Source organism: Rutidosis leptorrhynchoides, chromosome 3, assembly GCF_046630445.1.
Source record: "Rutidosis leptorrhynchoides isolate AG116_Rl617_1_P2 chromosome 3, CSIRO_AGI_Rlap_v1, whole genome shotgun sequence".
In the NCBI taxonomy this organism is placed as follows: domain Eukaryota; kingdom Viridiplantae; phylum Streptophyta; class Magnoliopsida; order Asterales; family Asteraceae; genus Rutidosis; species Rutidosis leptorrhynchoides.
In genome coordinates, this window is record NC_092335.1 from 241,983,747 (window position 1) to 242,055,835 (window position 72,089).

The window sequence follows — 72,089 nt, forward strand, 5'->3', positions numbered from 1 at the left end:
TTCATATAGACAATGACCACCCAAGTTGATCGGTGATTCACGAACGTTAAAACTTGTAAAAACTATACGATGACATATATATGGTTATATATATAGTTAACATGATTTTATTATAAGTATGTATCTCATTAGGTATTTTAACAATGAGTTATATACATAAAAATGAGACTATTAAATTAAGAAACTCGAAAACGATATATATAACGATTATCGTTATAACAACGTCTTACTAGGTACATATGAATCATATTAAGATATTAATACACTTGGTTAAATATGTTAAATGATAAGTAAATATATTATTAAGTGTATTAACAATGAAATACATATGTAAAAATAAGACTACTAACTTAATGATTTCAAAACGAGACATATATGTAACGATTATCGTTGTAACGACATTTAACTGTATATATATCATACTAAGATATATTATATATCATAATATCATGATAATATAACAATTTAACATCTCATTTGTTATAATAAACAATGGGTTAACAACATTTAACAAGATTGTTAACCTAAAGGTTTCAAAACAACATTTACATGTAACGACTAACGATGACTTAACGACTCGGTTAAAATGTATATACATGTAGTGTTTTAATATGTATTCATACACTTTTAAAAGACTTCAAGACACTTATCAAAATACTTCTACTTAACAAAAATGCTTACAATTACATCCTCGTTCAGTTTCATCAACAATTCTACTCGTATGCACCCGTATTCGTACTCGTACAATACACAGCTTTTAGATGTATGTACTATTGGTATATACACTCCAATGATTAGCTCTTAGCAGCCCATGTGAGTCACCTAACACATGTGGGAACAATCATTTGGCAACTAGCATGAAATATCTCATAAAATTACAAAAATATGAGTAATCATTCATGACTTATTTACATGAAAACAAAATTACATATCCTTTATATCTAATCCATACACCAACGACCAAAAACACCTACAAACACTTTAATTCTTCAATTTTCTTCATCTAATTGATCTCTCTCAAGTTCTATCTTCAAGTTCTAAGTGTTCTTCATAAATTCCAAAAGTTCTAGTTTCATAAAATCAAGAATACTTCCAAGATTGCAAGTTTACTTCCAAGTTTTCTAAATTCATTCCAAGTAATCATCCAAGATCAAGAAACCTTTGTTACTTATAGTAGGTTATCTTTCTAATACAAGTTAATAATCATATTCAAACTTTAATTCAATTTCTATAACTATAACAATCTTATTTCGAGTGGAAATCTTACTTGAAATTGTTTTCGTGTCATGATTCTGCTTCAAGAACTTTCAAGCCATCCAAGGATCCTTTGAAGCTAGATCCATTTTTCTCATTTCTAGTAGGTTTATCCAAGGAACTTGAGGTAGTAATGATATTCATAAAATCATTCGATTCATACATATAAAGCTATCTTATTCGAAGGTTTAAACTTGTAATCACTAGAACATAGTTTAGTTAATTCTAAACTTGTTCGCAAATAAAAGTTAATCCTTCTAACTTGACTTTTAAAATTAACTAAACACATGTTCTATATCTATATGATATGCTAACTTAATAATTTAAAACCTGAAAACACGAAAAACACCGTAAAACTGGATTTACGCCGTCGTAGTAACACCGCGGGCTATTTTGGGTTAGTTAATTAAAAACTATGATAAACTTTGATTTAAAAGTTGTTATTCTGGAAAAATGATTTTTAACATGAACATGAAACTATATCCAAAAATCATGGTTAAACTCAAAGTGGAAGTATGTTTTCTAAAATGGTCATCTAGACGTCGTTCTTTCGACTGAAATGACTACCTTTACAAAAATGACTTGTAACTTATTTTCCCGACTATAAACCTATACTTTTTCTGTTTAGATTCATAAAATAGAGTTCAATATGAAACCATAGCAGTTTGATTCACTCAAAACGGATTTAAGATGAAGAAGTTATGGGTAAAACAAGATTGGATAATTTTTCTCATTTTAGCTACATGAAAATTGGTAACAAATCTATTCCATCCATAACTTAATCAACTTGTATTGTATATTATGTAATCTTGAGATACCATAGACACGTATACAATATTTCAACCTATCATGTTGACACATCTATATATATTTCGGAACAACCATAGACACTCTATATGTGAATGTTGGAGTTAGCTATACAGGGTTGAGGTTGATTCCAAAATATATATAGTTTGAGTTGTGATCAATACTGAGATACGTATACACTGGGTCGTGGATTGATTCAAGATAATATTTATCGATTTATTTCTGTACATCTAACTGTGGACAACTAGTTGTAGGTTACTAACGAGGACAGCTGACTTAATAAACTTAAAACATCAAAATGTATTAAAAATGTTGTAAATATATTTTGAACATACTTTGATATATATGTATATATTGTTATAGGTTCGTGAATCAACCAGTGGTCAAGTCTTACTTCCCGACGAAGTAAAAATCTGTGAAAGTGAGTTATAGTCCCACTTTTAAAATCTAATATTTTTGGGATGAGAATACATGCAGGTTTTATAAATGATTTACAAAATAGACACAAGTACGTGAAACTACATTCTATGGTTGAATTATCGAAATCGAATATGCCCCTTTTTATTTAGTCTGGTAATCTAAGAATTAGGGAACAGACACCCTAATTGACGCGAATCCTAAAGATAGATCTATTGGGCCTAACAAACCCCATCCAAAGTACCGGATGCTTTAGTACTTCGAAATTTATATCATATCCGAAGGGTATCCCGGAATGATAGGGATATTCTTATATATGCATCTTGTTAATGTCGGTTACCAGGTGTTCACCATATGAATGATTTTTATCTCTATTTATGGGATGTGTATTGAAATATGAAATCTTGTGGTCTATTGTTACGATTTAATATATATAGGTTAAACCTATAACTCACCAACATTTTTGTTGACGTTTAAAGCATGTTTATTCTCAGGTGAATACTAAGAGCTTCTGCTGTTGCATACTAAAATAAGGACAAGATTTGGAGTCCATGTTTGTATGATATTGTGTAAAAACTGCATTCAAGAAACTGATTTCGATGTAACATATTTGTATTGTAAACCATTATGTAATGGTCGTGTGTAAACACGATATTTTAGATTATCATTATTTGATAATCTTCGTAAAGCTTTTTAAACCTTTATTTATGAAATAAAGGTTATGGTTTGTTTTAAAAATGAATGCAGTCTTTGAAAAACGTCTCATATAGAGGTCAAAACCTCGCAACGAAATCAATTAATATGGAACGTTTTTAATCAATAAGAACGGAACATTTCAGTTGGTATCCGAGCGTTGGTCATAGAGAACCAGAAAATTTGCATTAGTGTGTCTTATCGAGTTTGTTAGGATGCATTAGCGAGTCTGGACTTCGACCGTGTTTTCTTTAAAAATGATTGCTTAACATTTTTGTTGGAAACTATATATTATTAACATGTATATATTATGTGATATATTAATATCTTAACATGTTTGATATTGTGTGATAGATATCTACCTCTAGCACAAATCCCATTGACTCACCTAATAATAACGAAGAGTCGAATATATATTGGACTGATTCACAAGTTCCCGAAGAAGAACCGGAAGAAGAATCAGAACCGGAAGAAGAATCAGAACCGGAAGAGGAGGAACCGGAGGAGGAAATAGAACCGGTGGGGGAAATAATAAAACGGTTAAGTAAAGAAAATCCTCAACCAACCGACCAAGGTTAATTATGGTCAATGGTGTTTCCGCCAAGGAAGCAAAATATTGGGAGGATTACCAATTCTCCGATGAATCGGATTCCGACGAGAATTCTGATGATGTTATAGAAATTACCCCAACTGAATTTAAAAAGGCAAAAGAAAATAATAAGGGAAGGGGCATAAAAATAGAGAAATCTAATTCCAACCCCGATTAACTTTACATGTATCGTCAACCCCCGAAGCCCTTAAGTTGTAACAATGACCCGGGAACCTCTAAACCACCAGGTTTTTCTAAACCGTTGTGGAAAACGACAGCTTGTATTAGGGGAACATCATATATCCCTAGAAACTTGGCAAAACGAACCAAAATCGAAGAAGAAGAAACGAGCGAGTCGGAATAAGATAGTTGTATTCGTATGGTGTAATATATGTAATATAGTGTGCTTATGCTTTATGATATATGTAAAAATTGCTTGTATTAATAAGTATTTTTTTTATGAATCTAACTCTTGTCTATTTTATAGATAAAAACACAAAATGGATAGACAACCCAATATTTTAAGAGACCTACCCGGAGACATGATTGATGAAATCTTGTCTAGAGTCGGTCAGAATTCCTCGGCACAACTATTTAATGCGAGATCAGTTTGTAAGACATTCGAAGAACGTTCCAAGAATTCCTTGGTTTATAAAAGGCTTTCGTTCGAAAGATGGGGGATATCACATTGGGAAATCCATAAGTTACGATGTGTTTACTTTGACACATATATTACGGGGAACCCAAATGCTATTTTACGCAACGGGTTAAGAAATAATTTTGACTCAATATATCCGAATATAGGACTTCGTGATTTAGAAAAAGCGGCTAACATGCAGCATAAAGAAGCATGTTATGCTTACGGGTTAGTAATGTTCGCTTCTCACCAAAGTGAGAAAAAGAACATCGGGCTACAACTATTAAACAAAACGTTCCCACAAGTGACGGAGTCGGTAATTGGGGTAATAAATGAGATTTTTAGGTTATTACGAGACTGTTGGTCATTACGTAACCCTCGTCCCTTTGACGACGTTACAACACGCTGTCTTATCAACGGCCATAACGGTTATGTTCCACAAGACCAAGGATGGGATGTAGTCCTAGTAAAACCAGAATGCATGACTTGTTTCTGGACGTATGAATTACGTGTCTTTATTGCCTTTGCTGAACGACTTGTGTACTAGCTAGAATTATCTTCACAACTATCTTGTATCAAAGTTATTGTGTGCTATATTTCATGCTTTATGTAAAATAAGCGGTATTGTAAGTTTGTAAAATATTGTATAAAAGTTTGAACGCGAAATATTATTATAATCAGTTTTTCATATAGAATTGTATTAGTTGAATTGTATATTAGCTACTAAGTATGAACTTAACGGGTAGGTACTACCCGAATTTAAACTTATAAAACGCTAATATGAAGAAAAAGCTTTTATAAATGAGTTCATATTATGCTACGAAATATTATTAACTACTCTTAATATTCTGTATGATTAACTTGTTCCATTTGACTATTTTGAAGGAAATGGCACCGACTACTCGACAAACCGTGAATATGAATGAAGAAGAATTCCGTACTTTTCTAGCTTCAAACATAGCCGCAGTACAGGCTGCGCTACATACCAACAATAACCTTAGATCTAGCAGTACAGGAAATCGTGTAGGATGCACCTACAAAGAATTCACTGTCTGCAAACCTTTGGAATTTGATGGAACCGAAGGACCGATCAGATTGAAACGGTGGACCGAGAAGGTCGAATCGGTGTTTGCCATAAGTAAGTGTACTGAAGAGGACAAAGTGAAGTACGCTACGCATACCTTCACAGGTTCTGCGTTAACATGGTGGAATACCTATCTAGAGCAAGTGAGACAAGATGATGCGTACGCACTACCGTGGTCAGCATTCAAGCACTTGATGAACGAGAAGTACCGTCCCAGAACCGAGGTCAATAAGCTCAAGATAGAACTTAGAGGGTTAGGAACCCAAGGATTTGATATTACCACGTACGAAAGACGATTCACAAAATTGTGCCTATTGTGTCTGGGAGCGTTCGAAGATGAGGAAGAGAAGATTGACGCGTTTGTGAAAGGATTACCAGAAAGAATCCAAGAAGATATAAGTTCATACGAGCCCGCCTCCATACAACAGGCATGTAGAATGGCTCACAAACTAGTGAATCAGATTGAGGAAAGAATTAAAGAACAGATGGCTAAAGAGGCCAATGTGAAGCAAGTCAAAAGAAAGTGGGAGGAAAACGGTGATAAGAATCACCAATACAACAACAACAGCAATTACAACAATAATCGCAACAATTATCCCAACAATCACAACATCAATCGCAACTACAACAAACGGCCCAACAACAACAACAACAACAACAACAACAACAACAACAACAACAACAACAACAACAACAACAACAACAACAACAACAACAACAACAACAACAACAACAACAACAACAACAACAACAACAACAACAACAACAACAACAACAACAATAACAACAACAGCAACTACAACAATCATCCCAACAACAATAACAACCGCAACAACAGCAACAATCAGAAGCAGCTATGCCAAAGGTGTGAAAAGTATCTCTCGGGGTTCTGCACCAAATTTTGCAACAAGTGTAAAAGAAATGGTCATAGCGCGGTGAAGTGCGAGGTCTAAGGACCAGGGGTTAACAGAACAAAAGGAACAAATGGTGTCGGAACGAGTAATGGCGGAGCAAGTAGTGTCGGAGCAAGTTATGCCAATGTAGTTTGTTATAAATGTGGAAAACCGGGCCACATTATTAGAAATTGCCCGAACCAGGAGAACACGAATGGACAAGGCCGTGGAAGAGTTTTCAATATTAATGCGATAGAGGCACAGGAAGACCCGGAGCTTGTTACGGGTACGTTTCTTATTGACAATAAATCTGCTTACGTTTTATTTGATTCAGGTGCGGATAGAAGCTATATGAGTAGAGATTTTTGTGCTAAATTAAGTTGTCCATTGACGCCGTTGGATAGTAAATTTTTACTCGAATTAGCAAACGGTAAATTAATTTCAGCAGATAATATATGCCGGAATCGAGAAATTAAACTGGGTAGCGAAATATTTAAGATTGATTTGATACCAGTAGAGTTAGGGAGTTTTAATGTAATAGTTGGCATGGACTGGCTGAAGAAGGTGAAAGCAGAGATCGTATGTTATAAAAATGCAATTCGCATTGTACGAGAAGAAGGAGAACCCTTAATGGTGTACGGAGAAAAGGGCAACACGAAGCTACATCTTATTAGTAATTTGAAGGCACAAAAACTAATAAGAAAAGGTTGCTATGCTGTTCTAGCACACGTCGAGAAAGTACAAACTGAAGAAAAGAGCATCAATGATGTTCCCGTCGCAAAAGAATTTCCCGATGTATTTCCGAAAGAATTACCGGGACTACCTCCATTTCGATCTGTTGAATTTCAAATAGATCTTGTACCAGGAGCTGCACCAATAGCTCGTGCTCCTTATAGACTCGCACCCAGCGAGATGAAAGAACTGCAAAGCCAACTGCAAGAACTATTAGAACATGGTTTCATTCGACCAAGCACATCACCATGGGGAGCTCCTGTTTTGTTTGTCAAGAAGAAGGATGGTACATTTAGGTTGTGTATTGACTACAGAGAGTTGAACAAACTTACCATCAAAAACTGTTATCCACTGCCGAGAATTGACGACTTATTTGATCAACTACAAGGCTCGTCGGTTTATTCGAAGATCGATTTACGTTCTGGATATCATCAAATGCGAGTAAAGGAGGTTGATATTCCAAAAACTGCTTTTAGGACGCGTTATGGTCATTACGAGTTTATGGTTATGCCGTTTGGATTGACTAACGCACCAGCTGTGTTCATAGACCTTATGAACCGAGTGTGTGGGCCATATCTTGACAAGTTTGTCATTGTTTTCATCGATAACATACTTATTTACTCAAAGAATGATCAAGAGCACGAAGAACATTTGAGAAAAGTGCTAGAAGTATTGAGGAAAGAAAAACTTTACGCTAAGTTTTCAAAGTGTGCATTTTGGTTGGAAGAAGTTCAATTCCTCAGTCACATAGTGAACAAAGAAGGTATCCAGGTGGACCCGGCAAAGATCGAAACCGTTGAAAAGTGGGAAACCCCAAAAACTCCGAAGCATATACGTCAATTTTTAGGATTGGCTGGTTACTACAGAAGATTCATCCAAGATTTCTCCAAAATAGCAAAACCCTTGACTGCATTAACGCATAAAGCGAAGAAATTTGAATGGAAGGATGAACAAAAGAAGGCGTTTCAATTATTGAAGAAAAAGCTAACTACGGCACCTATATTGTCATTGCCTGAAGGGAATGATGATTTTGTGATTTATTGTGACGCATCAAAGCAAGGTCTCGGTTGTGTATTAATACAACGGACGAAGGTGATTGCTTATGCGTCTAGACAATTGAAGATTCACGAGCAAAATTATACGACGCATGATGTGGAATTAGGCACGGTTGTTTTTGCATTAAAGACTTGGAGGCACTACTTATATGGGGTCAAAAGTATTATATATACCGACCACAAAAGTCTTCAACACATATTTAATCAGAAACAACTGAATATGAGGCAGCGTAGGTGGATTAAATTATTGAATGATTACGACTTTGAGATTCGTTACCACCCGGGAAAGGCAAATGTGGTAGCCGACGCCTTGAGCAGAAAGGACAGAGATTCCATTCGAGTAAAATCTATGAATATAATGATTCACACTAACCTTACTACTCAAATAAAGGAGGCGCAACAAGGAGTTTTAAAAGAGGGAAATTTAAAGGATGAAATACCCAAAGGATCGGAGAAGCATCTTAATATTCGGGAAGACGGAACCCGGTATAGGGCTGAAAGAATTTGGGTACCAAAATTTGGAGATATGAGAGAAATGGTACTTAGAGAAGCTCATAAAACCAGATACTCAATACATCCTGGAACGGGGAAGATGTACAAGGATCTTAAGAAACATTTTTGGTGGCCAGGTATGAAAGCCGATATTGCTAAATATGTAGGAGAATGTTTGACGTGTTCTAAGGTCAAAGCTGAACATCAGAAACCATCAGGTCTACTACAACAAACTGAAATCCCGGAATGGAAATGGGAAAACATTACCATGGATTTCATTACTAAATTGCCAAGGACTGCAAGTGGTTATGATACTATTTGGGTAATAGTTGATCGTCTCACCAAGTCAGCACACTTCCTGCCAATAAGAGAAGATGACAAGATGGAGAAGTTAGAACGACTGTATTTGAAGGAAGTCGTCTCCAGACATGGAATACCAATCTCTATTATCTCTGATAGGGATGGCAGATTTATTTCAAGATTCTGGCAGACATTACAGCAAGCATTGGGAACTCGTCTAGACATGAGTACTGCCTATCATCCACAAACTGATGGGCAGAGCGAAAGGATGATACAAACGCTTGAAGACATACTACGAGCTTGTGTTATTGATTTCGGAAACAGTTGGGATCGACATCTACCGTTAGCAGAATTTTCCTACAACAACAGCTACCATTCAAGCATTGAGATGGCGCCGTTTGAAGCACTTTATGGTAGAAAGTGCAGGTCTCCGATTTGTTGGAGTGAAGTGGGGGATAGACAGATTACGGGTCCGGAGATAATACAAGAAACTACCGAGAAAATCATCCAAATTCAACAAAGATTGAAAACCGCCCAGAGTCGACAAAAGAGCTACGCGGACAGTAAAAGAAAAGATATAGAGTTTGAAATTGGAGAAATGGTCATGCTTAAGGTTTCACCTTGGAAAGGCGTTGTTCGATTTGGTAAACGGGGGAAACTAAATCCAAGGTACATTGGACCATTCAAGATTATAGATCGTGTCGGACCAGTAGCTTACCAACTGGAGCTACCTCAACAACTCGTGGCTGTACATAACACTTTCCACGTCTCAAATTTGAAGAAATGTTTTGCTAAAGAAGATCTCACTATTCCGTTGGACGAAATCCAAATCAATGAAAAACTTCAATTCATTGAAGAACCCGTCGAAATAATGGATCGTGAGGTTAAGAGACTTAAACAAAACAAGATACCGATTGTTAAGGTTCGATGGAATGCTCGTAGAGGACCCGAGTTCACCTGGGAGCGTGAAGATCAGATGAAGAAGAAATACCCGCATTTATTTCCAGAAGATACGTCAACACCTCCAACTGCTTAAAATTTCGGGACGAAATTTATTTAACGGGTAGGTACGGTAGTGACCCGAACTTTTCCATGTTTATATATATATTAAATGAAATTGTTATTTACATGATTAAGTGTTTCCAACATGTTAAGCAATCAAACTTGTTAAGACTTGATTAATTGAAATAGGTTTCATATAGACAATTGACCACCCAAGTTGACCGGTGATTCACGAACGTTAAAACTTGTAAAAACTATACGATGACATATATATGGTTATATATATAGTTAACATGATTTTATTATAAGTATGTATCTCATTAGTTATTTTAACAATGAGTTATATACATAAAAATGAGACTATTAAATTAAGAAACTCGAAAACGATATATATAACGATTATCGTTATAACAACGTCTTACTAGGTACATATGAATCATATTAAGATATTAATACACTTGGTTAATTATGTTAAATGATAAGTAAATATATTATTAAGTGTATTAACAATGAAATACATATGTAAAAATAAGACTACTAACTTAATGATTTCAAAACGAGACATATATGTAACGATTATCGTTGTAACGACATTTAACTGTATTTATATCATACTAAGATATATTATATATCATAATATCATGATAATATAACAATTTAACATCTCATTTGTTATAATAAACAATGGGTTAACAACATTTAACAAGATCGTTAACCTAAAGGTTTCAAAACAACATTTACATGTAACGACTAACGATGACTTAACGACTCAGTTAAAATGTATATACATGTAGTGTTTTAATATGTATTCATACACTTTTGAAAGACTTCAAGACACTTATCAAAATACTTCTACTTAACAAAAATGCTTACAATTACATCCTCGTTCAGTTTCATCAACAATTCTACTCGTATGCACCCGTATTCGTACTCGTACAATACACAGATTTTAGATGTATGTACTATTGGTATATACACTCCAATGATCAGCTCTTAGCAGCCCATTTGAGTCACCTAACACATGTGGGAACAATCATTTGGCAACTAGCATGAAATATCTCATAAAATTACAAAAATATGAGTAATCATTCATGACTTATTTACATGAAAACAAAATTACATATCCTTTATATCTAATCCATACACCAACGACCAAAAACACCTACAAACACTTTCATTCTTCAATTTTCTTCATCTAATTGATCTCTCTCAAGTTCTATCTTCAAGTTCTAAGTGTTCTTCATAAATTCCAAAAGTTCTAGTTTCATAAAATCAAGAATACTTCCAAGATTGCAAGTTTACTTCCAAGTTTTCTAAATTCATTCCAAGTAATCATCCAAGATCAAGAAACCTTTGTTAATTAAATTAGGTTATATTTCTAATACAAGGTAATAATCATATTCAAAGATTAATTCAATTTCTATAACTATAACAATCTTATTTCGAGTGGAAATCTTACTTGAAATTGTTTTCGTGTCATGATTCTGCTTCAAGAACTTTCAAGCCATCCAAGGATCCTTTGAAGCTAGATCCATTTTTCTCATTTCCAGTAGGTTTATCCAAGGAACTTGAGGTAGTAATGATATTCATAAAATCATTCGATTCATACATATAAAGCTATCTTATTCGAAGGTTTAAACTTGTAATCACTAGAACATAGTTTAGTTAATTCTAAACTTGTTCGCAAATAAAAGTTAATCCTTCTAACTTGACTTTTAAAATTAACTAAACACATGTTCTATATCTATATGATATGCTAACTTAATAATTTAAAACCTGGAAACATGAAAAACACCGTAAAACCGGATTTACGCCGTCATAGTAACACCGCGGGCTGTTTTGGGTTAGTTAATTAAAAACTATGATAAACTTTGATTTAAAAGTTGTTATTCTGGAAAAATGATTTTTATCATGAACATGAAACTATATCCAAAAATCATGGTTAAACTCAAAGTGGAAGTATGTTTTCTAAAATGGTCATCTAGACGTCGTTCTTTCGACTGAAATGACTACCTTTACAAAAATGACTTGTAACTTATTTTTCCAACTATAAACCTATACTTTTTCTGATTAGATTCATAAAATAGAGTTCAATATGAAACCATAGCAATTTGATTCACTCAAAACGGATTTAAAATGAAGAAGTTATGGGTAAAACAAGATTGGATAATTTTTCTCATTTTAGCTACGTGAAAATTGGCAACAAATCTATTCCAACCATAACTTAATCAACTTGTATTGTATATTATGTAATCTTGAGATACCATAGACACATTTACAATGTTTCGACCTATCATGTCGACACATCTATATATATTTCGGAACAACCATAAACACTCTATATGTGAATGTTGGAGTTAGCTATACAGGGTTGAGGTTGATTCCAAAATATATATAGTTTGAGTTGTGATCAATACTGAGATACATATACACTGGGTCGTGGATTGATTCAAGATAATATTTATCAATTTATTTCTGTACATCTAACTGTGGACAACTAGTTGTAGGTTACTAACGAGGACAGCTGACTTAATAAACTTAAAACATCAAAATGTATTAAAAATGTTGTAAATATATTTTGAACATACTTTGATATATATGTATATATTGTTATAGGTTCGTGAATCAACCAGTGGTCAAGTTTTACTTCCCGACGAAGTAAAAATCTGTGAAAGTGAGTTATAGTCCCACTTTTAAAATCTAATATTTTTGGGATGAGAATACATGCAGGTTTTATAAATGATTTACAAAATAGACACACGTACGTGAAACTACATTCTATGGTTGAATTATCGAAATCGAATATGCCCCTTTTTATTAAGTCTGGTAATCTAAGAATTAGGGAACAGACACCCTAATTGACGCGAATCCTAAAGATAGATCTATTGGGCCTAACAAACCCCATCCAAAGTACCGGATGCTTTAGTACTTCGAAATTTATATCATATCCGAAGGGTGTCCCGGAATGATGGGGATATTCTTATATATGCATCTTGTTAATGTCGGTTACCAGGTGTTCACCATATGAATGATTTTTATCTCTATGTATGGGATGTGTATTATAATATGAAATCTTGTGTTCTATTGTTACGATTTGATATATATAGGTTAAACCTATAACTCACCAACATTTTTGTTGACGTTTAAAGCATATTTATTCTCAGGTGAATACTAAGAGCTTCCGCTGTTGCATACTAAAATAAGGACAAGATTTGGAGTCCATGTTTGTATGATATTGTGTAAAAACTGCATTCAAGAAACTGATTTCGATGTAACATATTTGTATTGTAAACCTTTATGTAATGGTCGTGTGTAAACAAGATATTTTAGATTATCATTATTTGATAATCTGCGTAAAGCTTTTTAAACCTTTATTTATGAAATAAAGGTTATGGTTTGTTTTAAAAATGAATGCAGTCTTTGAAAAACGTCTCATATAGAGGTCAAAACCTCAAAACGAAATTAATTAATATGGAACGTTTTTAATCAATAAGAACGGGACATTTCATGTGGCGGGTAAACGAGAGGTCACGGGTTCAAGCCCGGGCGTGGGCGTTTATTTTTTTAAAAGGCTTATCACATTGAGGTAGTTTTTTTTTTCCTAATAATTCTATTATTATTGCCACTAGTTAATATTATGATTAAAATTATTATTTTTATGCTTAATATTGTTATTGTTACTGTTATTATCAACTATTAATTTTGTTAGTATTATTATTACTAGGTATTAGGAATATTATTATTATTATTATTATTATTATTATTATTATTATTATTATTATTATTATTATTATTATTATTATTGTTATTATTATTAGTATTATAATTACTAAGATTATTATTATTACAAACATAAGTATTATGATAGGAATCCATTTATTATTACTATAGATACAAATATGAAATTCATTATTATTAATGTTATTACCAATATCATTTAAAATATAACTATATCATTTTACTACTAGTATAACTATTATTATTATTATTAAAATGATTAGGATTATTATTATTATTATTAGTACTATTAAAATTATTTTTATTATCATTATACTTATTTTAGTACTATTATAATTGGTACTTTGTAAATAAAAGATTAATTATATAAAAATATATTTAATGCCCATATTTTAAATATATAAATATTTTCATATATAAAATGAATATATAATGAAGTAGATAAATTAGTAATATAAAAATTATATCATAACTAATAATATATATATAATTAGTCGATTACAATTACGTGTGTTAATATATATACGAATGATATAGGTTCGTGAATCCGAGGCCAACCCTGCATTGTTCAGTTGTTAATTGTCGTCATATGTATTTTTACTACAAAATATATTAGGTGAGTTTCATTACTCCCTTTTTAAATGCTTTTGCAATATATATTTTTGGAACTGAGAATACATGCGCTGTTTTTATAACTGTTTTATGAAATAGACACAAGTAATTGAAACTACATTATATGGTTAAATGATCGAAGCCGAATATGCCTCTTTTTGCTTGGTAGCCTAAGAATTAGGGAACATCACTAATTTTGAGAATTAGTGCACGCCTAATTGACGCGAATCCTAAAGATAGATCTATTGGGCCTAACGAACCCCATCCAAAGTACCGGATGCTTTAGTACTTCGAATTCATTTTTATCATGTCTGAAGGATTTCCCAGAATGATAGGGGATATTCTTATATGTATCTTGTTAATGTCGGTTACTAGGTGTTCACCATATGAATGATTATTTTTGTCTCTATGCATGGGACATATATTTATGAGAAATGAAAATTCTTGTGGTGTATTAAAATGGTGGAAATGATTATTTATGTTAAACTAATGAACTCACCAACTTTTTGGTTGACACTTTAAAGCATGTTTATTCTTAGGTATGAAAGAAATCTTTCTCTGTGCATTTGCTCATCTTAGAGATATTACTTGGAGTCATTCATGACATATTTCAAAAGACGTTGCATTTGAGTCGTTGCGTTCATCAAGATTATTATTAAGTCAATTATAGTTAGATATATTATGAAATGATATGCCTGCCGTCAACTTTCGATGTAATGAAAGATTGTTTTTTCAAAAACGAATGCAATGTTTGTAAAATGTATCATATAGAGGTCAAGTATTTCGTGATGTAATCAACTGTTGTGAATCATTTATAATCGATATGGACTTCATCCGGATAGATTAGGACGGGTCTCTACAATTTCACCAACGTTTTTCGTTGACATTTTTCTATATGTTTTCTCAGGTCCTTGAACGCTAGGTGATACATGCTTCCGCACGTTATTTTTTATAATTGCTTGGATGTCGAGTATACATGCATACGTGGAGCGTCTTTTGACTTAACTTAATTTGTTTCGCATAGGTTTCAATTGTACTTAAAAATGTTGTAACATGTTTGGTCGTTGAACAACTTTGTAAACTTTGAAACATCTTTATAATTGAAATGAATGCGACATATTTTTGGTCGAATGTTGTTTTAAAGACTTATAACCACGTAACGGGACCTAAGTAGACGGCGCCGTCAATGACGATTTTGTCGAGACGCTACAGATGGTATCAGAGCGTTAGTTGTAGGGATTTAGAGTTCATTGGTGTCAACCCCGAGTCATAGGGTACATTAGTGAGTCTAGACTACAACCGGTATATAGACTTGAAGTAGGAATTACTTGACTACTTGTGCATTTATACTCGAACTCTTCTATTCATATCTAACTCTTATTCCATCTTAATCTCACGTTGCTTAATTTGATTGACACGCCACCTTGACTATATGAAATAATGTCGAATGCACATATGAAATAGGGTAATATAATTGCCGGGATTATATTACGGTGACTCATATGCATGTTCCGACATTATGACATAAAAAATTTAAGGCGAGTCAAGGAAAATTTTCTCTCTATCCTTATTCCATATCACGGTTAGTATTATTAAGAATACTAATCAACGATATCATTGTGTTTTGAAGGAACAATGCCTCATCGCCGGGTTCCACGCAATGAAACTCCCAAACAAGCTCTTCAACGCATGATAGCCACCGCCGTAGATGCGGCCATGGTCAGACACTCATCCAACAACAACAACAACAATAACAACAACCACAACAACAACAACAACAACAACAACAACAACAACAACAACAACAACAACAACAATGGAGCTGGTAACTCAAACGAGGGATGCTCCTACAAAGCTTTCATGGGGTGAAAACCTCATACTTTCGATGGGACCAGAGGACCGGTTGCTCTCACTCGATGGTTTGAGCAAACGGAAGCCGTTTTTAGCATAAGCGGTTACCGGGACCAAAACAAGGTCAAATATTCCACCCACACTTTCATCGGTATCGCTCTCACGTGGTGGAACACGTATGTACAATCGGTGGGTACCGATGAAGCCCACGCTCTCTCTTGGCCCAATTTGAAAGAAAAGATGATCATCGAATACTTCCCGCGTGAAGAGAGTCGCAAGCTTGAACAAGAGCTAAGAACTTTAAAAGCGGTCGGAAATGACCTCAAGGCTTACAATCAAGGGTTCGCCGAGCTATCCTTAATGTGCCCAAACCTCGTGAACCCCGAGTCACTAAGAGTTGAACTTTATATGGATGGTCTTCCAAAGAGCATCAAACACGGGGTAATGTCATCCAAACCCGCTAATCATCAAGAAGCTTTGAAGATGGCCCGCAAATTGATAAAAACGGTGGATGAAATTGTTGTACCGGCACCAAAGGCCGAGGATAAATCGGGTGGCAACAAAAGGAAATGGAAAGCCACTCAATCAAGCAACTACAACAACAACAACAACAACAACAACAACAACAACAACAACCCCTCCAAGAAACCTTTCACCTCCAACGGCAAGAAAAGTTATGTCGGAAATAAACCTTTTTGCAACAAATTCCACAAACATCACTATGGTGAATGTGACAAGCCGTTTTGCCACCGGTGCCAAAGAAGTGGTCATTTGGCCCACGATTGTAGAAATACCGCCCCCGTTGCTCAAAAGGGGCCCAATGCACCAAAACCGGGTGTTTGCTATGAATGTGGCCAACCGGGTCATTATAGGAATGTGTGCCCAAAGAAGAACGCTAACCCCAATATACGCGGCTGAGCTTTCAACATCAATACCGAGGAAGCCCGAGATGACAATGAGCTAGTCACGGGTACGTTTCTTCTCAACAATTCTTATGTCTCTTGCTTATTCGATTCGGGTGCCGATAAGAGTTTTGTATCCAAGACTTTGACTCATTATTTTAGCACTACACCACTCCCACTAGATACCACTTATACCATTGAAGTGGCCAATGAAAAACTATTGAGGGCCGACAAATTTTATCGAGGATGTACGTTAAACTTAATGGGTAAAGAGTTTGAAATTGACTTGATACCTATAGAACTAGGGAGCTTCGATGTAATAATTGGTATGGATTGGTTAGCCAAAACTAAATCTCACATACTTTGCGATCTTAAAGCGATTCAAATTCCTATCGAGAATGGTGAACCCTTGATTGTCTATGGCGATAAGAGTTGCACCGGACTCAATCTCGTCTCCTGCCTAAAAGTTGAAAAATACCTTCGTAAAGGTTGTTTCGTGATCCTAGCCCACGTTAAGAAAGTCAAGACCGATGAGAATCTCATCGACGATGTGCCAATTGTTAGTGAATATTTCGATGTATTTCCCGACAAATTGCCGGGTCTTCCGCCTCATCGACCGGTCGAATTTCAAATCGATCTTATTCCGAAAGACGCACCCATAGCACGTGCACCGTATAGGCTTGCTCTATCCGAAATGCAAGAATTGCAAAGTCAAATCCAAGAACTACTTAACCGTGGTTTCATCCAACCTAGCCATTCACCATGGGGTGCTCCGATTTTGTTCGTTAAGAAGATAGATGAATCCCTACGAATGTGCATTGATTATCGTAAACTAAATAAATTGACGGTTAAGAATCGATATCCTCTTCCACGCATCGATGACCTCTTTGATCAACTACAAGAGTCTTGTGTATATTTGAAAATCGACCTCCGTTCGGGTTATCATCAACTAAGGGTTAAGGGGGAAGATGTCTCCAAAACCGCCTTCCGGACTCATTATGGTAGTTACGAATTTCTTGTAATGCCATTTGGTCTCACTAATGCACCGGCGATGTTCATGGATCTTATGAACCGCGTGTGCAAACCGTATCTCGACAAGTTCGTTATTGTATTCATCGATGATATCTTGGTCTATTCTAAAAGCGAAGAAGAGCACGAACAACACCTTCGACTTATGCTCGAACTCTTGAGACAAGAAAGACTCTATGCCAAATTCTCCAAGTGTGAATTTTGGTTGAAGGAAGTTCAATTTCTCGGTCATGTCGTAAGCGACCAAGGCATTAAGGTCGATCCCGCAAAAATCGAAGCCATTAGCAAATGGGAAACCCCTACTACTCCTACTCACATTCGACAATTCTTGGGTCTCGCCGGATACTATCGTAGATTCATCAAGGATTTCTCTTTGGTCGCTCGTCCTCCAACCGCGTTAACTCACAAGAGAAAGAAATTCATTTGGGCAACCGAACAAGAATCCGCGTTTCAAATCTTGAAGACAAAGCTAACCACCACTCCTATCTTGTCACTTCCAGAGGGCAATGATGATTTTGTTGTATATTGTGATGCCTCGAAACATGGTATTGGGTGTGTATTGACGCAACGAAAGAAAGTCATTGCTTATGCCTCTCGACAACTAAAAATTCATGAACGGAACTACACGACACATGATCTCGAACTCGGAGCCGTTGTCTTTGCACTCAAAATGTGGAGACACTACCTTTATGGAACCAAGAGTACTATCTTCACCGATCACAAAAGCCTTTAACACATCTTCGATCAAAAGCAACTAAACATGAGACAACGACGGTGGATTGAAACCTTAAACGATTACGATTGTGAGCTTCGTTATCACCCCGGAAAGGCAAATGTAGTAGTTGATGCCTTAAGTCGAAAGGAAAGAGCGGTGCCTCTTCGTGTCTGAGCTTTAAACATCACCATCCACACCAATCTCAATAACTAAATTCGTGTAGCCTAAGATGAAGCTCTTAAGGATGAAAACATATCTCTTGAACGCTTGAACATCCTCACCTCACGATTCGAAGTTAAAGTGACCGGACTTCGATATTTCGTCGGAAGAATTTGGGTGACTAGTTATGGGGACTTACGAAGCCTTATTTTAGACGAAGCCCATAAGTCAAGATATTCGATTCACCCCGGTACCAATAAGATATACCACGACCTTAAAGAACAATATTGGTGGCCGAACATTAAAAGAGACGTCGCTACTTATGTTGGAAGGTGCCTAACTTGCTCTAAATTCAAAGCCGAAGATCAAAGACCATCCGGATTACTTCAACAACCTGAAATCCCGCAATGGAAGTGGGAAAGAATAACGATGAATTTTATCACAAAACTACCAAGAACGGCAAGCGGTTATGATACTATTTGGGTTATTGTAGACCGTCTCACCAAATCCGCTCACTTCCTTGCCAAGAAGGAAACCGACAAAATGGAGAAACTTGCACAACTTTACATTAAAGAGATCGTAGCTCGTCACGGTGTACCATTATCGATTATTTCCGATCAAGATGGCCGTTTTGTTTCTAGATTTTGGCGTACTTTATAAGAAGCATTGAGAACACGATTAGACATGAGCACTGCGTATCATCCACAAACCGATGGACAAAGCGAACGCACGATTCAAACTTTGAAAGACATGTTACGAGCTTGTGTTGTCGATTTTGGAAAAGCTTGGGACAAGCATTTGCCACTAGCCGAGTTCTCTTACAACAATAGTTATCACACGAGTATTAAAGCCACACCTTTTGAAGCGTTATATGGCTGCAAATCTCGTTCTCCTCTTTGTTGGGCCGAAGTAGGCGACACACAAATCACCGGACCCGAACTCATTCATGAAACAACCGAGAAGATCGTTCAAATCCGAGATAGGCTTAGGATGGCCCGTAGTCGTCAAAAGAGCTATACCGACATTAGACGCAATGACCTCGAATTCTAAGTTGGTGACCGCGTAATGTTAAAAGTCGCACCTTGGAAAGGTGTAATTCGTTTCGGAAAACGTGGAAAGCTAAATCCGCGGTATATTGGTCCTTTCGAAATCTTGGAGCGTGTTGGAACCGTTGCTTATCGTTTAGATCTTCCGTCTTAACTGAGCTCCGTTCATCCTACTTTCCATGTGTCAAACTTGAAAAAGTGTTTTGTCGAACCCGAACTCGTCATCCCTCTCGAGGAACTTACTATCGATGAAAAACTCCGCTTTGTGGAAGAACCGGTTGAAATTGTGGATCACTCCGTTAAAACGCTAAAATAGGGCCAAATTTCAATTGTCAAGGCCCGTTGGAATGCCAAAAGAGGACCCGAGTTTACTTGGGAAAGGCAAGATCAAATACAAAAGAAATACCCTCAATTATTCGTGGATTTTGAAAAGCAAGATCCCGAGGAAAAAACTACGGCTACTACGCCTACTTAAATTTCGGGACGAAATTTCTTTTAATGAGTAGGTAATGTAACATCCCGCCTTTTTCCGTTTACCTTCCGTTATACTATTTTAAAGTCCGTTATATAATTATAACATCCTCCGTTAATACGCATTTTAAAATATCTCGTTTAGGTGATTCACGCACCCGATTCAAACTCGAGGGACTAGACTTTCAAAATGACCAAAGATGTTACTAGGTCAAATGGTCAAACCATCACCCCTTCCACTCATTCACCTCCTCACTCTTTTACTACTTCCACTTTATTCTCTCAAACACCAAATCAAAGATTCAAGATCTAGCAAGCATCAACTCAAACAAATTACATATTTGGAATCCTTTCATCTTCCTCTCCGAATCCATACCAACTTTATTGCATTTGGGTAACTTTCTAAAAACACTAGATTTTGGGTTCTTGATGTTTTTAACTTATAAAAGTATTAATTAGTGTCTATGGCTCAAGTCTAACATGAATATGTGATTTATATGCTCGATCTTGTTATTTTAAGTAACTAGCATGAATTTGAAATTTGGTGTGTTTGATCTTGTGATTTGTTTGCCTAAATGTTGTTAGATGTTAAAAGTGCATGTATTAAATGTGTTACTAGCATCACTAGCTTCAATTTGATGTGTAGGTTGACTTAGAAAGACTCCATAAACATAATTGCTAAATTTATGATTTTGAGTTAGGGTTTGATAGAAGTAAAATGGATTTTTGATGCATTGAATGCTTTGCAATGTGGTTTGTAAGTGTTTAGTTGTATTGTATGCATAATTACCTACGAAACGGCGTATCATATGTGTGCATTTAATTCCCGAATCATAAATGTGCATTTATGAATTTGAAGCATTAATGATGGGCATTAATTGATCATTCAATTTGGAAATTCGATTATTGCAAATGATAATTTTGATTGATAAAATGTGTTTAGTTGTGTTCCTTGTCAAATTACCTTTCCAACGATATAAGATACGTGCCTTGAATGTTTACGGTTCGTTAAATGTGTTTGAATGAAATTTAGTTTGGGACTTAGACTTTTGAAACGAACCAGGCACCCTCTCCATTTGATTGCCGCGGCACGGCCATTCCATGTCGCGGCACGACATAAGCCGTGTTCAGCAGCTGATCACCGTGACACTTTTACGAAAAATGTTTGCTATGCTACGCACCTCTGATTCACATGTAACTTGTTCTAACATGCTTATATATGATTAAAAACCTCAAAAAAATAGTTCGGGACCCGACCCGAACGTGTTGACTTTTTTGGTGACTTTGACTTGACCAAAGTTGACTTTTGTCCAAACTTAACCAATACTTGTTTAAACCGTTCTAATCTTCTTGCATACTTGATTCTTGCATGAAACTTGACAACTTGACTCACATGCTTTATAATCGAGTCGTAATGAGCCATAGGACTAATTGAACACTTTAACCAACCGTGTTTACGGATATTGATACGAACCTATTTATTTAGGTCAAGACTAGCATTCGTTCTTGCACACGTTACTCTGTGAAGTACAATTTACTATTCGTGCAACCAAGGTGAGATCATAGTCCCACCTTTTCAACAACTTTTACTTTTAAACTATGGGATGAGAAACATATACGTATCATACTTTTATGCTTTGGACACAAGTATGAAAACAAACATTCCACAGCGAGTTAGAACAAAAAGCCTCAATTCAATTATCATTAGTTACACTTGCAGGGTGTAAATGTGAACTTATGTTATGTGACCACATTGGGCTTGACGAGCCCTCATTCGGACGGTTCGCTACCGTTAGCGGATGAAATATATTTTCGAGTATAGTGTATGTTCTAACACTACGTAACAGGGTACAAAACAGTTAAGTTTGATAATTGGGTGCTCGCGAACATACTTTTGGAATACAAACGATTTGGATAATCAACTATATTAAATCTTGTGGTTCAAAAACAACGTTACTAATACACCTATGATTTCACCAACGTTTTTCGTTGACAGTTTTCTATATGTTTTCTCAGGTCCTTGAACGCTAGGTGATACATGCTTCCGCACATTATTTTTGATACTTGCTTGGATGTCGAGTATACATGCATACGTGGAGCGTCTTTTGACTTAACTTAATTTGTGTCGCATAGGTTTCAATTGTACTTAAAAACGTTGTAACATGTTTGGTCGTCGAACTACTTTGTAAACTTTGAAACATCTTTATAATTGAAATGAATGCGACATAATTTTGGTCAAACGTTGTTTTAAAGACTTATGACCACGTAACGGGACCTAAGTAGACGGCGTCATCAATGACGATTTTTTCGGGACGCTACAAGTTTACAGTTGAACCATTGAATGGAAGAACTTTGTGGGGAAAAGCTGAAGATGGGTACACTCTTGTTGCACCAAATAAGAAATCCACCCCTGGTCGACCAAAGAAAAAGAGAAGAATGTCTGCTAATGAGAAGGATGTGGTTGGTGTAGATGGTAAACTGTCATTACAAGGTATGAGTACAATTTTTTTGCTTTACCTTTCTTATTCATTACTTTACTTATTGATTTTGTTAATTCTATAAAATAGATAAGTTAAAGAGATGTGGTGCTTGTGGAATTTATGGTCATAATAAAAGAAAGTGTACTAATGGGGCTACTAATGGGGCATCTACAAGTGGTGGTGGTGGTGGAAGTAAAAAGAAACAGGCAACTGATGGTGCTAATGGGGGTACTAATGGGGCATCAAAAAGTGGTGGTAATGGAAATAAGAAGAAAAATGCATCTGATGGTGACAAGAAGAAGAAAAGGAGTGATGGTAATGGGAAGAAGAAGACTTAAATGTCTGTGTTAGTTTGTATGAACAATGTATTTTGGCTAAACTTGTTATGGATCATGTTAGTCTTTTGGTAGCTTGTGTTAGTTTGTGATGTATTTGGTATTAACTTGTAGTCTTTTGACACTATGTCTGTGTTAGTTTGTGAACAATGTATTAACTTGTTTTGCTACTCCTAATATGTATGTTTGTCTATGTTTTGTCTGATGTATTTTGTCACTTATTATTCTACTGCTAATATGTATAGTGCCAATATAGTGTCAAGCAAATTGTACCAAATGCAGTTCAAGGAAATAATTCTGCATTACAATTAGATTCAAGGAAATGACAATATAGTTTCAACCAAATTACCATTCTCCATTACAAGTAGATTCAAGAAAATATGATACATTCAAAACTTGCCTACTTTGATACATTACATAATTCGAATACTAATAAAACAGGGCAATTAACCCAGTTCAATTTGAGAAGTATAACATTACAAACACAACTCAGCTAACAATCAACATAATCTTCAGATTCCACTCTCTTTTTTCTGATTTTCTAAGCTCTTCATCAACTTCCATTTTGGCATTCATAACTGCAGATATGCAATCCAGTGTATTTTGAGGATCGTACCAAGCAAAGAACGAGCAATACGACATCTGCAAAAATAAGAAACAACAATTCGTAACAGATCTAGAATTATGAACGAATTGGATCAAGTCAAATTACCTTTTTTGCACACGTATAGTAACGACGTCCGGGGTTAGCTTCAGAGTTTGAGAATCGTATTACACATGCTCGACCACACCAGCATTCCATCTCTACAATTTAGGGTTCCAATTTTTGATTTCAATTTTTGGAGATTTTTTCTAGGGTTTGAAGTGAAAGAGGTGTTGTAAATAAAGTCACCCAACTAGTTTGAACGTTAAAAAGGGCTGTTACGATGCAAAAAGACGGATTTACCCATCACGTTTTAGTCACATGATGGCACTAACGGCTAATTTAGACGTTAAACTGACGGAGGGACTCGGATTGCAAAATTTTGCAATTTTAAGGACTCGAATATTCAAAAAAAAAAACTTGAGGGACTCGGATTGCAAATTCTTGTATAATTGAAGAACCAACGGAGCAAAAAAGTCGAGATTATAACTTGTTTTAAGAAGAATAAACACATACTTTTATTATTTAAAGTTGACTTCGAGAAAGCATACGACTCGGTTAATTAGGATTATCTTTTGTTTATGCTTTCTTCTTTGTATTTCGGTCCGACTTGGTGTAATTGGATAAAAGGTTGCTTGTCATTAGCTAGAACTTCGGTCCACGTAAATGGCTGTCTGACTCATGAATTTTCATTTAAAAGGGGTCTTCGCCGAGGTGCCCTTTTAGCCCGTTCTTATTTATTATCGTTATGGAGGGTCTTCATTTGGCCTTCCTTCGCGCTTTGGAGGTGGGTTTGTCTCATGGTATCAAAGCGGGCGAGACCAGCCTTCAGATTTCACATTTTTTCTATGCGTATGATGTAATTATTCTTTCGGAAGGGCCTAGACAAGAGTTGCATCTAATCCTTACTATTTTAGATATATTTTACTTGGTTTCATGCTTGAAGATTAATGTGTCCAAATCTCACGTTTTTGGTATTGGTGTCGAGAATACCGAAGTAGATTCATTCGCCTTGGAAGCGGGATGTCAAGTTGGTATCTCACCTACCAAATATCTTGGTATTCCTATTGGCATGAACATGAAACGAGTGTCGAGTTGGATTCTTTTGATTGATACGCTCAGACTTTCTTCTTGGAAAGCTAATTTGCTATCCTTGGGTGGTAGGTTAATGTTGATTGAATCGGTCATGGGTAGCCTCGGGATCTATTTGATGTCGGTCTTTAGATGCCCGAAAACCGCTCTCATACAACTTGAGTCTCTTCGCCTAAGATTCTTTTGGGGTGGTAGTAATTTGGTCAAGAAGATGGCGTGGATAAAGTGGGACAATGTTTATCATCTCATGGGAACGGGGGTATTAATATTGGGAGCCTTAAAGCATTTAATTTGGCTTTATTACTTATGTGGCGTTGGCATACTTGAATAAACCGGACGACTTTTCGGTAAACTCATTAAGGCAATTCATGGGGAGGTGTTTGAAAATTCTTGTAGTAAAACTACATGGAATTCTATAGTTAATACATGTTCTAAAATTGTTTCAAAGAACATGCTTCCTACGAATTGCATTAAAATGAAAATGGGTAACGGTCTAAATATACGGTTTTTGCACGACATTTGGCTCGGTAACACCTCTTTCAACTCTCGTCTATATCATCTAGATGTGGATATATATATGGGGTTCTATCTGACAACCGGGAAACGGAGTATGGCATTGGAATTGGTTTCGAGCTAATTTGGGTGGTCGTATGATAGTATTTTATCCTCCGTATGCGAAGAGTTACAGCAAGTTCAATTTCGAGATCATGAAGATAGGTGGACATGGTCATTGGATGCGGGACATAATTACACTGTTAAATCCACGAGAATTTATATGGACCGAAGGTTGCTACCTATGTACTAATTGGTACAAGTTCCTTCCAAGAATAATTAAAGTGTTTCTATGGCGGCTTAAGTTGGATTCACTTCCTCTAAGGTGGAATTTATCTGCAAAGGGTCTTGATATAAATTCTACTCCGTATTGTTTATCCGGTTTGCAACAAGGGGTTGCGTCTCGAGATCACTTGTTTTTTGGATGTTCTTTAGCTCTTGATGTGTGGCGCAACATTCGAATTTGGGTTGATCGCTCGCTGCCTTCATTTGCTTCGTGGGAAGATTTTGTTAGCTGGATCGTGGATTCATACATCCCGGGTATCACCAAGGACCGGATCATTGCTATTGTGGTTACTCTTTTTTGGGTACTTTGACGCTTTCCAAACGGCATCGTATTTAATGAGCTTTTTGTAGTAGAAATAATCTTGTAGATGTTATTAGATTGTATTCTTTTAGATGACTAAAAAATAGAGGTCACTTAATTTTAAATTGGAACTTGTGACTTCTAAATCATTTATAATTTCTCTCTTAGCTGGGAGCGTTTTCTTTATATATATAATATAATTTTGGCCGTTAAAAAAAAAAAATTACACTTGTTGATGAGTTCTTTTCACCCTTCCTTCTTCCTTCATGAAACTACCCTAGAGGAACCGAACATGATAATTTTCCTATCATCAGGCTGGTGCAAGAATAGAAGAACAAAATGAATCTGAGGAGGAGGGGGGATACGCAATGTAATCTGGTAATCCCGACTAGTGAAATTTGAACCGAGACTATGAGAATATCCAAACACCAATCACTGAACCTGATTAACATACTATGATGTCTCAAGTTCAGATTGCAATGATAAGATCACAATGCAAAATAACATCAGTAGACTGAAATTAAGCATATGGCATTCGCAATGTAACTTCGCTAATCTATATCTGAATTTTCTCGTAAGTAGGAGTCATCTTCTTGAATAGATAATTCGTTGTCTTTCATTCGGGTCTTCCACTTTAATATAGTGAGTAGTTTTTATAGCATAGTCAAGTCAAGGATCATAAACACACTAAGGAGTTTGCCAGGAATATAATTCAACCACTCAATAACTCGATGCAAACATGCTCAAAAAGCTTGATTTTTAGGTTTTATTTTCACGCGTGTATATTAGACTTGTTAACTGACACACGAAGGGTGAACACAACAAAAGATAACAGTCATTGTATATAACATGGAGTCACAAGTTCAAATATGTGAAAGATATACAAAGAACAAAATCAGATAAAAACAAGCCCATAAAATTGTACCTTTCATGGAAAATTCAGCACAAAATGTTTCTATAACAACTAGAATTAGAAGCCAGCCCATCCGGCAGGTTGGGAGGCCGACTTACCTTCTTTGTTTTTCATGTCACCAACACGTTGAGAAGGATTCTTGTTCGCATTAGGTACATTTGCTTGAGAGCTGCGACTAGGAATAGCTGTAAAGCTTTCTGCTTCAAAACCCCAATTAGTATTGCCGCCTGAAGCTGACTCAGCAGGCTGTTTGTTCTGGGGGCTGTTTCTTGTTCTAACAGATTTAGAGCTGTTTGCTATTAAAGTTGAAGCAGTGGAGTCCTCGGGAAACGCCTGCCATGAGTTTCGGTCAGGGCTCGGAGAAGTATTATCAAACAATCCTTTTTGTAGCTCCCAAACTGTTCCCTCTTTGTGCTGCGTATTTACCAAAAAGAGGCACAAAACTAATCAAACATAGGAGAAGGAACAAAAAAAAGAATAAAACATATAGTTTGAACATGAATTGCTTAGAATAATAGAGGTGGCAAATTTGATCCATCTCATAATTAATAGCTAGTGTCGAGGTAAAACAAATCAAACGGAATGAAAAGATAGGAAGTCTTATTATATCAACTTTTGTTAACTACTTTTACTCAAACTCAATTCCAGTTTCACTATAAATATACTACCAATCTAACCATTTCTTTTAAACAATTCACCACAATTCTCAGTCATTTTTCACATAATTCACGTTTTATATCTTTATAATCGTAATGTATCGTAACAATTCGAGTGACGACTCCGACACTGAAGAGATCTTAGCAATCATGGGTTGTATTAAGAGCACCAAAAAGATGCAACGTATTTAGAGAGATTGGGTGGAACCATCCAACAATTCCAAAGATTCTGACAAATACGACGAATAGATTTTGATTTAACATAATAACTTTAATTTAATGTAACATTTTTTTACTTAATGTAATGTGATTCAATTTTGTGTAAAAAGTTTAGTGATGGATATCTTAGATTCTTAGGTCTAACAGACCTCTGTACTGCAAAAAGTAAGACTACTACTTTACTAATATAACTTGGGTAATTACATTTAACAAAGTAATTGACTATAAACAAAATAAGTTTTTGAGTTAACCAAGACAGCTTCTACAAAAATATAGTACCAATTTTAACCGATTACGGCATTACCCAACCCGCATTTCCCCACTCTGTTCCCAAAAGGCTCGCACATACTGACATACGGAAGCAGATTCTAAATAAATAAGATAGGCAGGTAGTGCATCAAAATTTTAGATAGAACCTAGAGGGGTGTGATCCAATATGTTTTTCGAAAAAAGGTGATAGTATTATCAAAGGATGAACAGATAAAAGAAGTAAGCAGTTGGTAAGGGAGAACCTAATGTTTAGTTATAGATAAGTGGGTCACTTTTCTGAAAAAACTTCCAAGAAAACCCAAATATTAAAAAATGTGTTCACGATGAGTGTTTTCTAGGAACATTATCCAAGAAAACAAAAAACCCCATTTTCCATATTATTATAGCTGAAAATTGAGAACTGTGAGAAGTATAAGATCATAGTTGTCGACTCGATCGACTGAGTCATTGATTTGCGAGTCAGGGTACGATCAGGCAAGCTTACAAGTCTGACAAATATTAGATACTTTTTAGGTGTAAAGTGACTTGACTCGTACGAGTTTACTCGTGACTTGTACGAGTCTGACAAATATGCATAGGAATACGCGTTTGTTCATGTATGATAATACAGAAAAATGTTAATAAAGGAAAATAAAACCTTAAAAACCATAGAATTAAGTGTTAAAAACACGTAACAGGTTTTAGGCAATTATTCACAATCGGAAAACCGTATATATTGTTCACATGTGAACAACGATGCTTTTATGTGATTTTACACGTACTTTTGGGGTTTATAATTTGTTTTTTTTTTTTTTTTTTTTTTTTTGTTCATTTGTGAAGAAGTAAGAGATATTAACAGATGTACCTGCTGAGAGGGGGACTGGATATGACTTTCAGGAGAAGGTTTTGAGGCACTTTTATTTGGTGATGGAGTTGTAGAAGCAAGAGTTTGCTTCAGCTCATGTAGCTCTTGTCTCTGTGATCGGCAAATAGCAGATAATTTCTCATACTTCGAGCTTAATTCACTTTTCTCCATATTAACCTGCTTCAGCTGTTCCCTCAATCGTTCTACCTCAGCCTCTAACTGCTCTTCCTTACCAGAGTTAACGCTACTCCTACGAGGACTGACTTTATTGGTACCAAATTCAGTTGCAAAAGCACTAATAGCATCACCAGATTTTACATTTGGACCATCTTCGAAGAAATTTAACTCAAAGTCCTTTGAAGGGACTGGCTTGCCCTGCACAGTTTGAGGACTAGTTCTGTGTTTAGAGAACATCTCTGATTGACTCATTTTAGAGCTCGTTGTCTCTTCATCAAATTTAACCTTGCTAAGCTCTTCAACAACAGCTGAATCCTTCGCATGCTGAGTTGTCCAAAAAGCACCCATGGGCCCACCCGCGCCCATTGGTTGTGGTGAATCCCGAGCTGAGTCAGCAGCTGGTGGAGGAGGTGGTGGAGTTCTTCGAGGCATTGGACTAGATTTATTTGCAGACTTTGCAAGACCTATTGATACCATTAACATCAAGATGATAAATCTACTGCAGAGTTCGTATTAAAAAAGAATGAACTTGTTAACAGATCCGGTCCATACCGAGGGGAACCAAAACAAAAAGAACAAGCAGGTTGGCTTACACGTCAAAATATAAGTGGAAAACTCGATCATTCTTAAATGTATATCAAAATGGATTGTGGACACACCATCATTGTTGGTACATTTTGATAGTCTAATATTAATGGATTCATTATTCATGCTTCTAAGATTATGTTATCGGTAATAATCTAAATTTTTTAATAGAGTGATTTAGGAGAGTAAGCATGTGAAAGCAGCTTTCCACCCATTTCATTGATATTTACCTCCATCTATTATACACATCTGCCCCTTCACAATTAAACTACAACCCAGACCGAGCTGTTTTTATATTAATTAATGGGTTAAGCTGGACACCCCACCCATAACCTCAAAAGGAACATTATCTGGTTTAGTTAGAATCAAAAGCTTCTTAAGAACACTCCCCATGTGTGACATGGCAGGTGCAAGGAGAAAGACAATGAGCAATGTATACATATTAGGTTAACCATGGCTTTTAATAAGTTTAGAGTTATCATATGTAAGCAATTTTTAACAAACAGGTATTTGTAAAATAATGAAATTGAATTTTGGTTTCTTACCTTCATGCAAGTGATTTTGGGGCATCTCAGGTGGCCTATCCGGTAAAGACTTTTGTAATCCATCAGGTAACAGACCATTAACTCGAAACCACACCTGCATCAATCAAACGAAGTAGCATGAGTGAACATGGATATACACATGTTCCCTATGTTCCACGAGTAATCTATAACTAACCTAAATTCAGCAGAGCTCTTGCCTGCGTGATGTCTGGTCTGGAATTTGGTGAAGACTGTAGCATGTCCCTAATGAGATCTGTCATGGATGAGCTGTACTTTGGCGATTCTGGAATGCGATAGTTCCCGTTCAAAACTTGTAGCTTCGATTCCCCGTCAAATGCTAACTTGAAGTAACATATGCGGAAAAGGAGACACCCAAGGGCCTGCATTTAATGAAAGTTGATCGTCAACTTGTTCACTAGCCCAACATGGTTTTTCTGTTTAACAGTTAACTATATATTGCTAGATCAATAGGTGGCAATTTCAACCCATTAACTTGAATGAATTAGAGTTACATTTTATCCCAAGGGGTCATCAGGGCCCAAATAAACAAGAAAAACAAGTTGGTTTAAATTTTCCATAAGTGTAATTATAAACTTTTAGTACATCCTAAAGTGTTTTAACGTGAACCCATTACCCAACCCGCTTAACCAACGACCTGCAGTTAGATCTATCACACAAACATATAAGGTTCACTGAAATTACCCAAATATCAACTTTCTCACTTATAACTTCTCTCAAGAACAAATCCCACATCTGAAACAAGGAAAAAAAATGTTAGAAATGAAACAAAAAGAAAGGAATCGCTATATGTCACGTGAAAAATAATGTGGTTGAATAAACCTCAGGCGATCTATAGGCAGGTGTAGTGTGCTTCCTTATATTGTCTTCTTCGATGCCCATCTCTTCTGGCCTGTCAAAACGTTTATGATTCGTTGATGTACTACCAAAATCACATAGCTTCCATAATCCATCAGATCCAAGTAAAAGATTCTCCGCCTTCAAGTCCCTACATTTGCAAAAGGTATGGAGAAATACATGACACAAAGATTCATATAAATTACATAACAAATAGCATGCTTTTGGCAAATTACTCTAAAATCATAGAGCATATTATTATGTTTACCGGTGAGCAATGGGTGGGGACTGACAGTGCATAGCAAAAACTGCATTACAGATATCCCTGAACATTAAAAGTATCTGTTTCTCCTCAAAGAAGCCTGCACCTCTGCTATCGAGCACATTAACCAAAGACTTGTCACAATATTCCATTACAATAAGTGCTTCCTTTGTCCGACCCATATCTAAGATCGTATGGGCACATAGCATAACAACATTTGGGTGACCTTGAAGTGATTTCATCACAGAAACTTCTTTTTTTACCAGCTCTAAAGATTCTTCATCATTACATATCATGTGCTTCAGTGCATACTGCTTTGAACCATTTAAAGCATCCTGGGCCAAGTAAACGCAAGAGAACCCACCCTCAGCTATGACATTGCGAACATGGATTTTCAGATTGCCTATGTCAACCATACGACCTTCAAGCCCAGACTTCTCCTTAGGCATGAATTGCTTGATCCTCCACATATTTGAAGGTGAATGGTAAATCTGCATATTTGATAAACATTAAGGACCACATATGCCTAAAAGTAGTAGATTAACTTACACGTGAATCACCAAGATATACAATTATTATAATCCTAACTAATAAGTTGATATGTTGATACATGAATCACATTGTAGTAAAAGTATTATTTAAAATTATATGTGAATCGTCACATAGTATTATCTTCCTAATAACTTCCGTACAAAATAACCCCAATTTGAATCGAAAATAATTTTCTTATTGTCATGATTGCGAACTGATCTCTCCCTGAGTCATATTATACTTCTCTCTAACATGATTCAAAAACTGATTTTAGCAGAGCCTATTCAAGCACGCTCATCGCCTGATCGCTAATCTATAGTCAATACATAACTATCTCTTCTGATTTTTATTCAGAGTCGTGGAAACACTTATAAAACCAACAACTGACATTAAGGATGGTAAAGCCAATACAATGTTTTCAGGGGCGGACCTTTATGGAGACTGGGCGGGGCATCCGCCCCAGCTGAATTTTTTTACGAAAAAATTTACACTTTGGAAAAAACAAAATTACAGAAAAATAAGGTTTTTTTTAAATTAAATAAATTTTTATACCCGCCCCATCTACGGCAGGGTTCAAGTTCCGCCACTGAATGCTTTGATAACCTTTGACGTCCGAGTCATATTACTTTAATGCAATACGATAACAAAGACCAAACCATATATCATGCATAATTATTGGTTAAAGCAACAACTAATTACACAATTCACTCACACAGTGCAGCTAATGCATGAACAAAATCTGTAGTTTTAGACCTTAAATGTACTGATCAAAAGCAATTTTACTCAGAACTAGCATACTCAAAGAGTTTCACATAAGTATAGTCTCCAATTCCATGCCCTAAGTTCCACATTTCAAGTAATATTCAACTACATATTGCAGTATGTGATACATAAACCTAGATCTATATAAATATTTTACCTAATGCAGTAATGAACAACTCTATGAAGAAATTAACTACAAATTAAGTCGAACGCCTCATAAAACACGGTGAATAACTGAACAATCACATAATTAATAACTTGAATCAAGCAAAAACTTAGAAATTGAACCTCGATTGATAGAACCGGATGGATCAGCGATCAAGTAAGTCCGCTTGATGATTTTACGGATTAATTTTGTGAAATTTGCGTAAGATCTTAGATCAAAAGTGAGAGATTGATTTATATCGATGAGATCGAACGTAATTAATGAAATGATTGATATAGATTTGCTACCTGATCGTGTTTTCTCAGATCTGATATATGTAGCTTTAAGCAGAAGACAGCCGCTGATAGCGGGTGGTATCAAGGGTCCACTTTACATGTACATTAGTACGGAGTATTTTTATTTTTTTTTCCTTTTTTCCTTTTTTTTTTTTTTTTTTTTTTTGTTAAAAATAACGATAACGATTTACTACGAAGTACTCCGTATTAAACAAAAAACTTTCATTGAATGATAATAGCAATGCGTGGGAAATGGGGCTCGAAGGGAGTACACACAAAACGAGCACTAACTAAGATTAACTAAGACTGAGTCGTCCTCACAAGAAAACAAACAACAAAACGGCCAAAAAACAACGCCAGTGAAAAAATATACAAATCACAATCGCTGCCGGTCGTCCTGGCGCCACTGACCATTCCGACTATCTCACATATGCTCAGGTCGTCATTTCTCTCCCATACGCCTCTACCTTCTTCTGTTCCAACCGAACCGTCGTTCAGCACCCATCAATAATGTTTTTTGTAGACTTTTACTCAGATCTATAATCTTGATGGTCGTTTAGTGGTGCTACATTTTGAATTGATTTTTAATGGTTTTCTTCCTACTGCCTCCCTTGTCTAACGAGGTCAGTTCACAGCGTGTCTGTCTTTCAGTTTCTTGGCTCCCAAACCTTGGGTTATTGATTTTGGCCCCCGCTTAGGTTAGCCATGCTTCCTAAAATATCGCATTGCCAATTGTTGTTTTTGGAGGAAATGGGATTCGAATCCATGATTTAGCAGTTAATTGAGCAGTCGTGACGGACAAACACAAACAACAAACAAAGTCTTGGCTCACTCTCATTGAGAGGCTCTTCAACCACACTGACGAAGTTGATTAATGATACAAACAGTAAGAGAACGAGCTTCCCTTCTACTATCGAAAAGAGGAGTTTACCACCGCCAACATATTCCATTCACTCTATTCTCTTATATCATATTTCGAAGCGATAGATCCTATTTAACTATCCTTGTGTGGAGGGTGATTCAGTAGCACTGGATTACTATAATAAGGTAAAAGATCAAAGAAGTCTCTTCAATCGATCACATTCCTAGTCTTCATATTAAGCCATGTTGCCTTATCCTGCTTGCTTTCAGCTGAGATTGCCCTTCAGTAGTTGTCATCCTCGCCTCATTCAATATTATGTTGACTTAAACGTCTTACTTGATAAGGAGGCTTTACTCTTCAGGGAAAGAGATCTGAGAGTTAATACTAGACTTTTAAGGGCTAGGATTAAAATAAAGATTTGCCTTTAGGTTGAGGGTTCGAGTCCTACTTAGTACATTTTGTGATGTATATATTCGTGTTAGTATTAGATAAGTGTGTGAGTTTGTGTTTAAAAAAAAATTAAAGATATGCATATAACAAGGATGTTATGCCATTTAGTCATTTACGATTATTATAAAAATGATGTATTTAAAGTTTAGTTTTTTAATAAAAGAAGATTAAATTAATTTTGTTTTTTCTTTATCACCTTTTCCGTAAAAAAATAAAAAAAACTAAAAAAAACTTTTTAGTTAAATTAGGGATACCACAAAAAATCAATATTCCTGCAGCCTCCATAAACCCTAGTGACATTTTTGCAGCTCATAAATAAACCTCCTCGCCATGGGAGAAACAAATGAAAGCATACTTGTTTGTACCCCAAATTCACAAATGGAACAACAACAATCATCATCATCATCTAAATCTTGCGATGAATGTAAAACAAATGATTTCAAATACAAATGCCCAGGTTGCACCTTACGATCGTGCAGTCTCACTTGTGTTAAAGCTCACAAACAACGAACAGGATGCACGGGAAAACGACAACAACAAACCGAATTCGTCCCACTTTCTAAATTTGATGACAATATTCTATTATCTGGTAAAATTCCCATTTAACCTCACCTTTTAATTTATTTTAATTTGAGTATACTGAAATTCCCTAATTTTAGTGTTTATTTATGATATGATTTACTAGGGTTGTTCAATTTAGGATTGCCAAATTTTTTAGCTGGAACGTTGATTTATAATACGTGTTTGCTGAATATAACCATGTATGAACTCTAAAACACTTTATTCTTGAATTTATATACTTTATTGTTCCATTTTTGAAGAGATGTGCTGTTTAATACTTTGGTTAAAAGTTGAGTCTAATAGGCTAATAGCCTATATTTGGAACTTGAAACTTATAGTTGAGATTAGTTAGATGGGGGTGTTTGTTTTCATTGAAAGTGGTTGGTTTGGACTTTTTGGACCATAGTGTGGTTTTTTACGTCGAACGTTTTGCGGAAGTACTAAAAAATTTGCTATGAATTAAGAGAATTAGCGAGTTAGGGAGGTTTTTTTTGTTCTTTCTATTGTTGATTTTATGTATTTTATTTTTCGGCATTTGTAAAAAAACTAATGAACAACGGTTTTTAAAATTAAAATTCAAAGATGATGTTTAAAAGGTAAAATTACTTTTTCTTCATCCTATCATTTAAGTAGTTTAGTGGCTCTAACAGCAAAAAAGCTGTATTAATGTTATGACATTTGTAATGAAATATCACCAGTTCTAAACGTTTATGAAGTGATCACGACGTGTACATGGTTTTGAGAACTGTTCTTCAAATAAACACAAGCATAAACAATTTGGCATTTTAGTCCGAAGTCTGAAGTTCCATTCACACACACATAGAAATAACAACATTGATACATTGCTAGAATATTTATATAGATAACATAGAAGGGAAGGGAACATTACCAAAAAACTAAGTTTGGGCTTAAAAATTATTGTCTGTTGTTTGTTTGTTTTTTTTAGATCCTTGAAAAACTATAAGAGGTTAGTACTTGTATCTTTAAGTCTGGTTACTCTTGAGCCGGTCTACAAAACTACTTAGCGGCTTCACATTTTATTGCCATTTGAAACTCGACTCTCTTTAAGTTTTTTTTTGCTAATGACATGATATACAACGTTACTCACTTGTTGGAAGCATATCAATATTTGATAGAGGTAATTTACCCACTTCATATCGTTTATTTAAAATGATTATCAAACAACTTATTTTCATTCAGAACCAAGTTTATTCAAAGGCTTTAATCATGCAGATCATGAACCACTCCACACTAAATTGTTCAGTTTCATCGAACGCAGCCTATAACATTTTTGAAATAAGTTTTAGTGTAAAGGATGTATAGGAAACTATCTGCACAAGAAATACACTTTGGCAACATTCTATATGTTTGGACCTTATATTAAATGCAACCCAAATCAAGCAGTTCATAAGTAATTGGGTTGAAATGACCACCTATAATATGAGCGCTTGTTTTATTTTCTTTACGTTTGGAATGCTTTATTGGTTTCCAAGATGGTCTTTTATTTAATGATTCAAGATACTTGAATTTTTGTATGGACTTTTATGGCCTGGAAATCTGCAATTGTTGGTGAAATACCAATTGGTTGACAACTACAGTAATCATGATTTTGTTTATTGATAAGCAGATTACAATATGCTCGAAGATGTGAAGCGAATAGCCGACTCTGCTAAACGAAGAAGAGTGCAACTTTGCGGGAATTACTTTGGGGTCGGGATTCCTTATTCCCTTAGAAACTTGCACAATGCTGCCTGGAATCGACGGATTAGACTTTTCTTTTTACCAAGTGGAATGTCAAAAAGGGAAACCAACCAAACAACCTTTAACCGCAAGTAACTTTTTTTTATCTTGAACTCGTGATATTAATTAACCATTAATCTGCCACTTATTACATTTTGATATAAAATTTTCTTTTATCAATTTGTTCAGGTGGAAAACTATATCTTGGACAATAGAATGGTGCTTTCATTCAAACGACATCAAGTTGATTGACCATAAGTAAAGCTCATTTACTATTTTTTTTTTTTACTATATTATACAATACAATATATACATTTGTCATAGAACATCAACATAGTATTTTACTTGTGACTGTTGATCACTTTCTCAAAATATGTACACGTTTTATTTCAGAGTCAATGAAAAGTCAAATCTGCACTCGGTGATTCAGAAACATCTAAAACCCGGTCCGTTAAAACATCCATTGAAACCCTTTTGTCTCGAGCCTTTGGAATCTCTCAAGTTTTACATTAGCAAACACCCAAAGGTCTGTTACGACTAATAATAATTTATGTTTAATATTATCCTTGTATTATTATTATTATTATTATTATTATTATTATTATTATTATTATTATTATTATTATTATTATTATTATGCTCCCTCTTTATAACAATCTTAAAATTGGTGTTTCATTGTTATATAGCAACCGAGATCTCCATTTCGCGAGTTGGACATGCATGCCCCAATACGCGAACAGTTATCGAATTTAGTTATCATTGAGTATCCTGTCATTCACGTATTCCTTCCTTCACATAGCATTGACTTCGAAGTTGTTAAAGACGTCGTTGCTCGTCCATTACAGCCCAAAACGGGCCCAGTTGACGATATTCAACCAAGCCCGAAAGGTGTGGTCTTCAGGGAAGAAGAAATAAAAGACAATGACTCTGCAGATCCTTATGTTATGGATCTCTTGAAGAAACCATATAGCAAATCAGAGATGAAGGACGAAGAGTTTATTCACAAGTCTATTGATTCCACCAACCATGATAACGACCTCCCAGTTGACTTGTTGAATTTTGACTTTGACCCGGAGTTGATTGACGCTTATTCTAATCTTTTTTCAGAGGCAAACCCGGATGATTTTCTTGATTTTGATGGTTTGTGTGACGATTTACCATCTAAGGAAGACAATTTAAAGTGTGGAGTTATCGAAGAAGAGTTGGAGGAAGGCGAAATAGCAGATTCGGATTAGCGTTTAGGCAGTTGTGAATCCAATTTTTCGTTTATAATGCCACTCGGTTTTGTTTTACTAATGATAATGATGATGATGAAGATCATAGTTTTGTATGTTATATCAGTTGATGCATTATGGAAAGGTGGAAGGATGTATTAGTTTGCTAGACATATTATTACTTTTGGTGTATGAGATATGAAGATATAATTAAGATAAGATGGAGAGAGTATGAACTTAACATCACATAGGATTTCCATTTTTACAGAAATGCAAGTACTTTTTATGAGATATTTAGATTGAATTAACAATCAATTAATCGATTGTTAATGAAATTCATAACCTTCGAATACTAAATCAAAATAACCTGTTTAATCGGCCACTCGATAAGCCTTAAATTCAATCATGGTAACCCTAATCTCAATATTGAATCATATTCAAATCGATCATGATCCTAACATGATTACAGAGATTGCAGATAATGAATTTTCACATATCATGATCCTCTCGCTCCATCTGCATATCGAGATTTGTCTATTACGATCAATTAAATCGTTTGAATATACCGTGGATGTGTTTGTTTATGATACGCAAGTATCACCAATAAAAATCAGCATTTTAAGGTTACTATTGAGCACCGTAGTATTTCTGAAACACCATATATATGCAACATGTATCGATTTATTTATTAATTTATTAAAATGCACGAAGATCTAATCCTGGAGTAACCGCATCTCAAATAAATTGATGCATTTTACTTTATAGTATTGATGAAATTAGTGTCACTTATAAGAAGCTGAGGTTGCCTTGAATTTTGTCAATAAGTTTGTTATTAATAAAGTTTTGTTGATTCATATGCTCTAATATTCAGCATTGGATTTGTTAAGATCATGTTCATATATAAAGTTATAATATGTGTAATTGTTTTCTTAATTATGTTGCTGTCGCTATTGTAGGTATGGAGAAATTGGTGTATGTGTCTGGGAAATGGTTCACATACTCTTTTCAAAGGTGATATAAGGTTGGTCAAAATAAGTTTCACTTTTTCCCCTATGAAGACTAATTGTTTTGTTGAGCTTATCTTTCATTTTCAAGGTGAGATAGGATTGTATATGGTAAAATTGGCACCAAGAAGAGGTAGTGGCAGTCTCTCTCTTCTTCTTTTTTTTAAGGATGATTAGGGTGCAATTGATGATCCACATAGAAGTCCTAGGCTACTAGTGTCATGGTTACCCTTATTATGAGGATTATAATTGGATTCCCTATCATCTCTGGAATCCAATGTGTCTAGGGTTAGTGTTTCATGTCAGTCGTCTGTCCTTGCCTCCTTGGTTTGGTCATGGAATTCTCATTATTGCTACTATAGTATGCCATTTGACCTGCTGGTGTGGCTTTCTAACTATCTAGAAAGTAGGTTAACTTTCCAAAGTCAACTCTTGTTTACAGCTATTTGGAACTTTCTTAAAGTCAAAGCTAAAGTTATAAATGATGGGAGTTGCCTTCATATCCAAAATTGGTTTCATGTTATTTTATTAACATATGTCTCTGTTGGGAAAGCAGAAGGTCTAAAATGGTGGTATTTTGCTGTTATGTTGACTATAAAAAGTCAACGGGTCAAGACTCTAATGGGTGACTATGTTGCTGTGGGTGATAAATAGTGGATTTTAGTTTCTATTAGTGCTACTAGGTGTGTGTATGATGTAGGCATTGAGGCTGACAATAACAACACACAATGGTTATTTGATGTTTATATGGAGCATAATTTAGGGTTACATAATACTTCAGTGAAGAAAATGGTCATGGACTATGGTGAACTGGATCAGAGTGATACGAGCTACATAATATGGGACTGGTACTTCTATTTTCTCTATTATAGTTCAACAAAAGTAGCTACTGAATTTTATGTGTTGATTTTTTGCTGGCAATTTGACTTTTGAAAGTCAGCGGGTCAAGAGTTTGAGGACTATGTGTACTGATTTGAGCTTGGAGGTATGGGATCTGGATTTAGTAATTTCAAAGAGGTATTCAAGTACTATAGGTTTAGATGGTGGCACAAGACATATCACTTGCACAGATTCTGATTTTAATTCGTTTTATCCTATTTGTGCAAAGCATAGTGAGTTTTGGGTTTGGTATAGATTATTTGGTATTTGTAATTTTTGCTATGTAACTTGAAACTAGGATGTACATTAATAATTCACTTTAGGTGTAGTTTGGTCATTGTGGTTTTCTTTTTAGCCATTTATTAGTTGTCATTTTGCAAGTGTTTTTGGTTGTTCACTAAAAACAACCCCTCGGGCATAACCGTTGTAGCTGTACGTATTTTTATCCTTTTCTAATGAATTTTTCTGGGGCACCGTCCCCTTATCCAAAAAAATAATCGCATTTGCTCTTTTCATTTTTACTATGTTATTAAACTTTGATTGTTTTAATTTTTTACTTGGCTCAAATTTGCAATGCTACTGAACTTGTGGTTAAACACGTTTCACAAACATATTACCTCCTTTGTGTTAATAGGTTGGTTCTAAATGCACGATTCTTACCCATAACTATTGTGAGGGTGCATATGATCTACTTCAAAGTTGTCGTTTTAATGAAACTCATGGTAATATACATAAGTTACAGGGGATGTTTTTTCAACACCACGTGCTCAACTTTTTTAACCATCATATTATAATGAGTTGAAAAGTAATCACATCCTTAATAGTCATTTATCTATCCCTAAGTATCCATAATTTTGTCAAGTTGTTCAACTATTAGCTATCTTAAAATATCAGTAACCATACCTAATATAAGAGAATTTAGTTATCTATCTACTTTTTACATATCTAATTACTTTTTAGCTATCTTAAAATATCAGTAACCATACCTAATATCAGTAACCATATGATAAGGATACATGTAAGATAACAAAGGAACAATATAAGTCGATTGTCCAGAACCATGTGTTGTGACATGTTTGTACATTGATTTGTATGATTTAATGTATGGATTTTGAATACTGATTTTGAATTGGTTAATTAGTAACCGTTGAACCACTTGATAAAGATCAAGTAAAGATTGTGGTAAAAAATATAAGTCTGTACAATAATAAACCAGTCCTCTACGATTGTTCTGATTTTTATGAAATACCCTTATGAAGTATCTACGAATTCTGGACATTGATGTATGATGATTGGTATTAGCTGTATCTTATCTATAAAAGATTATGATAGGATTTGTAAAGATTGTAATATTATATTATTAGCTGTATCATATCTATAAAAGATTATAATAGGATTTGTAAAGATTGTAATCCCTGAAAATCACGGTGTTAGTTAGGCTTCATGGTGTATATATACATACGAGAGTGTTCAATGAAAAGCAAGCAATTTTACCTTCTATTATGGTATCAGCAGCTTAATACCGTGCAAATTACATCTCAAATTAATCTTCCTTTCTTCTTATTCTGCAATCATCCATACTCACCCTCTGTATTCTCTTTTATCTCTTAAACATGTCAACCGATCCTCTCAAACTTGCTGCTCAACCCATCCACCAAATCCAACACTCTGTTCCCTTCAAACTGGACCTGGATACTAGCAAATACAATTCCTGGTCCGAACTATTTAAAATCCATTGTCGTGCACATGACGTCCTTGATCACCTTACTTCTGAAACACCACCAGCCTCTTCATCCAAAGGCAAAAACACAGAAGTCATCACCCCTCCTGAACTATGGGCTCGTCATGATGCTATTGTGCTACAATGGATATACGCTACTCTTTCTCTTGATCTGATGAACACGATAATGGAACCCGATGCCACCGCAAAGAAAACATGGGATCGACTCAAGAGCATGTTTCACGACAACAAACACTCTCGAGCCCTAGCTCTGGAAAATCGATTCGTCAACACCAAACTAGACGATTTTCCCAACATGTCTACCTACTGTCAAGAACTTAAGATGATTGCAGATCAGTTAGGTGATGTTGACTCAAAGGTAGAACCTCATCGATTGGTTTTACAGTTGGTTGCTGGCCTCAACGACAACTACGCCCAAATTCGAACTCACATCAATCAAATGGATAAATTGCCTACCTTTTACGACGCTCGATCGAAATTGATTCTCGAAGAATCACTAAGAAATCGCCAGGCTACGATGAACAACTCCAACACCAACAACACCGCTTTGATTTCTACTGCTGAAAATCAGGATAATCGAACACAGGGTCTTGGTGATCGAGAGAATTCTGGTTACCATCGAGGGTCATCAGGTTATCGTGGATGTGGCTGATCAGGTAATCGAGGTGCACGGGGTGGACGAGGTGGGAGAGGACGCAACATGTACCCTAATTTTGGTAATACTGGTACACAATTTTCTTCTCGTCAGTCTAATCCTAGGTGGAATCAACCTCCCAATTGGACCTCACCCAACAATAACTGGGCTGCACCACCTAATTGGGCCCAACACTCTTTTAATCAAACATGGACTATTAATTCATCCCCATGACCATACCCTACCACCCCATGGAATCAGCCCAATATGCCTTCTGGGTCTGCTGGTTTATTGGGCCCACGTCCACAAGCCCAGTTTACCTCGAACAGCTCCACGACTTCTTACTCTCCTACCGACATCAATCAAGCACTATACACAATGTCACTCAACCCGCCGGATGATCATTGGTACATGGACAGTGGCGCTTCATCACACATGACTGGTAATTGAGGTACTCTCTCTCCCTATTTTAATTTGAGCACTCCGAAACAAATAATCATTGGAAATGGCGATACACTTCCCATTCGTGGAATTGGGAACACTTTACTACCATTTACAAATAAACATATTCTTTTAAAAAACGTTCTTCATGCTCCTAATTTAATTAAAAATCTCCTTTCTGTTCGCCGTTTAACTACTGATAATTATCTTGCCATAACATTTGATCCATTTGGTTTCACTATTAAGGATTTCAGGACAGGCATTCAACTCATGAGATGTAATAGCACGGGGGACCTTTATCCACTCAGTTCTTCCGCTCTTCAACAACTCAAGTCTCCCACTTCACTTGCTGCACTTTCTTTCGACATTTGGCACCAACGTCTTGGACACCCTGGCGCCAACATCTTATGATTTCTTAAAAATAAGTCGGTTATAAGTTCATGTAATAAAAACTCATCATTTTGTGAGTCTTGCATTCTTGGCAAGCATATTAAGTTACTTTTTTATGATTTTACTTCTTTTACTATGTCCCCATTTGAAATAATTCATACTGACATTTGGACTTCACCTATTCTTAGTTCTGCAGGACACAAGTACTATGTTTTTTTCTTAGATGATTATTCTAACTTCTTATGGACTTTTCCCATTGCACAAAAATCACAAGTGGTCGACATCTTTACATCCTTCCATACATATATCCTCGCTCAATTTTCAATCAACATTAAAACAATTCAATGCGATAATGGTACAGAATATAATAATTCCAATTTTCATAATTTTTGCAAACAAAAAGGTTTTGCATTTCGGTTTTCGTGTCCTCATACCTCTCCACAAAATGGGAAAGCGGAAAAAAAAATTAGTGCAATTAATAATATCATTCGCACCATCCTATCTCACTCTTCCACTCCACCTAATTTATGGCATCACGCCCTCTCCATGGCGACATACTTACTAAACATAATCCCCACTAAATTACTAAACTATCTTTCTCCAACTCACATACTCTACAAACGCCAACCAAAATACGACCATCTACGAGTATTCGGATATCTTTGCTACCCTCTCATTCCCTCCACCACTATTAACAAACTACAACCCCGCTCAACCCCGTGTGTATTCCTAGGCTATCCAACCACACATCATGGTTACATATGCTACGACCTTCGCTCTCGAAAAATCATCCTTTCTAGACATGTTGTCTTTAATGAAACCATCTTTCCTTTCTCTAACCCACAACCACCACAATCTGAAAACTATGAATTTCTCCACTCTCCTTTGTCGATTCTTCCACTCGCAAATGTGATAACCCGAAAATTTTCGACCAAATTTAAACTTTAATCTTTATATATTCCCGACATGATAAGCAAAGTTGTAAGTTGAATTTCAAAGAATTTTTTTTTAAACTGTGTTCATACATTCATTTAAACCTTGACCAAGTTTCTATGATTCACGAACCATTATATGAACAAATCTGATTATATATGTATATGTGTATATATTATAACTTGAAAATCTTAACAAGTATTAGACGTATAATACTTTACATGAACGTTTTTATTTTAAAATATATTTAAAATAATTATCGACGGAATTAAAAGATAATATTAAATGATTGAATTATTAGATACATTGAATTACAATTACGAGTCTCTGTTAAGAGGTCCACTTTGAATTAGAAAACCTTTTCTTTTTAACGGTATCCGGAATATTTGGTAAAAGTGATTTACAAAAGTGTCATTAACGAGAGTTAGTCAAAAGTTAGTAATCATTTCCGTTTAAATTTCAAAAGTGTACTTTACTTTGATTAACTAGTGTCCCTTGATAAATCAATCATTTAGTTTTTCATATTAAAAACATTGTTTGTTAGAATAACTACTAATATTTAAAAAAGAGTTAAATTATATAAAACGAACTTTGAAATATAATTGGTTTTGAAAGACTAAATATTATATCATTAGATAAATATTTCGAACATATATATTATGTACAAATTTACAATTTTAAATATATATATATATATATATATATATATATATATATATATATATATATATATATATATATATATATATATATATATATATATATATAAACTTAGTCATAAAACGTCCTGATTTAAAATAAAATATTTTGACAAACAACGAGCCACTGATTTATAGAAGCAAATGACCACAACGCTCAATTTTATAAAGTTACATTTTTATAAGGTAATTTATTGATGAGTAAGTTAATTTATTTATAAGGGTACACGTCGCGTAACGTAAAAGGCTAGTTTTCTAATCATACGAAAGTGCGCTCGAAAAACCGAAAGTGGTACATGAGTCGAGTGACAACGTACGAGTCATTTTTGTAAAAATTATATTTTTATCATTAAAGTAAATATAATATAATATTTAATTAATTCTAAAGATTTAATATATATATAAATATAAAATATAAGTATCAATTTTTTCGTTGGTATACAATAATGTAAATGAGGTGGTTATGTGGGAGATATCCTTTAAAACGCTCGATATTTGGTTCATTTTTCTCACACATTCGATCTTTCTTCTTTATATACTCTGTATTATAATTATATTATTATTATTATTATTATTATTATTATTATTATTAATATTAATATTAATATTATTAATATTAATCTTATTAGTATTAGTACTAGTATTATTAGGAGCGTTATTACTAGTAATGTACATAAAATATTACGACAAGGTCAGGAGAGCGTGATTTTCAAAACGAGTTTTTTTCCGAAAGGGATAGGGCTAAGGAAATTATGGGTTATAGCTTTGGAGGTTATGAGTAATGTTCGGGGGTATGCTCGTGAGGTCAATCTAGTGTTTATCATCTCTGTTGCGCGTACGTACTTTCCTACAATATTGAATCTCAATATTGATACGTGAGCACTCATAACTTATCTTTTATATATTAATAGTGTATCCCTGACTAGTGCTCGAGTATATAGGATCATGCATGCTTGTATTTTTGATATTGTCATTAGATAGGTTATGTTGAATTCTGAATTAGATACATATGCTACTGAGATAAGGTATATGATATGCATGTCGTTGTAAAGCTAGCGAAAAATTAAGAACTTTTCATTTAAAACTCGAATAGTTTCGATGAACAGATTAGAAGTTATAGCCAACTGAATTTTTGTATTATTGTTAAAATGATTATTATTACTATCGTCGTTATTATCAACGTTATAATTACTATCAAATCATTTTTATTATTATTATTATTATTATTATTATTATTATTATTATTATTATTATTATTATTATTATTATTATTATCATCATCATTATTATTATTATTATTATTATTATTATTATTATTATTATTATTATTATTAATAAAAGGTATTATCAGTAAAAATTATTATTTTTATTATTATTACTATCGTTATTATTGTTAAGGTTATAATTAGTATTATTATTTATCATTAAAATTGTTATTAGTATTATCATCAGTATTATTATAATTATTATTTTTAGTATCATTATCATTAAAACTAATATTAGTACCATCTAATTAACATGATTAATATTATTATCATGAATGCGATAAAAAAAAAGAGTATTAAAAGCTATTAAACAAATCGATTAGGAAATAATGAGTATGAGTATCATGATGAAATTTAAAATATCGTAAGATATTGATTTAAGATAAAATTATCGTTTTCATTATTTTTTATCACTATTATTATTATTAAAAGTATCATTAGTATTAAAACTATCATTTTTAATAAAAATTATCATTTTAATAGAAATGTCATTGTTATTATAAAATATAATTATTATTATCATTTTAAATAGAATTATTATTTTTAAGTTAATATTAAAAAGTATCGTAAATATTAAAGTTATCATAATTAGAATTATCGTTTTATCTTAATGTCATCTTAGTAATTATAAATATTGATATTTTTATAATAATTATTATTATTACAAAATAATACAACTTTTACTTACTATTATTATAAATATTATTTTATCAAATAAATATGTGATACAAACATATTTTACTGCGTGTAATAAATTACTTTAATAATACCTATCATATTATCTTTATAATATTAAATGAACTCTATAAATTTTATTACTTAATATATATAAAAGTATATTTTATTATATAAATTTTAATATAAAATTTTATTTATTAATAAATGAATTATATTATTTACTCTAATAAATCTTATAAAAATATTTAAAAATATTTAAAAATATAAAACAACGATATTTAAACTATATAATAATCATGTATAAATTTGGAAATCATTTTTAGTCAAAATGACTTTTGTTGTGTGATGACCCGTCCTAATCCACCAGGACGAATACATCAACATCTGGTCCCATTGCGAGGTTTTGACCTCTATGTGATACGTTTTGTAACATTGCATTCGTTTGAGAAGGTATTTCATAAATGAATATATAAATTCTAGGTTTTTAACATCTGATGATTCCTACGTATAGACAATCACCATTTAAATGGTTTACAATAATACATCTGTTGACAATACAGTCAAAATAAGGTACATGGTAATGGTTTGGTGAATGCAAGTTTCTTGTATATAGCATGTATGACTCCAAGCACATATCTTGTATCACGTATAAGCAAACAGCGGAAGACTTCTAGAAACCTGAGAATAAACATGCTTCAAGTGTCAACACAAAGGTTGGTGAGTTCATAGTTTTAATATTACACATAATCCGTATATCAATGTGGATTACAAAAGTTCAGTTGTTTCATTCAAAACGTTTATCAATATGTTTTAACATTTCAAATCATCTGTATGTAAAGGTTGATCACAAGATCTCAGTTGTTTTATTCAAAACGTTTATCAATAGGTTTTACATAAAAGGTGGACCACAAGATTTTAGTTGTTTCATCCGAAACGTTTATCAAAATATTCTACGAAATTGAGCACCCTGATAACTAAACTTAACGTATATATAATTTGTACCCTTTGTATAATCATCTTAATAATACACGCAAACCAACGTGTACGCTTCTCAAATAGCATACGTCCATTAAAAGGCTAGTGATCTAGCTCGGACGGGGATATCAAGCCCTATGGATCCATATACTACTACTCGCGCCCACCAGTTCTTATAACTGGCAGTTACTAGTTACCAAAGCTAAGGGATTTTCGGTTCAAACTCGGTGTAGAATTTAGTATGTACTTGTATCCATTGCGTTTAAAATAAAGTGCATGTATTCTCAGCCCAAAAATATAGATTGCAAAAGTAATTAAAAAGGGAGCAATGAAACTCACGCATATAAATATAGTATTTTCAGTATTTATAAACAGTCGCATGTATTCTCAACCCAAAAATATATTGAGTAAAAGGGATCATATGAAACTCACTGTTTAATATTGATATACAATATTGCAGGAAAGCACGTAGACGCATCGGAGATGATAAACATGAGGTTTGATTCACAAAAATACCCCCGAACATTACCCATAATTTCCTTGATAATAACCCATATTTTCCTTAGCTCTAGCTCGCTCGGAAATTCGTTTTGAAAATTACTTGGACAGCACTCCGTCGTAATATTTTATGTACATTATTATTGATAATGCTAAAAACGAACATATATTTCATAGCATTATTCCTCAAGAAAGACAAGCTTTTAGTTGCAATTGTTCTATTTACAAGTGATATTCGTTTAAATAATAAAAGGTGAAGACAAAAGACAGATTCGACGAATTGAAGACGCAAACGACCAAGAAGCTCAAAAGTACAAAATACAATCAAAGAGGTCCTAATTATTGATAAGAAACGTCTCGAAATTACAAGAGTACAAGATTCAAAACGCAAAGTACAAGATATTAAATTGTACGCAAGGACGTTCGAAAATCCGGAACCGGGACCAGAGTCAACTCTCAACGCTCGACGCAACGGACTAAAAATTACAAGTTAACTATGTATATAAATATAATATAATATATAATTAATTCTTAAAATTAATATATATATTATAATATATTTATAAAACGTCGGCAAATTAAAAGACAAACCTTTGTGAGCTGGAATTACGAACTCCGCGAGTTGCGGAGTATGGAGGCCAAAAATGCCGCGACTCGCGGAGCAGCCAAATACGAAAATCCCTATAAAACCCAACGAATTCTGATCATTTTTATCATCCAATATATCAATCTCTCTATATCTATACGTAATATTTATATTTATATTTATATTTTAATTTTAATTTTAATTTTAAATCCTAATAATAAGGGTATGTTAGTGAATGTTGTAAGGGTGTAAGTCGAAATTCTGTCCGTGTAACGCTACGCTATTTTTAATCATTGTAAGTTATGTTTATATTATTTTCATTAATGTCTCGTAGGTAAGTTATTATTATGCTTATTTAATACCGAAGTAATCATGATGTTGGGCTAATTACTAAAATTGGGTAATTAGGGCTTTGTACCATAATTGGGGTTTGGATAAAAGAACGACACTTGTGGAAATTAGACTATGGGCTATTAATGGGTTTTATATTAACTAAACAATACCTTGTTAATTTAATATACAAACTTATAATTCGACGTATTTATATATAACCACATACGCTTGACTAGGTACGGTGGGCGGGATATTTATAAATACCAATAATTATTCATTTTACCGGACACGGAACTGGATTAATAGTTAATAGACTTGTTGAAACAGGAGTGAATTACATTCAAGGGTAATTGGTGTAATTGTTAACAAAGTAGTAAAACCTTGGTTTACACGTAGTCGATAACCTGGTGTATTCATTAAACAAAGTATTAAAACCTTGTTACAATTCGAATCCCCAATTAGTTGGAATATTTGACTTCGGGAATAAGAATAATTTGACGAAGGCTTTCGCTCTTTGTATTTATGACTGATGGACTATTATGGACAAATCCGTATGGACATATTAAATAATCCAGGACAAAGAACAATTAACCCATGGGCATAAAACTAAAATCAACACGTCAAACATCATGATTACGGAAGTTTAAATAAGCATAATTCTTTTATTTCATATTTAATTTCCTTTATTTTATATTTAATTGCACTTCTAATTATCGCACTTTTATTGTTATTGTATTTAATTGCACTTTTTAATTATCGCAAGTTTATTTTATCGCACTTTTATTATTCGCAATTTCATTATCGTTATTTACTTTACGCTTTAAATTAAGTCTTTTATTTATTTAATATTTTACATTTGATTTTAACTGCGACTAAAGTTTTAAAATCGACAAACCAGTCATTAAACGGTAAAAACCCCCCTTTATAATAATAATATTACTTATATATATATTTGTATTTTTATAAAATAAAACTAATATAGCGTTAAGCTTTGTTTAAAAGATTCCCTGTGGACCGAACCGGACTTACTAAAAACTACACTACTGTACGATTAGGTACACTGCCTATAAGTGTTGTAGTAAGGTTTAAGTATATCCATTCAATAAATAAATAAATATCTTGTGTAAAATTGTATCGTATTTAATAGTATTTTCTAGTAAAATTTAAAGCTATTTTATATACACCTCGCATAACATCAAGTTATTTTTGGTGCCGCTGCCGGGGAATCTTAAACGCCGAAAGCGCAACGCTAAATATTTAAAAAAAAAGATTTGTATTTTTAGTTTACTTTTATAAAAATACGTTTTTGTAAAAATACGTTTTAAATATTCGAAAACATAGAAAAGAAAAACAAAAATATAAATATTTTTAAGAGTTTATTAAATATTTAAGTTTTATAAAGTTTCTTTATTTTTATTTTATAAAAATATAAGTTTTATTTAAATATTTTGTGTTTATTTAGAACATAAAATTAAAAACCGAAAATATATATATATATATGTAACGTCCTCCCAATAGGGTCTGGAAGGAACGTCACTAATATCAAAACATACCAACATATTATAATAAACGAGAACAATACTAAATGATGAATTTAACTTTAATGAGTACGCAGCGGAAAATGAAATGTCGTTACAATGACTGGAATAACAATATCGTAAATGTTCACATGCAGAAGTAATAAATGCGATATCTCTTGATCCTATGTCCAAGTAGCATCACATAAGTGGTAAGTATAAGAGCTTGAGTCAAACAGCACCTGAGACAAAACATGCTAAAGTGTCAACTAAAAAGGTTGAGTGAAGTTCATAGGTTTAACAAAAAGTTTGTCGTTGTTTTAGACCACAAGATTTAGTTTGTAAAGTTGATCTCCCGCAGGATCAAAAAGTTATGCCAATGCGTGATATTTAGACTAAACGTTCAAGTTTTGCCCCATGACAAGTTGTGTCTGTCCTTGTCGGTTTAATTTCATTATTAAGTAATACAATGACTTGGTCAAATGTATCGGGGACGTTACTCCCCATAGGCCTACCCCCAATAATTAAGCATGCCGCAGCAATTAAAAATATCACTGTAGGAACTTAATCGGACATAGCCGGGTATAGCATAGTTTAACAGTTTGGTACTTGTGTCTAAAGTGTAAAAAGTAAAAACAGCATGTGTCTCACCCCAAGTAAAAGTAAGTAAGTTTGCTAGCAATTAAAGAGGGGCTATGAATTCACCTTAGTAAGTAGAGAGATAGTTATTCCTCGGAATAAAGAGTTGAACGAGTGAGCAGGAAAGTCAACCTATTGACATTTAAGAGTAGTTAAGTGTTTTGCCCATGTTTAAGTTTAAGTATGTGTTTAAGTATAGTTTGTTTTACTAAGTTTCTATTCCTAGTAAGTTACTATTTTTATAAAGTTTTCATTTTTAGAAAGTTTCTTATTTTACTAAGTTTCTATGACTAAAGAGTTTCTACTTTTATCAATGTTTTCCATTTTAGGATACTTGCCGTATTAGATAAGCTTCCAATCACCCCTTTCCCTTCGAATGGCTAATTTAGATCTAGGGGCTTGAGCCATAGGACCCTTTAAATCGGAAATCCAAACCCTCTGCCTAGAATCTCATAGAAACCATTCGTCAAGAAAGTTCAAAGATCTATACATCTCTAATACATATCCTAAAATGTTTTTATGTTACAATATAAGTAGTAGGTTATAGGTGCTAGTAATAGTAATAGTGTATACATGTTATTTATTTTATTTTTAATTGCATATAATTTATAACATTATTTACATATTTCGGTAAAAATAATAACCGCAGTAAAAAGTAAAAAGTAAAAAGTAAAAAAAATAAAAAGTAAGAAAAAAATACTTACTAGTAGTAATTCTTCAAAGAGAGAATGAGAGAAATTTTGGTGTGAGTTTGAATGAGAAATGAGGGGTATTTATACTTGAAAAAATTAGGTAAAAAGAATAAAATAATTAAAAGAAAAAGAAATATTTAATTATTAATGGGATTTTAAAATTAAAAAGTATTAAATGTTAGGTCATGGGATAATGCACAAAATAAAATAATAAAAGTAGTTTTTTTCATTACAATTTTTAATTAAAAAGTAATTTATTTATTTATTTATTTTTTATTTATTTTAAGGATTTTTTTTATGTAAATAAACAAATTTATTTAATGTTTTTCCAAGAATATTTGTCAATAATATTTTTTTTTATTTATTTTTTTTATTTAATTAATAAATACAAATTTTGCATAAAAATAATAAATAATTCGGTATTTTGTATTTTTAATAATAATATTGATTTTAATTATTAAACTATAGTTTTAGTAAGTTTGTAAATATTATTACATTTATATATAATTGGATTTATTATATAGTTAAATATATAATACATTAACTAAATAATAAAAGTGATACAAAGTTTATATACTTAGTTAAATTATGTCAAATTATATAAATTAATAATATATTATTTATTTAAGCGTACATTGTTGACTAAAAATTACTATTCGGTCAATATTTAATTGTATATAACAATCCTTAATACATATAGTCAGACATATAACCCTAGGGTTAATTCAGTAATTTAGAAGTCGAAAAGTGAGGGTTGTTACATATATATATATATATATATATAAATCTAGTTTTAAGATTTTTATTTATAAAATTATAAAGTATTTCTATTTTTATTTTAGTTTTTAAATATAAGTTTTTATTATATAAATAATTTTATTTAAACAGAAAATATAAAACAGAAATTTTTTTTAAAAAAAACGTCGAATTAAATCCTGTACCTGAGTTGAATTTTGGAACCCCGCGACTCGCGGAGTTTTCCAGAATCCTCTAGTGATTCCGATTCAACAAATTCAATTATGGAGAATATGGAACCTTTAAGTATGGAAGACCGAATGAGAGCTAAACGCACTGGCCAAGGTCACGCAATTACTCATCCAGACATTAATGCGCCAGATTATGAAATCAAAGGACAAATTCTACACATGGTGACTAATCAATGCCAATTTAGTGGTGCGCCGAAGGAAGATCCAAACGAACATCTTCGTACCTTTAATAGGATCTGCACACTATTTAAAATAAGAGAAGTTGAGGATGAACAGATATATATCATGTTATTTCCCTGGACTTTAAAGGGAGAAGCCAAAGATTGGTTGGAATCGTTACCTGAAGGGGCGATTGATACATGGGACGTTTTAGTTGAAAAATTTCTTAAACAATTCTTTCCGGCATCTAAAGCCTTAAGACTTCAAGCAGAAATTGTTACGTTTACACAGAAACCAAATGAAACTCTATATGAGGCGTGGACAAGATTTGGAAAGTTATTAAGAGGATGTCCGCAACATGGTTTAGATACCTGTCAAATAGTACAAATATTCTACCAAGGATGCGACATCACTACAAGGAAAGACATCGATATAGCAGCTGGTGGTTCTATTATGAAGAAAACAGAAACTGATGCTTACAAAATTATTGATAACACTGCTTCCCACTCACATGAGTGGCACCAAGAAAAAGATATCGTTAGATCATCTAAAGCAGCTAGAGCCGATTCTAGCCATGACTTAGATTCCATTTCCGCAAAGATAGATGCTGTCGAGAGACGAATGGAAAAGATGACTAAGGATATTCACTCAATACGAATTAGTTGTGAGCAGTGTGGAGGACCACATTTGACAAAAGATTGTCTCAGTATTGAATTAACAATGGAACAAAGAGAGAATATTTCATACATAAACCAAAGGCCTGGAAATAATTATCAGAATAATTATCAACCGCCAAGACCGATCTACAATCAAAACCAGAACTATAACCGAAATATTCCATACAACAACCAACAAGGTCCTAGCAATCAACAAGTATCCAATAATACTTACAATCAGCAAAGACCTAATTTTCAAAACAAACCACCACAACAAACCGATGATAAAAAGCCGAATTTAGACGATATGATGACGAAGCTAGTTGAAACTCAAACGCAGTTTTTCACATCTCAAAAACAAACTAATGAACAAAATGCTCAAGCATTTAGAAATTAACAAGCTTCTATTCTAAACTTGGAACAAGAAGTAAGTAACCTAGCAAGGTTAATAGGTGAAAGAAAACCGGGAAGTTTACCTAGTGATACAAATGCTAACCCCCGGAATGAAACAGCTAAAGCCATTACCACAAGAAGTGGTACAACACTTAAACCACCTGAAATACCTGTAACTTTTGATGAAGCTATTCCTGCTCCACAAGAACCACAACCTGATCAAGATAAGGAAAAAGAACCGGTAGTTGAAAAGGGTAATGAAGATAACACAGCTAAGGATAAACCTTATGTTAAACCATACCAACCACCACTTCCTTACCCGAGTAAAATGAAGAAAGAGAAACTTGAAGCCGAGCAATCCAAATTCTTGGATATGTTTAAACAGATAAATGTAAATCTTCCTTTTATTGATGTAATTTTAGGAATGTCTAGATATGCTAAATTTCTGAAAGATCTAATATCAAATAGAAAGAAAATGGAAGAGCTCTCGGCCATTACTATGAATGCTAATTGTTCAGCAGTGCTGTTGAATAAGATACCAGAAAAATTATCTGATCCAGGAAGTTTCACAATTCCATGTTTTCTGGGTAGTCTTAGTTCAATAGAAGCATTGGCAGACTTAGGTGCTAGTATAAATTTAATGCCGTATTCACTATACACTAAACTAGACCTTGGAGAATTGAAACCAACAAGAATAAGCATACAACTAGCCGATCGATCAATAAAATATTCTAGAGGGATAATGGAGAACATGCTAGTTAAAGTTGGTACTTTAGTATTTCCAGTAGATTTTGTTGTTCTGGACATGGAAGAAGATTCTCAAGTTCCTCTCATATTAGGAAGACCATTCTTAAACACGGCTAAAGCAATGATAGACGTGTTTGGTAAGAAATTGACCCTAAGTATAGAGGACGAGAGTGTTACCTTTTCAGTTGATAGAGCAATGCAACAACCACAATCTGCAGATGATACATGTTATTATATTCAAACTATAGATGCACATGCAGAATTATTAGAAGAATTTCCAGAATTACAAGGAACAGGAGAATGTTCTTTAGGAGAAGGAACTGAACAAATTGATGAAACTGAAATGTTAGCTACACTTATAGCTAATGGATATGAACCAACAACAGAAGAAATTCAAATGCTAAAAGAAGAAGACAGATACCGATATAAATCATCGATAGAAGAACCACCGAAATTAGAGTTAAAGCCACTTCCAAACCATTTGGAATACGCTTATTTACATGGTGAATCTGAATTACCTGTAATAATATCGTCTTCTCTTACTGAAAATGAGAAATCACAACTCATTTCTGTGTTGAAAGCTCATAAACCAGCTATTGCATGGAAGATTCATGATATTAAAGGAATAAGTCCTTCGTATTGCACACATAAAATCCTTATGGAAGAAGGTCATAAAACGTATGTGCAACGCCAACGAAGACTAAATCCTAATATGCAAGATGTAGTTAAGAAAGAGATTATTAAACTGCTAGATGCAGGTTTGATATATCCAATTTCTGATAGTCCATGGGTAAGCCCAGTTCAATGCGTGCCTAAGAAGGGTCGCATGACTGTCATTACAAATGAAAAAAATGAGCTTATTCCTACAAGGACTGTAACAGGATGGCGTGTGTGTATTGATTATAGAAAATTAAATGACGCCACCAGAAAAGATCACTTTCCCTTACCTTTCATTGATCAAATGTTGGAAAGGCTAGCCGGAAATAGTTACTATTGTTTTCTTGATGGATTTTCCGGATATTTTCAAATTCCAATAGTACCCGAAGATCAAGAGAAAACCACGTTCACGTGCCCTTATGGTACTTTTGCTTATAAACGCATGCCATTTGGACTTTGCAACGCCCCTGCAACCTTTCAAAGGTGTATGATGGCGATTTTTCACTACATGATAGAAGAATGCATGGAAGTTTTCATGGATGACTTTTCAGTCTTCGGTGATACATTTGAAACATGTCTAGCTAATCTTGAACGAATGCTTATTAGATGCGAACAATCAAATCTAGTTCTTAATTGGGAGAAATGCCATTTTATGGTTAAAGAAGGCATCGTTCTTGGTCATAAAATTTCAAAAGAAGGAATTGAAGTGGATAGAGCTAAAGTAGATGTAATTGCTAAACTTCCACATCCCACCAATGTTAGAGGAGTTAGGAGTTTTCTAGGGCATGCCGGTTTTTACCGACGTTTCATAAAAGATTTTTCAAAAATTGCCACTCCTATGAATAAACTCCTAGAAAAGGATGCTCCATTCATCTTTTCAGATGAATGCATCAAATCTTTTAATATTCTTAAAGAGAAACTCACTAATGCGCCGATCATGATAACACCGAATTGGAATCTACCATTTGAACTAATGTGCGATGCAAGTGATTTTGCAATGGGAGCCGTTTTAGGACAAAGGATTGAAAAACGATTTCAACCTATATATTATGCTAGTAAGACGTTACAAGGAGCACAAACAAAATATACAACTACTAAAAAAGAACTCCTTGCTATTGTCTTTGCTTTTGACAAATTTCGATCATATCTCGTTCTAGCTAAAACGGTGGTCTATACCGGCCATTCTGCTCTTAGATACCTATTTTCGAAACAAGATGCTAAACCAAGATTAATCCGTTGGATCTTACTCTTACAAGAGTTTGATATTGAAATCCGAGATAAAAGAGGAGCAGAAAATCTCGCCGCTGATCATCTTTCTCGTCTTGAAAATCCCGAATTAGAAGTTCTAAATGAATCGGCCATACAAGACAACTTTCCTGATGAATATCTATTGAAGATAGATTATAATGAAATCCCATGGTTTGCAGACTATGCAAACTACTTAGTTTGCGGATTCCTTGAAAAAGGATTGTCGTACCAAAAACGAAAGAAATTCTTCAGTGATATAAAACACTATTTTTGGGAAGATCCACAACTGTTTAAAAGTTGTCCAGATGGAATAATACGCCGATGTGTATTCAGAGATGAAGCTAGTAAAATTTTAAACCATTGTCACACAGGACCAACAGGAGGGCATTATGGGCCTCAATTAACAGCAAGAAAAGTTTATGAAGCTGGATTCTATTGGCCTACAATTTACAAAGATGCACACCTTCTTTGCAAATCCTGTGATGCATGTCAAAGGGCCGAAAAAATAAGTCAACGTGATGAAATGCCACAAAATGTCATACAAGTATGTGAAGTATTTGACATTTGGGGTATTGACTTTATGGGTCCATTTCCAAAATCTCATAATAATCTCTACATTCTCGTTGCCATTGATTATGTATCTAAATGGGCGGAAGCACAAGCTCTCCCAACTAACGATGCACGAGTTGTAGTCAACTTTTTAAAACGTCTTTTTGCAAGGTTTGGAACACCGAAAGCTTTAATAAGTGATCGGGGAACTCATTTCTGTAATAATCAACTTGAAAAAGTTCTTAAAAGATATGGAGTAACTCATAAAATCTCCACCGCATATCATCCACAAACAAGCGGACAAGTTGAAAATACCAACCGAGCTTTAAAACGTATTCTAGAGAAAACCGTAGGATCAAATCCGAAGGAATGGTCCATTAAATTGGAGGATGCACTCTGGGCTTTTAGAACAGCCTACAAAACTCCAATTGGAACCACACCTTTTAAACTCGTCTACGGAAAAGCATGTCATCTTCTAGTAGAAATTGAACACAAAGCATTTTGGGCTTTGAAAACATGTAATCTTGATTTACATGAAGCTGGACGTCTACGATTAAGTCAACTAAACGAATTAGAAGAATTAAGACATGAAGCATACGAAAATTCGTTAATCTATAAAGAAAGAACGAAGAAATGGCATGATAAAAGAATCAGAAGTTCAAAAGAATTTAAAGAAGGAGACAGAGTTCTTCTTTTCAATTCACGATTCAAGCTATTTCCTGGAAAATTGAAATCAAGATGGTCTGGACCATTCATAGTTAAAAGAGTTTTCCCATACGGAACGATAGAATTAATAAATTCAAATGGAATTGAATTTAAAGTTAATGGTCACAGAGTTAAACATTACATACATAGTCCGATGGAAGTTGACAATGAAGTTAATCATAATTTCACCACCCAAGAAAACCTTCAAAATGAAAACATAAATATGTTATCAACAACATATGAAAAATCAAAATTAGAATATAAGGAGGATTCAAATTTGAGTGATGAAGAAGAATTCTTATACAAACCTCCCATTCCAAGAAACGAAGAAAAATGTGAACAAGAAATTCAAATAGAAGTGAAAGAACCAAGGAAAGAACACACGAAAAAGGTTTACAAACTAACTCGACTTACTAAAGCAGGAGACCCGGGTGAATTTATCATTTCTAGCTTGCTTAATGATGGTGCTGTATATAATAGACTCGCAGATTTAGGAGCAAGTGCAAATATTATGCCTCTTTCCTTATACAAAAGATTAGGCATGGGTAAATTAAAATCAACCAAAATAGGTGTTCAATCATTTGACCAAACCATTAAACACCCGGTTGGAATAGCAAATAATTTACTTGTTAACGTGGGAAGTTTGACCTTTGTTGCAAACTTCATAGTGATTAATATGGAGGAAAACCTTGATATTCCTCTAATTCTAGGTCGCCCATTTTTTGCAACCACCGAGGCATTCATTGATGTAAGAGAAGGTAGAATGACACTTAGGGATGGTGATACATCGATCACCTTTGTGAACCGAAAGTTTAGATCTCCACAAACCAACACTGTTAGACCAATAAAAATGCATAAGTGTGGGAAAGATGAAGAAACACTTAATGATGATCCAATCACAAAGAATGCCGTTGATGATACGAAATTAGATGAACCCATTTTTAACAGTTCAACGAAGAAACTTTATAAACGGATTCACGATGCTAAGATTAAAGGAAACTTTAAGTTATATAACCGATTAATATCCAATTTATCGTCAAAAGAAAAGGCAATGTTAGTTGAATTTGTGAAAGTTACGGAGGAAATCAACAAATGGATTGAAGTAAAAGTCAAAGATATACAAGTTGTTGATGATTCAATTGAAAATAATGTTAATCACAATTTCAACTAAGTATAGGGAGGTTTATGTATTTCTGTTAGAGTTAGATTTTCTGTTTTCGTGTAGCTCTCGAAAATAGAACTCGAATGGTCTTTCCCTAGCAGACCCTAAAGAACTAGTCTTCTCCCTCCATTCTGAATTTTTATTTTTTTTTAGGTTTTTACGAAATGAAGACTTCCTGTGAACTAAACCATGGTCTAATGCTACACGCTTTGATCACTAAACGTAATAATGACACACTTCCGAGTGAAATAGTATCAGTAATCAAAGAAAGATTGGACGGAGTAAGAAAAGAATCCAGATGCAAAGATAATAAGTTACAATTTGGCAAAGGAAAATCAAAATCCGCAGCGAAAAGAAGAGCACGACACCTAGAAAGATGTCACAAATGCGGAAAATGGTCACATGGAGGTAAATGTTCAAATAATCAAACCTATTCAAACACCGAATTTGTTACTTTATGCAGAGACGGACCGTTCATATGTTTAGAAGAAAAAACACTGAATGCTCGAGGTTACGCCTATGTAGCTATGGAAAACCAATTAAACCGACTATCTTATGAATGGGATAGATCATATAACTAAGAATACTATCTCACAGGTAAGTCTGTACAGTTTTTTTTTTATTTTTAACCTTTTGATAATAAACGCTAATTTGTTCGCTATAAAGTATTAAATTGGTATTGAATAAAATTAGGTTTGGCGACCGAAATTATTGATATCATTCAAAAATTTATTACATCACTGCGAAATTTAACGTTTATTCTTAAGGTATAAATATCTTTAATCAATCAACCCAAAATATTTTAAAATTTCGTCATGAGTTAAATTAGGTCATGGAACCGAAATTACTTTACCGAAAAGAGGGGCGCATATTTTTGATAATATTTGATTGATTAAAGTGGGATAAAAGCCAAAAAGATTTTTAATTTTATTTTTACTTTGTTTTTAAAATTAATATTAAAATAATATTGTAAACTTGTTAAAATTAAATCAATATATTTAAAATTGTAAATATTTGAAAAATTAATATTTTTAATATAAGTTTGTATGTATAAAAACAAAAATATAATTTAAGTTTGATGTGAATTTTTAATTTTATGCATTTTAAATTTAAGTTTGGTGTGAATTTAAAAACAAAAAAATTTACTTTATTTCGCTAAGTTAAAAATATGATTTTTAAAATTCGTTGTGAGTTGAAGACTAGGTCGTTGAACCGAAATTGTTTTACCCGAGGGAGGGACGAGAACTTTTATTATCATTATTTTTAATCTTATTAAATTAAAGTATGCCAAAAAAAATTAAAAAACCCATAAATCTTTGCTTTTAAAACCGCGCTTTAAATAGACAAATTTTAAAATTTTGTCAAGGGACGGACTAGGACATCGTTCCGAAACGACCTCGTCCTAAATAACAAGGGAAACAAAATTTTAAAATTAATTAATTAATTGTTTTATAAGTTAAGGTTTTTATAAAAAAAAAAAAAAAAAAAAAAAAAACTCCGCGACTCGCGGAGTTTGAAAGGGAAATCCACCGCGACTCGCGGAGGATGAAAAATCCAGAAAAAAATATATACTGATCGAACAGATCAGTATCCTCACTCCCCACACCACAAAACTGCGAAAAAACCCGAGAAAATACTCCCAAATTCGCAATTTTTGACCGTTAATCATCAAATCTTTTACTAAAATCATGTTGAGAAGGATGCTATCAAGGAATTACTCAAGAAAAAGGTAAATTTCTACACCTAAACACCATTTAATCCGAAAATTAGTGTTCTTGAGCAATTTTATACCCAATTTGATTTTGATACTTTTTAGTGTAATTATGCTTAAATTGTTTATGTATTATGCTTGTATAACCTAGATTGATGCTATTTAACATGATTAGAAGCCTTAAACTTCAAATTTTGAGTAATCTAGGGTTTGTGTTCTTGAGCAATTTGGGTCTTTTTGATATAAACAGGTTATGGCCGATTTTTGTCATGAATTGTTGCTAAATTAAGTAGTGTAACATGTTTAGGTAGTTAAATGATCCAAACTTTAAGCCTAAACATGATTTTGAGAATTAAAGTGGACTTTTTCAAGTCTAAAATTCATGAACTTGATTTTTGAGAGATAATGCCATTTGAAACTTGTTTAATTGCTAATAATGATTATTTTGATATGTTATTTGAGTTGAATGCTTATGAACTTGGCGAACATTTTCGTATATGCTTATTTGAAAAAGTGTAGATTTGATGAAAATATGAAAATGAGCTTAAGTTTGATATAAATTGATCATGTCATTGTAATTATTTTAATTGATGATTTTGCTGACACTAATGCATATTTGGATGCACAAAAATTGTGTTTGATGTGTTTTGCAGACTGAAAGGGGTGAATCTTCATCCCAAGCTCGCAATGCTCCTGCTGAGAATACAGAACAAAAGGAGGTGGATAACTACTACAAACAAGATATACCTCATCCAGTCATGACATTTTCTGATATGCACTTGAAAGATTTGCACCCGAACCTGAGATTTGACAGACTTTGGATAGATTATCCAAAATACCAAAGGGGTTTGCATACTCTTCATTCTAAAGTTGTTGAAGTACCTAGGGTCATAGAATGGGGACCATTAGAAGCTGTAGAATTGGCCGGGACAATTAGGGAATTACTTGCACAGAGGTATGGTAATTCTACTTTTAACGATTGGGTACGGTTATTCAACATGCGTAGACCTGTATATAAAGTATGGTGTGAAGAATTATTGTGTAGTATAGAATTAAATGATCGGGTAGCTAGTTTAACCGATTAATCTTTTATTAGATTTTTGTTAGGAGGTTCGATGCGCCACATGTCTTTACTAGACATGGCTCAGGCTTTATGTATATATACGCCTGAGGAGTTAGCATCTGCCGATTGTAGAGGGTTGATACTAAATGGTAGAAAGATAGACAAAATTTTGATACGCATGGTGTATGGAGTCAAATGACTAGCCATCACCGATTTAAAGGGGGAAATTACTCTTATTTGGATATAGATAGAGCTGAATTAAGAGTAATTCATAGGTTTTTAGCCAATTCGATTACACAACGAGGTAAGAACAAGGAAAAGGTAAATGAACAGGATTTATTTTACCACATGTGTATTCGAGACCCACAAAGCGCTGTAAGTATACCTTATTGTGTGGGTTATTATTTATTAGCTATGGTTAGGGGGATGAGACCGCATAGCATAATAGGAGGTGGTATATTTATTACTTTGATTGCTGAATATCTCGGTGTGGATATAAGTCGGGGGGGATTACTAATCGAAGAACCAGAACCCCGAGATACAATAGGTTTAAATGTATACCATGGTGCGAAAGTTTTGAAGAGGCGAAATAACACTGCAGCACGATATAATGGTAGACATCCACAGGTTGAGAGAAACCAACAGCAAGGTAATGTAGGAGGGGAAAATGAAATGGCAGAAATGCAAAGGTTTATAGCTTCACAAGAGTATGAAAATGCTAGACATAGAGCATTTGAAGATTGGCAAGTTCATCAAAACCAAATCATAGCTTATTGCCAACATATAGGTAGAAACTATATTTCTACTCCATCGCCCATATTCCCTCCCTGGTCTATAGAGATCTAACCACCGTATCCTACGTATAACCCAGCCGAAGCATTTTATAACACATATGGTTATGCATGGAACCCCTACTGGTATCAGTATCATCTCTAGTCTACTTAGTTTTATTTATTTTATAATTTGTAATGTTGATACATTTAATACTTATGTTAATATTGTAATAGTTTTTATAATTTTCTAACTTTTATTATTAGATTTTAATAATGTTTGAATGTGGGGTAATATACCAAACTTCAAAAATATGTATATATGTTTGCAGTTTATCTTATGTACACAACAGGGTAAAACAACGCATTTTCAAAAACTGGCATTAAGTTCAGCAAAAGCAACTAATTTTGACGACAAGATGCAAAATAAATGTGATATAACAACAAGACGGAATGAACAAATGATGTGCACCATTTATCATTCAACACAAACACAAATATGTTTGGAAACTTTGGTAAAATTTAATTATTTTCACACAAATCACCCTCAATAATTTAAATTGTTACTGATTTCTTGCAAATGAGGGCATTGCAAGATCTTAAGTGTGGGAAGGGGTTAAATTCTTTCGGATTTTAAAATTTTTACTTTATACACTTGGTTACCATTAGAAATACTAGTAAAGTAGTAGTTGTATTAGAATCTAGTGCTCTCTGATAATAAAGAACAGCTGATGTGGTAGCGGAGTGGTATAAAATAGTTATTAATTTTAGCAGGAAATACTATTAAATACGATACAATTTTACACAAGATATTTATTTATTTATAGAATGGATATACTTAAACCTTGCTACAACACTTATAGGCAGTGTACCTAATCGTACAGTAGTGTAGTTTTTAGTAAGTCCGGTTCGTTCCACAGGGAATCTTTTTAAACAAAGCTTAACGCTATATTAGTTTACTTTTATAAAAATACAAATATATATATAAGTAATATTATTATTATAAAGGGGGGTTTTTACCGTTTAATGACTGGTTTGTCGATTTTAAAACTTTAGTCGCAGTTAAAACCAAATGTAAAATATTAAAAATAAATACAAGACTTAAATTAAAGCGTAAAGTAAATAACGATAATGAAATTTCGAATAATAAAAGTGCGATAAAATAAACTTGCGATAATTAAAAAGTACGATAATTAAAAGTGCAATTAAATATAAAATAAAGGAAATTAAATATGAAATAAAAGAATTATGCTTATTTAAACTTCCGTAATCATGATGTTTGACGTGTTGATTTTTGTTTTATGCCCATGGGTTAATTGTCCTTTGTCCTGGATTATTTAATATGTCCGTCTGGTTTTTGTCCATAACAGTCCATCAGTCATAAATATAAAGTGCGAGTGTCCTCGTCAAATTATCCTTATACCCGAAGTTAAATATTCCAACTAATTGGGGATTTAAACTGTAACAAGATTTTAATACTTTGTTTAATAATTACACCAGGATGTCGACTGAGTGTAACCCAAGGTTTTAATATTTTGTTATCAATTATACCAAGTGTCCTTGTACATAATTTCACCCCTGTTTTAATTATTCTAGTGGTTATTAATCCATTCTCGTGTCCGGTTAAATGAACGATTATTCGTACATATAAATACCCCGCCCATCGTATCCGATTGAGTGTATATGGTAATTTATAGGGATGCCCAATTGTAAATCTTTATATTAACATTAACAAACTATCATTTAGTTAAACAAATATAAAGCCCAGTAATAGCCCATAGTCTAATTTCCACAAGTGTCGTTCTTTTGTCCAAACCCCAATTATGGTACAAAGCCCAATTACCCAATTTTAGTAATTAGCCCAACATCATGATTACTTCGTTTTAAATAAGCATAATAATAACTTAGCTACGAGACATTAATGTAAAAAGGTTGAACATAACTTACAATGATTAAAAATAGCGTAGCGTTACACGGACAGAATTTCGACTTACACCCTTATAATATTTGCTAACATACCCTTATTATTAGAATTATAATTAAAATTAAAATTAAAATATAAATTATAAATATAAATATATCGTATGAATGAGGAGAAAAAAGATGATATTTTACGATCAGAATGCGCGAGCTTTATAGGGGGTTTCTGAATTTGGGGCTCCGCGACTCGCGGCCTTTTTGGCCTTCAAACTCCACGAGTCGCGGAGTTTACTTTTACAGCTCAGAGGAGTTTGGCTCTTTGTTTACCGACGGTTTAAATATAAATATAATATATTAAATAATTATAAGAATTATTTAAATATTATATTATATTTATGTGCATAGTTGACTTGTAATTTTTAGTCCGTTGCGTCGAGCGTTGAGAGTTGACTCTGGTCCCGGTTCCGGATTTTCGAACGTCCTTGCGTACAATTTAATATCTTGTACTTTGCGTTTTGAATCTTGTACTCTTGTAATTTCGAGACGTTTCTTATCAATAATTGGAACCTCTTTGATTGTCTTTTGTACTTTTGAGCTTTTTGGTCGTTTGCGTCTTCAATTCGTCGAATCTGTCTTTTGTCTTCACCTTTTATTATTTAAATGAATATCACTTGTAAATAGAACAATTGCAACTAAAAGCTTGTCTTTCTTGAGGAATAATGCTATGAAATATATGTTCGTTTTTAATATTATCAAATATTCCCACACTTGAGCGTTGCTTGTCCTCAAGCAATATCGTCTTGAAATACTAGAATCACTTCTTTATTCTTCACACTTTGTACATCAGTGATTTCTATACGGTGGTATGAACAATGGTAGTAACGATATGGTTTACAGTCCCACATGACTATAAAAATTTAGATCCATTAAGGAAATTGGATCTTTATGAAAACATTTGATCTTTTGAAAATTAAATCTAGTTTTTACCCTAAATAAGTTTTCCGGAATAACCCTTTACCGGTGTTTGCAAAATATTTTTGTGGGTTTGGTGGGTTTAAGATTTGAAAATTTTAGCTCAAAACTTATGGTTTTGTGTCACCCACTTGCTAACCTTGTATTTGGAAAGCAACACGTCCAGTTTACTTGTCCCGTATATTACCTTTCGGTAAACTACCGTCCGATTGTAAAGGAAAGCGTTGAACAAGCAACTGTTAAGGCAATGTCCCCTGACATGCTTTTAATTATGGTCTATAACGTGTCGGACGCAATTACTATCCTTGGTAGGAGCAATAGTAAAGCTCACCCTTATAATTTTTCGGTATGGCACAAGGTCCTGTCTTTTACCACTATGCAACCACCGTTCTTACGGTTGACACCCGATTTAGTTCAGGTGACCTAATGAATTCCAGGTGAATTCCTAGGATTTTACGTTCAATGGTAATGAACGCATTGAAAATAGGGTTTTCAGAAAACAAATCGGTTTGTAATTTTGATCAAAATATTTTCTCGTTCAAGCTCGAGTTTAGATATCATTGAATTCCATGAGTTTGAATTCTCAATCTTTTAGGTCAATCTCAAGGATTGAGTAATATCAGTCTTAAAAGCTGATTTTTAATCTTTAAGGAGATTATCCTTTCTGGGGATCTGATTCATTAGTCTTATCCAGCTAATTTGCATGGTGCCCCCCCATTGTACGAGATAAATCCTTCTCATGGTTAGGATAAATCTGACCACTTGGCGACCCTGTTTAATGCTGAGGTCCGTGGATTTCCTGCTGATTTTAGTGATGACTTTTCTAGATTTTTCGTCAACCTACAGCTGGTCTGGACGACAACTTCATGACCTAAATCAAGAAGCGCGTGTCTTTTTCGGAAGACTTTACTTCCTTTTAATGATGGAATTGATTCATCGTGTAGATCCATCTCTTCTTTTCTTTCATCGGGTAAAACAGTTTAGTTTAGTCCAAAGCAAAAGTATTTTCAGTTATTTGTTACAGATATATGTGACATATGTTTAAGATAACTTGGTAAATTTTCCCACACTTGGCTTTTATTTTCCTTTTTATCGTCCTCTATTCAATTTTAAATGAATTTTAACATTTTGGTTTGTTTCTTAATTTATGTCCTTTTTGAGGTAACAATAATTTCGGTGTTAAAACCTAGTTTTATCGTTCATAAATATGTATAAACATGATTTTTAGTTCATTTAATTGAAAATTTTGAAAAATTTTACTAGAATTGGGTAGTCAGTATATAAGACCAGGGCTGTTCTTTATTATTAGAGAGCACTAGATTCTAATACAACTACTGCTTTACTAGTATTTTTAATGGTAACCAAGTGTATAAAGTAAAAATTTTTAAAATCCGAAAGAATTTAACCCCTTCCCACACTTAAGATCTTGCAATGCCCTCATTTGCAAGAAATCAGTAACAATTTAAATTATTGAGGGTGATTTGTGTGAAAATGATTAAATTTTATCAAAGTTTCCAAATATATTGGCGTTTGTTTGCTGAATGATAAATGGTGCACATCATTTGTTCATTCCGTCTTGTTGTTATTTCACATATATTTTGCATCTTGTCGTCAAAATTAGTTGCTTTTGCTGAACTTAATGCCAGTCTTTGAAAATGCGTTGTTTTACCCTGTTGTGTACATAAGATAAACTGCAAACATATATATACATATTTTTGAAGTTTGGTATATTACCCCACATTCAAAAATTATTAAAATCTAAGAATAAAAGTTAGATAATTATAAAAATGATTACAATATTAACAAAAGTATTAAACGTATCAATAATTACAAATTACAAAATAAATAAAACTAAGTATACTAGGGATGATACTGGTACCAATAGGGGTTCCAGGCATAACCATAGGTGCTATAGAATGCTTCGGCAGGGTCATACGTAGGATACGGTGGCTGCATCTCTATAGACCAGGGAGGGAAGATGGGTTTCGGTGTAGGAATATAGTTTCTACCTATATGTTGGCAATGAGCTATGATTTGGTTCTGATGAACTTGCCAATCTTCAAATGCTCTCTGTCTAGCATTTTCGTATTCCTGAGAAGCTATAAACCTTTGCATTTCTTGCATCTCATTCCCCCCTCCTACATTACCTTGCTGTTGGTTTCTCTCCACCTGTGGATGTCTACCATGGTATTGTACTGCGGCGTTATTTCGCCTCTTCAAAACTTTCGCACCATGGTATACATTTAAACCTATAGTATCGCGGGGTTCCGGTTCTTCTACTAATAATCCCCCCGACTTATATCCACACCGAGATATTCACCAATCAAAGTAATAAAAATACCACCTCCTATTATGCTATGCGGTCGCATCCCCCGAACCATAGCTGATAAATAATAACCCACACAATACGGTATACTTACAGCGCTTTGTGGGTCTCGAATACACATATGGTAAAACAAATCCTGTTCATTTACTTTTTCCTTGTTCTTACCCCTTTGTGTAATCGAATTAGCTAAAAACCTATGAATCACTCTTAATTCGGCTCTATCTATATCCAAATAAGAGTAATTTCCCCCTTTGAAATGGTGATGGCTTGTCATTTGACTCCACACACCGTGTGTATCAAAATTTTCATCTATCTTTCTACCGTTTAGTATCAACCCTCTACAATCGGCAGATGCTAACTCCTCATGCGTATATATACGTAAAGCCTGAGCCATATCCAGTAAAGACATGTGGCGCATCGAACCGCCTAACAAAAATCTAATAAAAGAACGATCGGTTAAACTAGCTACCCGATCATTCAACTCTATACTACATAACAATTCTTCACACCATACTTTATATACAGGTCTACGCATGGTGAATAAACGTACCCAGTCATTAAAAGAAGAATTACCATACCTCTGTACAAGTAATTCCCTAATTGGCCCGGCCAATTCTACAGCTTCTAAGGGTCCCCATTCTATGACCCTTGGTACCTCAACAACCTTAGAATGAAGAGTATGCAAACCCCTTTGATATTTTGGATAATCTATCCAAAGTCTGTCAAATCTCAGGTTCGGGTGCAATTCTTCCAAGTGCATATCAGAAAAGGTCATGACTGGATGAGGTATATCCTGCTTGTAGTAGTTATCCACCTCCTGTTGTTCCGCATTCTCAGCAGGAGTATTACGGGCTTGGGATGAAGATTCACCCCTTTCAGTCTGCAAAACACATCAAACACAAATTTTGTGCATCCAAATATGCATTAGTGTCAGCAAAATCATCAATCAAAATAATTACAATGACATTATCAATTTATATCAAACTTAAGCTCATTTTCACATTTTTATCAAATTTACACTTTTTCAAATAAGCATATACGAAAATGTTCGCCAAGTTCATAAGCATTCAACTCAAATAACATGTCAAAATAATCATTACTAGCAATTAAACAAGTTTCAAATGGCATTATCTTTCAAAAATCAAGTTCATGAATTTTAGACTTGAAAAAGTCCACTTTAATTCTCAAAATCATGTTTAGGCTCAAAGTTTGGATCATTTAACTACCTAAACATGTTACACTACTTAATTTAGCAACAATTCATGACAAAAATCGGCCATAACCTGTTTATATCAAAAAGCCCCAAATTGCTCAAGAACACAAACCGTAGATTATTCAAAATTTGAAGTTTAAGGCTTCTAATCATGTTAAATAGCATCAATCTTGGTTATACAAGCATAATACATAAACAATTTAAGCATAATTACACTAAAAAGCATCAAAATCAATTGGGAAAAAAATTGCTCAAGAACACCAAATTTCGGATTAAATGGTGTTTAGGTGTAGAAATTTACCGTTTTTCTTGCGTAATTCCTAGATAGCATCCTTCTCAACATGATTTTAGTAAAAAATTTGGTGATTAACGGTTAAAAATTGTGATTTTGGGGTGTATTTTTCGGGTTTTTGCGTGCAGTTTTTCGCAGTATGTTTTTGTTTTGGGGTTGGGACTGATCTGTTCCAGCTCTTTATTTTTTTCTGATTTTTCGTAACTCCGCGACTCGCGGTGAATAACCCTTCAAACTCCGCGAGTCGCGGAGTTTGATATTTTTTTTTTTATAATCATTAACTTATAAAACAATTAAGTACTTAATTTTAAAATTTCGTTTCCTTTGTTATTTAGGACGAGGTCGTTTCGGATCGATGTCCTAGTCCGTCCCTCGACAAAATTTTAAAATTTGTCTTTTTGTAGCGATTGTTTTAAAAGCTAAGATTTTTGGGTTTTTTTTAATGTTTTTGGCATACTTTAATTCAATAAGATTAAAAACAATGATAATAAAAGTTCTCGTCCCTCCCTTGGGTAAAGCAATTTCGGTTCAAAGACCTAGTCTTCAACTTACGACGAATTTTAAAAATCATACTTTTAACTTAATGAGATAAAGTAAATTTTTGTTTTTAAATTCACACAACTTAAATATAAAATTCAAAATTAATATTAAAAATTCACACCAAACTTAAAATTTGAAATGCATAAAATTAAAAATTCATACTATAAATTCACACCAAACTTATATTAATTTTTCAAATATTTACAATTTTAAATATATTGTTTTTACAAAGTTTACAATATTAATTTAAGATTTAAATATTAATTTTAAAAACATGGTAAAAATAAAATTAAAAATCTTTTTGTCTTTTTATCCCACTTTAATCAATCAAATATTATCAAAAATATGCGCCCCTCTTTTCGGTAAAGTAATTTCGGTTCCAAAACCTAATTTAACTCATGACGAATTTTTGAAATATTTTGGGTTGATTGTTTAAAGATATTTATACCTTAAGAATAAACGTTAAATTTCGCAGTGATGTAATAAATTTTTGAATGATATCAATAATTTCGGTCGCCAAACCTAATTTTATTCAATACCAATTTAATACTTTTTAGCGAACAAATTAGCGTTTATTATCAAAAGGTTAAAAATAAAAATAAAAATAAAAACTGTACAGACATACCTGTGAAATAGATTTCTTAGTTATATGATCTATCCCATTCATAAGATAGTCGGTTTAATTGGTTTTCCATGGCTACATAGGCGTAACCTCGAGCATTCAGTGTCTTTTCTTCTAAACATATGAACGGTCCGTCTCTGCATAAAGTAACAAATTCGGTATTTTAATAGGTTTGATTATTTGAACATTTACCTCCATGTGACCATTTTCCGCATTTGTGACATCTTTCTAGGTGTCGTGCTCTTCTTTTCGCTGCGGATTTTGATTTTCCTTTACCAAATTGTAACTTATTATCTTCGCATCTGGATTCTTTTCTAACTCCGTCCATTCTTTCTCTGATTACTGATACTATTTCACTCGGTAGTATGTCATTATTACGTTTAGTGATCAAAGCGTGTAGCATTAGACCATGGTTTAGTTCACAGGCAGTCTTCATTTTGTAAAAACCTAAAAAAATAAAAATTCAGAATGGGGGGAGAAGACTAGTTCTTTAGGGTCTGCTAGGGAAAGACCATTCGGGTTCCATTTTCGAGAACTACACGAAAACAGACAATCTAACTCTAACAGAAATACATATTATCCTTTAAAGACTTGATTCTCCCCACACTTAGTTAGCTGTGGTGTCGAAATTGTGATTAACTTCGTTGTCGACTTCCATCGGACCATGTATGTAATGTTTAACTCTGTGACCATTAACTTTAAATTCAATCCCATTTGAATTTATCAATTCTATCATTCCGTATGGGAAAACTCTTTTGACTATGAATGGTCCAGACCATCTTGATTTCAATTTTCCAGGAAATAGCTTGAATCGTGAATTGAAAAGAAGAACTCTGTCTCCTTCTTTAAATTCTTTTGAACTTCTGATTCTTTTATCATGCCATTTCTTCGTTCTTTCTTTATAGATTAACGAATTTTCGTATGCTTCATGTCTTAATTCTTCTAATTCGTTTAGTTGACTTAATCGTAGACGTCCGGCTTCATGTAAATCAAGATTACATGTTTTCAAAGTCCAAAATGCTTTGTGTTCAATTTCTACTGGAAGATGACATGCTTTTCCATAAATAAGTCTAAAAGGTGTAGTTCCAATTGGAGTTTTGTAGGCTGTTCTAAAAGCCCAGAGTGCATCCTCCAATTTAATGGACCATTCCTTCGGATTTGATCCTACGGTTTTCTCTAAAATATGTTTTAAAGCTCGGTTGGTATTTTCAACTTGTCCACTTGTTTGTGGATGATATGCGGTGGAGATTTTATGAGTTACTCCATATCTTTTAAGAACTTTCTCAAGTTGATTATTACAGAAATGAGTACCCCGATCACTTATTAAAGCTTTCGGTGTTCCAAACCTTGCAAAAAGATGTTTTAAAAAGTTGACTACAACTCGTGCATCGTTAGTTGGGAGAGCTTGTGCTTCCGCCCATTTAGATACATAATCAATGGCT

At 33.8% G+C, this 72,089-nt stretch overlaps 5 protein-coding genes across 5 annotated transcripts; 4 read left to right on the forward strand and 1 right to left on the reverse strand.

Moving 5' to 3' along the window:
* Positions 1-24,684: 24,684 nt before the first annotated feature.
* Positions 24,685-25,359, forward strand: LOC139900903 (uncharacterized). Its single transcript, XM_071883652.1, has one exon. The coding sequence runs from the start codon at positions 24,685-24,687 to the stop codon at positions 25,357-25,359; it is 675 nt and encodes a 224-aa protein (XP_071739753.1).
* Positions 25,360-25,735: 376 nt separating this feature from the next.
* LOC139900904 (uncharacterized) lies at positions 25,736-26,540 on the forward strand. The gene is made up of 2 exons (XM_071883653.1): positions 25,736-26,167; positions 26,481-26,540. The coding sequence occupies exons 1-2, from the start codon at positions 25,736-25,738 to the stop codon at positions 26,538-26,540; spliced, it is 492 nt and encodes a 163-aa protein (XP_071739754.1).
* A 439-nt stretch (positions 26,541-26,979) lies between these two features.
* LOC139897311 (uncharacterized) lies at positions 26,980-33,253 on the reverse strand. Its single transcript, XM_071880005.1, has 8 exons — positions 33,074-33,253; positions 31,499-31,983; positions 31,216-31,381; positions 31,078-31,128; positions 30,573-30,755; positions 30,376-30,469; positions 29,069-29,709; positions 26,980-27,493 (listed from the first exon to the last, which is right to left on the reverse strand). Exons 2-8 carry the CDS (start codon positions 31,960-31,962, stop codon positions 27,137-27,139), a joined length of 1,956 nt encoding a protein of 651 aa, XP_071736106.1. The 5' UTR covers positions 31,963-31,983; positions 33,074-33,253; the 3' UTR covers positions 26,980-27,136.
* Positions 33,254-34,825: 1,572 nt separating this feature from the next.
* Positions 34,826-38,300, forward strand: LOC139897312 (uncharacterized). Its single transcript, XM_071880006.1, has 5 exons — positions 34,826-35,127; positions 36,727-36,931; positions 37,029-37,097; positions 37,233-37,365; positions 37,526-38,300. The coding sequence occupies exons 1-5, from the start codon at positions 34,869-34,871 to the stop codon at positions 38,072-38,074; spliced, it is 1,215 nt and encodes a 404-aa protein (XP_071736107.1). The 5' UTR covers positions 34,826-34,868; the 3' UTR covers positions 38,075-38,300.
* A 3,249-nt stretch (positions 38,301-41,549) lies between these two features.
* Positions 41,550-42,329, forward strand: LOC139900905 (uncharacterized). The gene has a single exon (XM_071883654.1). The coding sequence runs from the start codon at positions 41,550-41,552 to the stop codon at positions 42,327-42,329; it is 780 nt and encodes a 259-aa protein (XP_071739755.1).
* The last annotated feature ends 29,760 nt before the right edge of the window (positions 42,330-72,089 follow it).

Coding starts and splice junctions, on each gene's coding strand:
- LOC139900903 (XM_071883652.1), top strand. CDS start 24,685: ATGGAGGGTCTTCATTTGGCCTTCCTTCGCGCTTTGGAGGTGGGTTTG.
- LOC139900904 (XM_071883653.1), top strand. CDS start 25,736: ATGAAGATAGGTGGACATGGTCATTGGATGCGGGACATAATTACACTG. Junction 26,168..26,480: donor TTGTGGTTACTCTTTTTTGG/GTACTTTGACGC, acceptor TCCTATCATCAG/GCTGGTGCAAGAATAGAAGA.
- LOC139897311 (XM_071880005.1), bottom strand. CDS start 31,962: ATGTGGAGGATCAAGCAATTCATGCCTAAGGAGAAGTCTGGGCTTGAA. Junction 31,382..31,498: donor TCCCCACCCATTGCTCACCG/GTAAACATAATA, acceptor TTGCAAATGTAG/GGACTTGAAGGCGGAGAATC. Junction 27,494..29,068: donor TCCAGTCCCCCTCTCAGCAG/GTACATCTGTTA, acceptor GTAAATACGCAG/CACAAAGAGGGAACAGTTTG.
- LOC139897312 (XM_071880006.1), top strand. CDS start 34,869: ATGGGAGAAACAAATGAAAGCATACTTGTTTGTACCCCAAATTCACAA. Junction 35,128..36,726: donor TGACAATATTCTATTATCTG/GTAAAATTCCCA, acceptor ATTGATAAGCAG/ATTACAATATGCTCGAAGAT. Junction 36,932..37,028: donor CAAACAACCTTTAACCGCAA/GTAACTTTTTTT, acceptor CAATTTGTTCAG/GTGGAAAACTATATCTTGGA.
- LOC139900905 (XM_071883654.1), top strand. CDS start 41,550: ATGTCAACCGATCCTCTCAAACTTGCTGCTCAACCCATCCACCAAATC.